At 39.6% G+C, this 72,089-nt stretch overlaps 1 protein-coding gene and 1 pseudogene across 1 annotated transcript; both read right to left on the reverse strand.

Annotated features, from left to right (window-relative positions):
• Positions 1-25,571: 25,571 nt before the first annotated feature.
• Positions 25,572-50,126, reverse strand: LOC141500017 (uncharacterized; annotated as a pseudogene).
• JRK (Jrk helix-turn-helix protein) lies at positions 48,062-49,774 on the reverse strand. Its single transcript, XM_074202139.1, has 2 exons — positions 48,439-49,774; positions 48,062-48,081 (listed from the first exon to the last, which is right to left on the reverse strand). Exons 1-2 carry the CDS (start codon positions 49,772-49,774, stop codon positions 48,062-48,064), a joined length of 1,356 nt encoding a protein of 451 aa, XP_074058240.1.
• Positions 50,127-72,089: the final 21,963 nt, after the last annotated feature.

The raw sequence follows: 72,089 nt of genomic DNA on the forward strand, positions 1-72,089 counted from the left end.
GTCATCAGAATATATTACCAACCACTTGGACAGAAAAAAAGAGGAAACAGATGAGGGATTCAGGAAATAGACCACAAGTCTGGCACAGATGCATGATAGCGTGGTGATAGGGGGCTTCAATTATCTGGACATCTGCTAGAGTCCGCTCTCTGCCAAAAGCAGAATAGCTAATAATTTCTTGATTCTTGACTTAATGATAATTTCATCCTTCAAAAGGTGGAAAAAAGGATGAAGGGAACTGCTATTCTGGAACCGACTCCAGCCAATAAGGAGAGGCTAGTTACTGAAATAAAAATGATTCAAACCTTTGGGGAAAGTGACTATACCATCTTAGAAGTATGATAGAGAAGACAAAGAAATCTTGATACACTCAGTCACACAAGAGAAAGGAAAACTATAATCTCATGGACAGAAATTTCTACAAAATGAGGCAGTTCTGAAAGGACAGGAAATACTGAGGATTGAAATTCTAAAGATACATAGACAAAAACTCCCAGTGAGGAGAAAAGGGGGAAGTTACCCTAAAATACTAAAATAAAGGTAGAGGAAATTGACCAACTTAGACTTAATAAAAACAATTACAGATGGCACACGTAGAGAGCCACCTTCTCTCACATTGAGAATCCAGAAAGTTACCCTAGGTTTAAGATAGTTTGAGGGGTTCTAAACCCACTCAAAAACCAGCCTCAACTATGTTTGTGTTTTCTAAGCTTATATAGCTAAGATTATATAGCTCAAAACAAGTTCATATAATAAAATAATATAGTGAGAAAAGTACCAGTAGAACATTTTTTGCCCACAAATCCAGAGACAAACTCTTCATAATTATGTAACCTATCAGTGGAGAAGATTGGACACATCTGGAAATCACTTATGAAAGGACACACATAGAAGTAAATAAAAGGGTATACAGGTGTAAAGTGGCAACATGAGGTGATGGTAAAAAAATCAGTTGGTTTGAGTTCAAGTCACCAGGTTCAGACAAACTACATCCTAGGGTAATGAGTCATTTAAGTGGTATAAAGATTAGAACACCTGTCCTGAGTTCAAATAAGACTTTAGACACTTACTAGGTGTGTGGTTCTGGGTAAGTCCCTTAACCTCTCTTGGCCTCAATTTTCTCATCTATAAAATAGAGTTAATATTGAGGGTCAGTTGAGATAATATTTATAAATCATTTTTCAAATCTTAACTACAGAAAAACATTCTTATTATGAAATAGTTTGCATAATATGATTGTAGTGTCCTTGGCAGTTATTTTGGAAAATCTTTGTATATCCTAAATGTCATATATCTGACATTGTCTAGACAGGCAAATGTGCCAATATTCAAAACTGGATAATGTCTTCAAATTTTAGGCAATGAATTTGATTCAGACCACTAGGAAAATTCCACAACCTATCATTAAAGAGCTGGCTGGAAAGAAAAGGAAAAAAAAAGAAAAGGGAAGGGAGTAATTACAAGTGCCACATGATTTCATCAAAACCAGGGTAAGAAAGATTAGCCTTTTTCCTTTTTGTATAGCTTAGTAGATACATAGATCCATCTAGATGTAGTCATAGGTAGATACAATATACCTGGTTTTCATCAAAGTCTTTGACAAAGTCTCTTGACTCTTTCCTGACAGACAATAGTGAAAGATTTAAGTTATGAGGATTTTGTAAGATGCCTTCAGAACCATTTAAATACTCACCAGCCTCACCACTGGCCAGATATGAATCAGGACAACTGGAGATGACCCAAATGGAGATGGACCTGGATGCCAGGCAATGAAGGTTAAGGGACTTGCCCAAGGTCACAAAGCTAGTAAGTGTCAAGTGTCTGAGGTTAGATTTGAACTCCCATCCTCCTAACTCCAAGGCCAGTGCTCTATCCAACTGTACCACCTAGCTGCCTTGCTCATGGTAGTTCTGAATGCTCCATGGTACCTTAGAAGGAGACCTTTAGGGGAGTATGCAGGGTCCTTGGCCCTGTGCTTTTCAATCAACTGCTGGTTTGAAGGCATCAATGACATGTTTATCCAATTTACAGATAACACAAAGCTGGGAGGAATTGCTATCATATGAAGTGAGAGACAGGATCCAGAAATAAGCTGATAGCCTAGACTAGAAAGATATACTGAAACTTCAGAAATTTAATAAGAAAAGCATAAAGTCCTATGTTTTATTTTATTTTTTAAAATCACCTTTATAAGCATAAGAAGGGAGGTATGATTGGACAGTTGTCTGAAAAGCATCTGGGATTTTTAGTCTACTCTGTATTCAGTATGTCTCAACAGGGCTTAGTACATAGTACTAAGTACATAGTACATATATTATTGTTCCAGGTAATCACACTAGTGGTAATAAGTTGTATTCTGTTCTAATGATTCTATGATTCTTAATAAACTTACCTGCTCCATAAATATAAATGCTCCATGTCTTTCTACTCTTCACAATTATTTTCTCACATCAACCCTGGGAGGCAGGAGTGATTATGAGCCCCCATCTTATAGTTGAGGGACCTGAGGCAGATGATAATCCCATTGTACTCTGCCCCAGTTAGAATAGATCTGGAGTACTGTGTTATTTTGTTCAGGTTAGCATGAAGAATCAAATTCCAAGAAGGACACTGATAACCTGGGGGCATGTCTATCAGAAAGCAGTCAGGATGGTGAGACTAGAGAGCATGTTGTACAGAACTATGGATATTTAACCTGGAGAAGAGGGGCATATTCTAGCTTCAAGAGTTCAAGAACCCATAGTGTGGTCAAAGTGGACTTTCATTGCTGGTCTGCAAAGAGCAGAGCTAGGAACAACAGAAACTGTGATGATACCAGTCCAGGTTTGCTATAAGGGAAAAACTTCTTGACTATTAGACTGTTCAGAAGAGGAATGGGATACCTCAGGGCTAATAGGCTCCCCATCATTAGAACTCTTCTTTATTAAAAAAAAGTGCTTATTTAATTTATGCCCAAGGTCATATAACTAGGCAATTATTAAGTGTCTGAGGTTAGATTTGAACTCAGGTCCTCCTGACTCCAGGGTTAGTGTGCTATTCATTGTGCCACCTAGCTGCGCCTAGATCTCTTCAACAAATTAGAAGGAAGTGGAATAAGAAAAAATAAGAATAAGAAAAAAAGAGGGGAAAAAGGAGGAGGAGGAGGAAGAAAAGAAAGAAACAAAAATAAAGAAAGGAGGAAAATAGGGAGGAGGGAAAGAGGGAAAGAGGGAGAAAGGGAAGGAGGGAGGAGGAAGGAGGGAAGGAAGGAAGGAAGGAAGGCAGGAAGGAAGGAAGGAAGGAAGGAAGGAAGGCAGGAAGGAAGGAAGGCAGGAAGGAAGAAAAAAGAAAGAAAGAAAGAAAGAAAGAAAGAAAGAAAGAAAGAAAGAAAGAAAGAAAGAAAGAAAGAAAGAAAGAAGAAAGGAAGGAAGGAAGGAAGGAAGGAAGGAAGGAAGGAAGGAAGGAAGGAAGGAAAGAAAGAAAGAAAGAAAGAAAGAAAGAAAGAAAGAAAGAAAGAAAGAAAGAAAGAGCTAAAGGTACAGAGGGTAAAAACAAAGTGGGCCCAGGAAAGAGATTTGGAGGACACCCCTAATTAGTGGCTGTGACCTGGATCATAGTCCAATAAAGGGGACCAATAAAAGGATACTCAGACAGGTAGGAGGACCAGGAAAGAGAAAAGAGAGTATCCAGGGGTGAAATAAGAAGGAGCTAATTAGCAGACTTGCAAAAGAAATTTTAAAAGGTTTGTATCCCAGTGGGACTTGTATATTATTGTTCCAGGTAATCACACTAGTGGTAATAAGTTGTATTCTGTTCTAATGATTCTATGATTCTTAATAAACTACCTGCTCTATTATCTGATTCATATTTGTAAACTGGGTACTTTTCTTACCTTTCCTCCTGGGGGGAACCCCCAGATTTTGAGTTCATATTTAAGTAGCTTATAATCAGCAACTCACTATGAGCAACAACTTTCCCTTCATAATAAAAGTTGAAGGGCAAAGGCAGTGAATGTGAGAACACCTATGGAGCTATTAACTCCAGAACAATGAGCCCAGGTTAATGGATATGAGAGGTAAAGGCTGGGTTTGACTTGGGTTGCCAGTCCCTGTGGTCTTATTGAAACAGAGTCTAGTTAAGCCTCTATGCTAGACCTGGCAGTAGAATCTCTGGGTCAGAGACTTTGGTTATTTTAGTCATTTCCCCTCCCCCACCCCCTGCCCCCTGACACATAATTCCAAATTATTTTCTGAGATGGTTGAACTAATTCCCAACTCCAATAGTGTGAGGGGTAGCTAGATGACAGTGAATATAGCAACTATCCGGAAGTCAGGAGGACCCGAGTTCAAATTTGACCTCATCTGACCCTGGGCAAATCAATCTATCACTGTGCCTGTCTTCCTGCAGCCCTAGGTTGACTCTATCCAGCTTTAGTCATCTTTGCCAGTTTGTTAGATGAGATATGAAACCTCAAAGTTATTTCAATTTGCCACTGATTTGTCGAATAGTAAATTGTGATTCTTCTTTTAAGAATTGTTTATACATGCCCTTTGATATTTGTGTATTGGATTGTGTTATATATTTGTGTTAATTCCTTGTTTCAAGAACTTTCATGACTTCAACCAGACTGTTAATCTCTGAAAGTGGCAGAAAAACAGTGGTCTCTCACTAAGTGACTCAATATAATCAATAAGTAAACAACATCTGTAGCTTGGTAAATAATAAAGCTCGTTCATTTCAAACCTATATAGATTGATAAAGTATAAATTCATTTAAAAGCATAAAAAGATCCAAATCCCATTGTTGATTTCTACCATGGTCCATTTCTAGCCTCAGTATCTACTGCAGACAGTATTCTGTTTCACTGTCTCTCTCTTTCTCTTTCTGTCTCTCTCTGTCTCTCACTCTTTGCTTCTACCTCTGTCTCTCTGTCTCTCTGTCTCTGTCTCTGTCACTCTCTTTCTCTGTTTCTCTCTCTCTCTCTCTCTCTCTCTCTCTCTCTCTCTCTCCCTGTTCAAAAGAATTCAGCTTCCTATCACATCTTACCTCACTTACATCCGGAGTGGAGGAAATGGATGGACAAAGTCAGCATGGTCACCATTACAAATACCTGGTTCAAGTTATAATAGAACCTGGTCAATGCATCAAAGCTTCCAAACCAGTGAGATAAGGATACACACACTAATAGCTGATTCTCTATAGTATTTGACAGCAAAAATCACTCTCTCCCCCCTGGATACTCTCTTTTCTCTTTCCTGGTCCTCCTCCTCCCTGTCTGAGTATGCTTTTATTGGTCCTCTTTATTGGACTATGATCCAGGTCACAGTCACTAATTAGGGGTGTCCTCCAAATCTCTTTCCTGGGCCCCCTTTGTCTTTACCCTCTGTATTATCTTGTTTAGTGAGCTTACCAGCTTCCATAAATTCAACTATTATGTCTTTGTAGATTCCAAGATGTATATATCCAGCCTTCAGTTTAGTCTAATCTCAAATTAGATGCTCCACAGGCATTTTGAACTTGCCATGTTCAAAATTGAACTTGTCCTTCTGAACCCTCTCCTCTACCCAACTTGGTTACTGTCAAAGGCACAACCAGACTCCCAGTCTCTGGGTCATTCTCAACTCTTCACTCTTACTGTATGTGTCCAGTGGCTGTCACTTGTCATAAATTTAATCTTTATAACATCTCTTACCTTACAGCTACCACCTTTGTACATACCTTCATCACCTTACACCTAGACTATTGCAACTGCATGCTGGTTAGTCTCCCTGTCTCCTTTGTCTCCCCACTACAATTCAGTCTCCATTCAGCTGTCAAAGTGATTTGCCAAAGTACAGGACTCCATTTCAGTCTCCATTCAGCTGTCAGTGACAGCTTTGACAAAAGTACAAATCTCTCTCTCCTTCTCCCTTTCTTGTCTCTCTCTCTCTCTCTCTCTGTCACCCCTACATACACACATACACACACACACACACACACACACACACACACACACACACACACACACACACAAAACTCCAAATTCTCCCTATTGCCTTTAGGATCAAAATTCTTTTTGGGCAGGTAGATGAAATGTAGATAGAGTGCTGGCCATGGAATCAGAAGGACTTGAATTCAAATCTGGATTCAGACATTTATTAGTTGTGTGAACCTGGGCAAGTCATTGAACTCTTTTTGCCTCAGTTTCTCCTATAAATGAGTTAGAGAAGAAAATGGCAAACTACTCCAGTATCTTTGCCAAGAAAACCTAAATAGAGTAGAGTCAAACATAACAGAGGGAGCTAGGCAACAGCAACATAAAATCCTCTGCTTTATATTTAGAGTCAAACACACTCACCGGGTCTCTTCCTACTTTTCCATTCTTCTTGCACTTGGCTTTCCTTCCTTGCATAGGACTCTCCACCTCCTGACTGCACTTACAATAGTTCTTCCCTCCATATTTTCAATGCTATCCTTCTTCAGCTCCATCTCTAGATTCCTTGGCCTCCCTCAAGAATCAGACCCTTCAGGAGGTCTTTCAGGAGTCCTCCCTCCCTCCAGTCCCTTTTCTTTGAGACAACCTTTCTTTTATAACATCTATGTCTTAAATGTAAGACTATTTTCCTTGAGAGTTGGGACCATGTCTTGCCCTTCCTTGTATGCCTGGTATTTATCAGTTCCTGTATTATACTAAGTTTAAGAAATTTTAATAATAAAATGTAATAAGAATAATAATTTTGATAAAATAAGCTTAATAAATGAAGTTTAGTAACTCTAATGCTTGTCAATGAACAGGTTTGAGATAGGATTTATAAACACAAGTCCAAAAAGAAATTAAGATCTCTGTCAAAGTCGACTGAGATGATAGATTATAGAGGGAGACAATATGGAAAAATAACTGGTTCTAGAATCAGAGGATCTGGATTCAAATGTTGTCTCTGATATTTACTACCTATGTAATCTCTAACTAATCAACCTCCATAGGTTGTGTTAATTCTTTTGTGTAATATGAGAAAATTGAACTATGTCACCTAAGAAGTCCTTACAGTTTCTGGACCTCTAATTTCTAAGTTTAAATGCTTTCTTTGTATAGCACAATCATTGGATTTATTCAATCTCCATTAACATTGATATATAGGATCTTTAGAGTTTGGATGTTGCTTTTCTCCTCAGGGCTCTGGGGATCACGCAGAGAGTTCAGGGTGGAGTTTTCTCATTCTATGTGGTCAAGCCACTCTCTTTAGCTGTGCCTCCCCCCCACACATAAAAATAAACATAGCTTTCTAGTTTCTAATTCCATAGCTTATTCATGCTGTTTACCCACCTGGAATGACCTCCCTCCTCTATTCCATTTATCCCAATCCTATCCATTCTTTGAGGCTTAGCTTCCATCCTCTATCTTCCTCGAAGTCTTTCTCAAAGACTTCCTCAAATACTCCATCCAGCTTACACTTTTCACTGCTTTGAACTCTTTTAACAGTAAAGTAGCGCATGACCCAGAAATTATAAATCATCTTGTGCTGTTCTCTAATTGTTTCATGTTCCCTTATCTCCAACTAGATAATCTCTTTAAGGTATCTTCCAAACCTTCTAGCAATGTTTCTGGACTAATTTAATTCGAACATGGGTTAGATGCTAGCAAGATGAAAACGAAAAGGAGAGATCTTTGAAGTGTTGAAGGAAAATAACAAATTCTATTTCTTCACTACTTCCAGTTTTACAAAACACTTTCCTCACAGCAAGCCAGTGAGGGAAAAATTTTTATCTCTTCAGGAAACTGGGGCTAAAAGGGATGAAGCCCAGGGTCACACAACTGGTAACTAGCTTCAGAAAGATTCATCAGACCTTCTCATACCTGTTTGTGGGTTTGGGATATTTCCTCATAACTTTGAACAAAAGCTGCAAGGTCATCCTGACCCAGAACTGGGAACTGGTTTCATTAAGATCTCCCCAAACCAAATTGCATTTTGTAATTAAAAGCTAATATGGTTGTTGTAGGGAAGTATAATCAGTGTACTTACTATAGGAAAGTATAATAAGTCATCTCTGGGGGTAGAACTTTAGGTTCAGAAAGCTGCAGACTCAGACCCCTTCTTTAATGGGCCAGGCCTGCAGGGGATTTAAAAACTCTTTGACCCTGTCAGTTTTCCAGCAAGGCAGCCTGGGAAGGGAAGCTTCTGAGCATCCCCTTCTTCCTTGCCCTATCCAAAGACCTCCTTCTCCATGCCTCCTGGCCCCAGTTACCATTAGCCTATTTCTTCAGCAACACTAGCAGGCAGCATCACGATAGCATGGAAGCTTTGAAACTCCTGGGTTTGTGTCCTGTCTCTAATCAAATCTAATCAAAGTCTTATTGGGTGACCTTGAAGAAATCACATTCTCTCTATCTGGTCCATCTTTCAAATGTTGGGGTTGGAGAAGGGGATTTGCAAAGTTCCTTCTGGGGCTGATGGTCTTTATTCTGTGTTCTAAGGTTGCTTTCAGCTATGCCAGTCTGGGATTATAATGGGCTTCTTAAGAAACTCCCATCTGTGTAAATCTGTCAGCAGGAGCCAAACCATAGGGGGTTATTGTTGGATGAGAAATAAAGTGGAGAAGAAAGGAGATAGGAAGATTTCTCCCTCAAAAATTAGGGGTCCAGGAAAAAATCCTGGATTTGGAGTCAGAGAAGCCAGGTTCATATTCCAGCAGGGGTTGTTTCCAGCTCAGACCAGGGGCTTCCTGAAGGCAGGGATTGCCTCACCCTCAGTGCAAGATCTCCCTAAGGGCAAAGACTGTGTCTCCCCCTTAGACCAAGGGCTCCCTGGAGGCAAGGGCCATGTCTCTGATCCAAAAAGGTATGTCTTCTCCACCTGGAGTTGTTCTAAATTTGGTTCTGCCCAGAGACAGAGGGTTAGATGAAATGGAAAGAGGTCTTGGTTTAAAATAACCAGCGAGGAGGGAGCAGCATCATTTGTCAGGGGAGGGAGAGTGAGCCACACTACAGCTGGTCTCAGCTTCTATATTTAAACCAGAAGCTTTCTCCAGCAGCCCCCTCCCAGAGGGGCTGTAAGGGTATGTGGGAGACCAAGGCATGAATCTAGAAAGGAGGAGGTTGAAGGATTCAGCCACCCTCCAGTATCGTGATGGTGTCAGATTCAGAAGTCAGGTTTTTCTGAGGAGGGGCTCACATAGCCTCCCTCTTTCTCTGTCCTCACTTGTACCCCACACCCCCCTTTGAGGGAATAGAAAAAGCATAGTTAAGGGTGCAAAGGCCCACTCCCACCCACCACTGTGGCCTGGGCCTGAATTCTGGGATTGGGAGGGCTGGAGCTGAGGCTCTCTCCAGCTGCCTATCATTCAGCCTCTCATCTACTGGCCTCTGCCTATCCCAAAGCTTCGGACATGAATCCCAGGGTGGGCTTCACTCAGAAGGATTCTGACACTGACTTTACTGCTTGCTGAACCCTGATCAAGTCATTTTTCCCCTTTCTAGGTTTCCATTTTCTTCCCAATAAAACTAAGTGGTAGGACTGGATTCAATCAACAAGGTTATTTAAGTGCCTACTCTGGTTAAGACATTACCCTATGTGCTGGAACTACCAAGACAACCACCCCTACCCTCAAAGATAATGAATAGTAATAATAGTAATCAGCATTTTAAGATCGACAAAGCTCCTGGTGAGTCACTTCATTTGATCACAACACCCTGCTATTGTGGGTGCCATTATTATTCCCATTTTTCAAAAGAGGAAACTGAGGCTGAGGAAGGTGAAATGATGTGCCTGAAGCCTCAGAGCTAAAAAAATCCTCAGGCAGGATTTGAACTAAGTTCTTTCTTGACTCTAGGTCCAGTGCTGTATTCTACCATATCCTTCCTAAGGCAAAGAACATAAATATACATATACATATACATATATATATATATATATATATATACACACACATACACACACATAAGTAAATAAAAAGGCATTTCAGTGAGTAGGAAACAATAGCAACTGGGGGAACAGCATTTTATTAAGTATGTGCCAAGCACTTCTATAATAAAGCTAAATTATATACCTTTGTTGTTTCATTTAATCCTCACAATGATCCCATAAGAGTAGTTCCATTTTACAGTTGAGGAAGCTGAGATATATAAAAGTGACTTGTCCAAGGTCACACAGCTAAATATTTAAGTGTCAGGCTGGATTCAAATTCAGGTCTTCCCAACTCCAGGCCCAGTTCTCTATCAATTTAAACAACCTAACTGACTAGGTACAAGGTCAGGTCCATGGAAAGACTTCACAGAGAAGGCAGCTTCTTGAACTTCTTCCAACTCTTGTATTATATCATTTAAAGATGAAAGATCACCTTAATTCCACAGATATCAAAACTGTGGTCTGGGAAATTGATGTGACTTACCTGGAAGTAGACAAGTCAGGACTTGAACCCAGGTCTACCTCACCAGTATTGTTTCCACCATGCCACAGCTCTCTCCTGGGTTCAAAGGTTCCTTCTAGTTCCTTCTAGGCTCTGGTAGTCAATGTTCTCAGGTCTGGTATCCTGATATTCTAAGGTTTCCTCACCCTGAGATTGAAAGTGGGTTTCATGAGGCCACAGAGGAGGGAGAATGATGAGCTCCTTCTTTCCCACAGTCCCATCAGAGATCTGGGCCCAGGGGGGCATTACCTTCCCTGCAACACCCTATCTTCATGACACTACTAGGGGAATCACAAAGAGGAAGGTCTGAAGAAGGAGGTGGACTAATGGTGCCACATGGTTCAAGGAAGAGGAGGAATCAGTCCAAAGTCTGTGAAACAAGAATGCAACATAACCATTGGTTGTATTGGCTATACCTTTAGATCTGTCTTCTCATAATGTCTCTATGAGAAACAGCAGGGTAAGGCCTGCTTAAGGGTCACCACAAGGTAACCTTGGAATATCTGCTTCTCAGTCTTAAATATAGAACTGCAGTAGAATATCAGAACTGGAAAGGCTCAGAGATCCCATTTTACAGATGGAGAAACTGAGACCCAGAGAGAGGAATTAATTCAACCAAGATGACATAGAATCACAGAGTGGGGAATACAACCCAACCTCGGTTCTGTACTGCAAACTACCTCCTTGATTCTTCTAGGAAAAGAAAACAAGTCTTTAGAATGGGAAATGTAAATAATTTACTAAAGACCCCAAACCCTCATACTAAGTTAATAGTTTCAATTTAAAACATAAACACACAGAGAAATACATACATACACACACACACTCACACAAGTGTGAATTAAATTAATTGGACATTTTCATTGAGCTCACTTAATGAATAGAATGGCTTTATTAACTTAATCACTTCCTCAGCAATTAAATAATTTTATTTTTTATTAACATCTTTGGGTTTTAAGTTGTGAGTCAAACTCTTTTCATATCTGTGTAGCTTGCAAATGGGCAGATTCCTGTCCCAGGCTGCCAATGTTCTCACCTAAATCTAAGGCAAGGCTACTGAACCAGACGGTCATCCAAAATGTACTCTAGCACAAGGGAGTTCATAGAACAACCACTGGATTTGGAATCAATGAACCAGAATCCTGTTCTGTACTGGACTCTCCAGATGTTAAAGGTGAACATTGTTGTGCTACATCCTTCTTCATAGGATTAGCCCAAGGATCAAATGAGAAAATAGGAAAAGAAAGTCCTTTGAATATTTTACTGTGGCTCACCTTTCTACACAGTTGTCTAAGTGTTTCCCTCACAGCAAACCGTTAATCTTCCAATGTAGACTGTCAAAAGTTGGGAGGAACCTATGGAATGAGAGGGTTGGGAGGGGCCTTAGAATATAGAACACAACATTAGATCCTAGAAGAGGACTAGAACATCAAAGGTTGCAGGGATCTTTGAATACAACAGAATCTCAAGGTGAAACAGAACCTTAGAACAAAAAAACACAAAATGGTAGAATTTTAAATGCATGCATTTTGAGTTTCTAGTGGTGTGCTAGTAAAATGTTTAACAAGCAGCTTGGGCAGGGAAGTGGAAATTAGTCAAATACATAGAAACTATACACTTTAAAATTTAATCAGCATCATCAACATTTTCTCCATTGCTTTCTTAAGTCTATCCCACCAATAAAGCAATAAAGCAAGCCTTGATTTATAGTTGGCACATTTCTAAACTGTGAATGCTCAAACTAAAAATGTAAGAATCTGTGAGCTATCTCCAACACACTCTTGAATGTAGTCAGGCATTTCAAGTCCCTTGACCAAATACATTTTGAAAATGCTGATCTTGTCTGTCCCCATCATATTTCAGAAGAAATAAGATTCAAAGAGGGACTTCTCCTTAGCTCACATAGCACCTCAGCAGCATAGGATTCAAACCCACATCTCTTGGTCACTCAGCATCAGGCCTTTTTAATCTGTATTAATTGAGGTTGCTAGACAGAATGCTGGCTGGAACAGGAGTGAGAAAAACCTCCAATCTTGTCTCAGATCCATCCTAGCTATGTGGCCCTGGATGGGTCATTTAATACAGTGGTGTTAACCTCAAGGCCAAAGCTGCCTCTGACCCATAACACTCCCTAGTGGCCTGACCCAGATTAAAATGTAACTAGAAATATTTTAAAAAATAAATAAATCTGCAGTAAAGCATAGAAATTTATGGTTTCCAAAGTCATTAGAAAAGCAGCAGGAATCCATTTCTTTGTTTCTTTTCTTTTTTTTTTCTTTTTTAGGTTTTTTGCAAGGCAATGGGGTTAAGTGGCTTGCCCAAGGCCACACAGCTAGGTAATTATTATTATAAGTATCTGAGGCTGGATTTGAACACAGGTCCTCCTGACTCCAGGGCTGGTGCTCTATCCACTGCACCACCTAGCCGCCCCAGGAATCCATTTCAACTGGAGCTTGACAACAATTGATTAACCCCTATAACCTCTCTTAGCCTCAGTTTCCTTATTTGTAAAATGAGCACAATAATAATAACACCCACTTCATAGGGTTGTTGTGAAAAGCAAATGGGATAATTCATGTAAAGCTCTTTGAAATCCTTAAAGCCTTATATAAACGCTAGCTGTTATTATTAAGCTCCCTGACATTTTCTTGATAGGGGTTTAAATTAAAATTAAATAATACTTGTTACTTTATTAAATAATGAAGTAAAATCATGGCCTAGTTTCCATTTTCAACCACATGAAACAAAAAGAGGTGGATTTGTGGTTGTCTTAATGAGATGTGGGTCGGGCTAAGAATTATCCCCAAAATGCCGCAGGGGGAGGGAGGCCCCACACTCTGGGCCTTGCAGGGAAAATCCTTTATGAAAATTTATTGCCCCATAAAAGAGAGAAAATGACTTATTCAAAAGTGGGAAAGAAGGAACTCAAGGGACTGCTGGGTCGGGAGGTGCTGCGCTAGCAACTAGGCTGGGAAGGCATTATAAATAAACTGGTCTTCAGGTGGTAAATCAAAGCCTGGTTGCTGAGGCCTGGGGCTCAGATGGGAGGCAGGGACAGAAGCCAAGGGCATCTCAGAAATGAGCCTGCCCAGAAAGGGAGGACGTTAGCCTCCATCACTGGCTTCCTCATCCCATATAACCTCTGGCCTCAGTTTCCTGGACCCCATGATTGCTAAGGTTTCTCTTGGGTTCTGGCATCATTGCTTCTCTGTCTCTCTCCCTCACTGTAGTCAGGTTCAAAACTCCCTTTCTCCAGGGGGATGGATCACTGGATCACCGATCTCAAACTAGAAGGGGCTCCCTCATTTTCCCGATGAGAAAACTGAGGTCCCAAGGAGGTTAAGGTGACCTCAGGGTCTCCCAAGAAATAAGTGGCAGAGCTAGAATTCAAACTGAGATCTTCTGACCCCAAATGCTCCACTCTTTGCTCTGGACCACACTGAATTTCTGGTGTGTATTTCTTCCAAACTTAAAAGCTGATCATCTACTCACTGGTGCGGGATCTGGATGTCTGCTCTGACATCTCTTTACACTGGAGGCTCCCCAAAAGACAAAGACTGCATTTCCTCCCTTAGACCAGACACTCCCTGAAGGCAAAGACCTGAGTGTCTCCCTCACTCTAGCATTCTGGAGGACAAGGGCTGCATTTCATTTCAAATTTTAGTCCAGGGGACCTGCTTCTAGAGGGGAAGGTCTCATGATAAGAATAAAGTTGACCTAGATGATACTGTCTTTTGCTCTGATTCCCCCTCACTAAAAACATTATCCTCATCTCTCTTCAGAAGGACTTTATGAGATAGAAAGTATAATGTGGAAGCCAACACAGAGTTGGAGATGACTAAACAACCAATGACAACAAATGTATAAAATACTATCTCACATTCTGGGGATAAAAAATAGACAATTTAGACAGTTACTACTGTCCAGGAGCTCACATCCTAATGGGAGAGATAACACACATAAGATTTTAAGCTTTATGGAGGATAGAAAGGCCTGGAAACTCAGTCCATGAATTCTTAGCCTATTTTGGGAGGTGCTTTTGGCAGTAAGGGTGGGGAAGTGGTCTGAAGGATTTAGCAATAGGACAGATGGTAAAGCCTATAGGACCTTGGAATGCAGTGGGAAGGAACATAGCAAAGCCTAGAGGTCTTCCAACTTATTTGAAGGATTAAAATTGATGATACTCTGCTTGTTGTAAACATCATAAGCAATTATAGCCATTCTCCAGGGTGGGGAAGTATTAGAAAGGTCTTGCCAACTACCATTAAAAAGAGAAAATAGGACTGAGAATTTGAGTAGAATGACCCTACTAGAGGTGGAAATGGAGTGGGTCAGTGACCAGTCATGAAGAATGAAGAATGTCATCCCCGTGTCTCACTCCCCCCAGGCTCTCCGGCACCTGCACAAAATTTTGAGCAGCCTGGGGTGAGGTGAGGTGGAAGTCACCCTCCTGTCTGCCGCCCAGATGGGCTAGAATAATACATTTTTAATGAGATAATATATGTGAAAACACTTTGCAAAACTTAAAGTGCTATTTAATTATTAGCTGATCATTCTTTTCTCTATCAACTATTCTCTCCAGCTTCCCAATAAGATATTTGATGGAATTAACTATAAAGTTAGTCCTCCTGCCAGATGTGAGCTGAGAGGAGGAGAGTGGCTGAATTGTACACAGTCCTGATGAGACTCTCTCCTGATTGAGGATTAGCAGGAAGCGGGGGAAGATAATGGGGGACTAACAGCACAGATGGAGGCCAGGAACCAGATGGATGAGTTAATGATCTGGAAAGAACCAGGGGCAAGGTGGGACATGGCATCAGGGATAGAAGCAAAATCTAAAACAAAAATATCCAAGGTCTGAGTCTGGCGTTGGCAAGGAATAAGGTCCAGACTCCAGGCTGTGTGATAGAATGGTTGATCTAGACTCAAGCTGGTTGCTACCAAAGTTGTTGATCAAGTAAATCAATATTTAAATCCCTTCTCTGGCATCTTGCCTGTCTGCTGGGGAGTTCTTCAGGACCTTTATTAACATTCCAAGAAAATATAGGGCAGAAGGCTCATTACAATTCCTGTTAGCAGGGGTAGAAGTCCTCCAGTCTATGGCTACCAACACTAACCTCCTGGGAATTTTTCAAGCAGAAGACACACTAGGAAAATTAACTTTTCAATTATAGGAAGGGGAAAATGAGACAATAACTAGATTATGGGAAAAGGATCTGAATGTTCTAGTGGACCACAAGTTCAACAGAATGTGCTCTAACATCATCTTAGACTACATTCCAAGAGATCTAACCTGTCTGAAACAAGAGAAATGGTATTCCTTTTGGACTTTACCCTGATCAGACCACATTTAGAGATTTGTTGCTCAGTTCTGTGGACCACATTTGACAAAGGACATTTGTGAAGGATAGAGTGATAGATTCAAGGGAAATTTGTTAGCTTGGCCTAGGGCCATCTGTTTTGTAACTGGGAGAGAAGCAGTCTAGGTTATATCTTTCCATATGAGGGATGGAAGACAGATGTGTTAGTGCTAAGGGAAAGAGGTCATCAGTAGACCCTGGCCTTGAAGGGCTCCAGCCAGGGGAAGACATAAACATAGAGAGGGACCTTTAAGGGACCTAAGTTGTCTGGTCCTGAGGGTCCCTAAGTTATGAAAATCTAAAACTGAAACAGGAAAGAAGAGGTCCAGCAAGAAGAGACTTCCAGATTCCCACTGCATGTTTCCTGGAGCTATGCTAGCTATCCTTCTTCCTATCTATTAGTTCCCAAGCACTTATTAAATGTTTACTGTGTTACCTAGTATTAAACTATGTTGTATATATAAAGATAAAACAGAGAGGAGAGATCAATAAATATTTAGGTATATAAACTATATACATGTATTTGAAAGTATTAGCAGGGGAGAGAAAAGATGATAATGTAACTAGAAAAGATGATATTTGAGTTACTGCAATTTGAGGAACTGCAAACAGGCCAGAGTTTCTGGATTATCAGATGAATGAAGGGAAGAATAAGATTTAATTTTTTTTAAAAAGCAAGAAGTAGGTTACAATGAGCTTTGGAGCCAGAGGAATTTACATTTGATCCTGGAGAAAGGATTATCCTAGCAGAAAGATGGCATAGTCAGACACTTTAAGAAGAACACTTTGATAATGTAGTTCAAGATGGTTAGGAATGGAAAGACAAGGAGGGAGGCAACTAAGAAGACTTTTTCAGTTTTCAAGGCAGGAGGTGATGAGCTATATAGGTGGAGAGAAGGGGACGTAGACAGATGTCATGAGGGTAGAAGCAACAAGATGTGGAAATGGGTTGGAAATGTGAGTATCAGTCAAGGTTGAAGCCTGGAAGGATGATGGAATCCTCAATAGTCACAGGAAAGGTGAAAAAAAGGGAGGCTTGTTGGGAGAAAATATGAGTCCTGTTTTGGACATGTTGGGTTTGAGATACCAAAAGAACATCCAGTTCAAGATATAAAAATGTCTGTTAGTTGCATTTAGAGATGTAAAGGAACTTTTCCTCAAACTAAGGGTTCTATTCTCTTTTCTATTGCCTTGGTCCCTAGGGAAAATGACCTTAAATTTATAGTAGTCATTACAAACACGTATCTTACCATCACCCCTAATCTGGCCTTGCTGATGGACAAAGTCACTCAGTTCCTTTCTGATAGGACACAACATCTTGGCTCCCTGGACAATTCCCAATTTGTTGGATCTCATGGACAGCTCCTCCAGGCTGTGCTGGTGCCTCACCCAGATCGATTGTGGTGGCTACAATAGTCGTTGCCACTGTCTCCTATCACCAGACCAAGGTCATTACATCTTCAATACTTCACCTAAGGGCAGGAAAGAAGTGACATGGCAAGAAAAAGCAACAACAGTGGCAACATATTCATGGATCAGTGGCCTGGGAGGGGGAGCAGAGGCTTCCTGCATTTCATCTTCCTCATCCAAATTCTGCCAGGAAGGGAGAACAACTTAGACACAATTCACATTTCTATATTCATACCTGGCTCCAGTTCAGGAGCCAAACAAATGACCTATTTTAAATTTGCTATTTAGTAAAGTAGTTAGGTAAAAGAAAACCCACTGGCTGGGCCCCTCCATTTGGCATCCCCAGGTACCTTCAGACCTTAACTGGGGTCTCATTGGTTGTTCCCCCTCATTACATATATGAACATACAGTCTATATACAAATGAATATAAGGCAGAATTTTGACACGTAAAGGAGTTTCAAGGCAAAGCGTTCCTGAAAATTTCTGAGGGAAACATCTTCCCCTGGAGAAGGCTCCACGGAAGAAGTAAGACTTCTTCTAATATTAAAGGAGGAGAAGGATTTAAAAAGCAAAGATGAGGACAAAGTACAATCCAAATGTAAACCACACATGCTCACACACACACACAGTGACCGGTGCCTCCTCTCAGGATGAAGTTGCAACTCAGAATCCAATACCTGCTCAAGCCACCAGGTGGCTCTCCAAGCCTGGGCTGCATCCCTAGTACATCAGACAAGCCACAAAAATGTATGAAATTAAAGCCTTTGAAACCATAATTCCTTTAGCCTGTTATGCCCTTCCTGCTAGGAGCACTCAGTTTGGAATTATCATTTACTACTGGTGTGATTTCTCTGGGCCTCAGTTTCTTCACCTGTCATCCAAAACTTTCACAGAATAATTCAATATACCAACGTTCACCTCCACTGTGTCACCCTGGAGTTCAAATTTGGCTCGTCATGTACTAGTGGTGTCACCCCAGGCACGTCGCTTCATCTCTTCCTGCCTCTGTTTCCTCAACTGTAAAAATGGAGATCATGATAGCACCTACCTTACAGGGTTGTGGAAAGCTCAAAAGAGGTAATATTTGCATAGGGCTTAGAATACAATAGGCGAGGGTAAGGTGGTACAGTGGATAGAGCATTAGCCCTGGAGTCAGGACCTGAGAGCAAATCCAGCCTCAGGCACTTAATAATAATTACCTGTGTGACTTTGGACAAGTCATTTACTCCAGTGCTTTGCAGAAAAAAAGAATACAATAGGCATTTAATAAATGCTTATTCCCTTCTCTTCCAGATTTCAAGAAGATAAGGGCCCCAATCAAAACAAAGAAGCCACCACCACAGGAGTTTGGGGTGGGGAGAGACAGAAAGAGGAGACTGGAGAGAAAGGAGGAGAGGAGAGGAGGGAAGGAAGAAATGGGGGGGACAAGAGAGGGGAATGAGGGAGAGGGAAGAGGGAGGGGAGGAAAGGGGAGGAAGGGGAGGGGAAAGAGGGGAGAATTCTAGAATGCTGTTTACTATAACCTAGTCTAGTTATTCCACTCTGCTTTCCATCTCTTTGTTGCTTCATCATATCGACAGTCACAGATTTTGATATGTAGGAGGGGAGACAAGGAAGGAGGCTGAATCTTCTTGGGAAATTAGGGGGGTTAGATTTAGGGTCTTGAGGAAAGAGAAGTCTAGAATAGTCATTGTGGCAAGAGGAAAAGGATTAAAGATGTATACAGTAGTAGCAACAGTAGTAATAGTAGCAGTGGTAGTCATAATTTTAATTTTAACAATAGCAACTGATATTTACATATAGACTAGCTGTGTGACCCTGGGCAAGTCACTTAACTCTACCTGTTTTCTCACCCATAAAATGAGTTGGAGAAGGAAATGACAAACCTTTCCATTATCTTTGTCAAGAAAACCTGACTGAACATAAGGTTTACAAAGAACTTTACAAACAGTTTCTCATTTGATCCTCACCATAACCCTGTGAGATAGATGCTATTATTATCCCCATAAAACAGAGGCAAAAGTAGTCAAGTGATTTGCCCAGAATCACATGATTAGTAAGTATATGAGACTGGATTTGCACCCAGATCTCTAGATGTTGGGTCAGACAGTAGTGGTCCAGATCTGTAATTCCTACTGATGTAGGGAGCTCCTTAGAGAACAACTTCCTTCCATCAATGCTGTTCAACATTTAGTCTTAAGAGAGTTGCCTAAGGACTAAAAGGTAAAGTGATCTGGCCAGGGTCACACAGGAACCCAGCTCAACATGACTTTAAGGGCAGCTCTCTATCCATCTTTCTACATTGTCTAACCTCAAACCAAGTATAGATCAATTCTGTGAGATATAACACAGCCAGAAAATCAGAGGCTGCCTTAAGAAAAGTATCAGGTCAAGAACTAAGGGTATGTTAGTCCCAATAGTCTGCCTGGTCAGACCACATCTGTGTTCAGGTCTAGCTTCTCCATATTAGGGAGACTATTGATAAGTGCAAGACCAAGACCTGGTCCTCAAAGTAGGCAAAGATGCTCCTATCTATGCTCATTTCGATGTGTAAATTTGGGGGAGCTAGTTTCTGGCCATTGTGACTCAGGGTTGATGCTATGATGAGAAAAATTCATCAAATTGGCTATGGAGCAGGAAAAACTGATGAGCCAGAACTGAATGTGCACAGCAAAAGTGAGACTTGGGCATCATCCAGTCTTTTTCCCTTCCCTTTGAGAAGTGAAGCAAGTACTCCCACAAACTGCTGGGGAAAGAGGAACTACCTGGCTACCTCAGGATTCTTACAAACCTCAGTACATAGTGCCTCTATTTCTTTTGTGTGTAACTGGGGCTGGTGCACAGGTACAGGTAAGGTGAGGAGACTTGATGTACATGCCCTCCTCCTTGATTTGGAGTATTCACAATTAAGGGATGTCAATTTTCTGGGTAGTCAGAACTGGAGTGCATTAAAAAGTCATTAACTACCAAAGTGGGATGGTCTTCATTCCTGCCTGGCTACATTCAAGTGAGGAGGCTAGGATTAAGCCCTCAGGGCCTTCAGGCTTTTAATCTTCCCCTCAGTTTTGTGCCCTTGCTTGATTCTGCCTCTGTTGTATCTATTTTCTTCAGATTATAGATTAAGGAGCCTAAAGATGGTAATAATCTTGTGACCTTCAAAAGGCCAAAAGACCAAGCTAAAGTCCACACCAGGATTTCCCAAAAGCCAAATGATGTGGGGTGAATATCTGGAGACCCCAAAATCCCAGGTAGCAGCAAAGGTGGCAGAGATTTGGACTCCTCCATCCATCCATCCATAGGTTATGCCACATTTGGAAATGAACTTTGTGGGATAAAAGCTATGTTGAAACTGTGTCAAGTCTGAGCTCACTCTCCCCAAAGTGTGAATAGGGAAGATGTGTTCCCCAATGTGTTGGGGAAAATGTTTGTACCTTCTGTTCTTGCTATATTTTCACAGTAAATATACCTTTGTAAAAGTTAATTGATGACTAACATGGAAATATGTTAAACATGATTCTACATATACAACCTATATCAGATTATTCATTGCCATGGGAAGGTGGGAGGGAATGGAGGTTGGTAGAAAAATGTGGAACTCAAAAACCTACAAAAAGATGAATATTGAAAAATATCTTTGCAAGTAATTGGAAAAGATAAAATAATAACCAAAAAAGTTAAAAGAAACTGGTGAATAATGGGGAGAATACATTAAAAAGGGGCTTAAGCAGAGAATTAAAAGACTCTCCTGGTACCTCAGAACTTTGTGGGATAAAATAACCTGTCTTGTTCTGGAAGGAGTTCAGAATCTCACTAATTTGTGTTTATTCTTTCCTAATATTAGGCATATGAGTATTCCAAGAGGGAATAGTCAGGGTTTAGGAACCTAGAAAACTTATCAGATCACTGGAGCAGGAACAGTATCTGATAAAGTTGAAGAGGCCAATGATGGAGGAAATCTAAAAGTCCTCTCTTGGCTTATCATACATTCCATACTTACTTTTTCCTACCTTGACAGTCTTCTCATACTTCACATCTACTACCACAAACTCAGAGATGCAATGCCTTTGGCTTACTGGCTGCCTCTAAAACTCCATCTCCTGATGGACCATATTTCATTGGTTCCCCATGTCAGAATCCTTTCCTTCATCTCAACTTTTTAGCTTCCTGGTTTCCTTCACCTTTCAGCTAGAAGTCCTATGTTCTACAAGAAGACTTTCATAATCCCCCTTGATAGTAGTGCCTTTCCCCTTACCTAATTAGGAACTTCATGAAGACTCCAAGAAGGGAGAAAAGGACATACAGAACAAGAAGTCAGAAGAATTCCCTCTGCTACATGTGTTCTCTTACAAATATATCATTAATATTGTACTTTAAATTTGAGCCCAGTGGCCCTAAGGTTCAAGAGCTCTGGGGCCTTTGTATTTAAGGAAAGAGTGCTTAGAAGGATGACCTCTTGTAAGGTGTATTCCAGAGGACATACTGCTCAGATATATATTGGATTAAATGTTCTCTGATGTTCCTTTCAATTTGGGTGACTGCCAATGGGTAGTTAGGGTAAAAGGAACAAGAGAGTTTTAAGGATTGAGAAGGTTAATGAAAGAGGACAGAGTATTAAAAAGGTCATCATCATGAACACTGAAGTCACCAAGAATGAAGTAAGCAGTAGGAATAAAAAAAGAGCATGAACCTGATGCTAAAGTACATTGAGTTGGGGTGGCTAGGTGGCGTAGTGGATAAAGCACCGGCCCTGGAGTCAGGAGTACCTGGGTTCAAATCCGGTCTCAGACACTTAATAATTACCTAGCTGTGTGGCCTTGGGCAAGCCATTTAACCCCGTTTGCCTTGCAAAAAAACTAAAAATAAAATTAAAATAAAGTACATTGAGAAAAAAGAGAAAATAACACGGAAGTTAGTAAATGATAACCATTAGGTTCTAAAAAAGTTCATGAGGTAGCATGAACTAGAATGAGTTGTTCAGTCATGATGGCAAAGTTAACTCAATATTAACAGTGGAGAGTTAGCACCAGAAGATACAAGAAAAGTAAGAAGAGAATAAAGATGAAAAAAGTTTTTTCAATTGACAAATGGATACCAAGTTTTCTTTTTTTTTGGTTTTTTTTTGTTTGTTTTTGCAAGGCAAACGGGGTTAAGTGGCTTGACCAAGGCCACACAGCTAGGTAGTTATTAAGTGTCTTGAGACCGGATTTGAGCCCAGGTACTCCTGACTCCAGGGCCGGTGCTTTATCCACTACGCCACCTAGCCACCCTACCAACAGTTTTCAAAGGAAGAAATTCAAACTATTAAAACTATATGGGGGGTGGCTAGGTGGCACAGTGGATAAAACACCGGCCTTGGAGTCAGGAGTACCTGGGTTCAAATCCGGTCTCAAGACACTTAATAATTACCTAGCTGTGTGGCCTTGGGCAAGCCACTTAACCCCGGTTGCCTTGCAAAAAACCTAAAAAAAGAAAAAAACTATATGGGGAGTGGCTAGGTAGTGCAGTGGATAGAGCACTGGCCCTGGAGTCAGGAATACCTGAATTAAAATCTGGCCTCAGACAATTAATAATTACCTAGCTGTGTGGCCTTGGGCATGTCACTTAACCCCAATGCCTTACCAAAAAAAAATACTATATGGAAAAAAAATTCTTCAACTCTGTCTTGGATCATCTCCCTCTCAAGATCTATTATATCCAGTCCTAGTTTCTCTCTTGAACCACTTATTGGACATTTCCAACTAGATGTTCTGTTGGTATCTTAAATTTAACATGTACAAAACATATTCATTTTCTTTCCCCTCAAAACCATCCCTTTTTCTAACTTTCCTATTTCTGTTGAGGATATTATCATCACTATTTCTACCCACCCAGTTCACAACCTCATAGTCAGCCCCATTGTTACCCTTGTTTAATTAATCTCCATCTTGTTGATTCTATTTCCACATAGCTTGCATCTATCCCTTTCTCTCCACTTATTTGGCTACTTCTCATCATCTTCCATCTGGACTACCACAAAAGTCTCCTAATTTGTCTCCATAAATTCAGGTTTTCCACCCCACCAAAGCAATGCCCACTAGACTACCAAATTGAGGCAGATCTCAGGAGGTTTGAAAAATGTAACATAGAGAAAGGAAAGCCTACTGCACATCTAGAGGTAAATAAAAAGTATGAGGCTCTTCTCATAAAGAATGATATTTAACCCTGGAAGGCCACAACTCATTCTTCTGCGCCATGCAGTTGACAAAGTTGATCCATACCTACAAACAAGAATGAAGTCAAAGAAAAATAGTAGTATAGTGACAGCCATATTCAAGATGGGGAAAGGAAGGGCAGTTTCTAGTGAATTGTAAGTACAATTTGAGTTTTGTAACAGCAATGAAAGAAAGAAAAAAAAGGAATTCAATTTAGGTTGAATTAATAGTTTCCAGATGAGAGAGGTGATAGTCCCATTGTTTTTTTTTTTTTGCTTTGGTCTAACTAAATCTAGAATATTATATTCCATTCCGCACAAAATGGGAAGACTGAAAAGTTGAGGAACTATTGTGAGGCAGCTAGAATGAGACCTTGCCTTCCAAGAGATGACTGAAGAAACCAGAGATCTTTAGACTGCAGAAAACTCAAGAGGGAAATATAAACTTTCTTCAAGCTCTCTTACCCTTTCTACTGTTATATCTTTAGAATTATCACCTAGAATAGGTTCAGCATTATTCTGCTTGATTCCAGAGGATTGAATGAGGGAGAATTATAGAGGCAGGAGAGGACTTGATATAAGGGAAAAGCTTCGTTATTGGACTTATTAAAAAATAGAATGGGATACTTTGGAAGGTATTTAGTTCACCCCTCCCTCCATTTGAAGTTTTAAAGGCTTGATGACTACATATTTATGCTGTAATAGACTAACTGGATTCTGAGGTTCTTTCTAAATCCATGAATTTGTGACCAGACACAAAATATAATCATTAACAATGAACTTGAGTAAAGTAGGGTGAAAGTATGGAAAGGACACTAGATGTAGAGTCAGAGGACCATGGTTCTAATTCAAAAAGAAACTACTGTCCTTTGCCCTGGGCAGATCACATAATTAAATATTATTTGAACTAGAGAACCTCCAAAGTAGGATAATCAAAGTGTTGAGAGGAGGGGAGAACATGGCATAGGAGCATGGTGGAGGAATCAGAGATCTTTAGTCTTGAGAGGTGAAAACTCCAGCGAAATTCTGTTTCCCAGCTATCTTCAATTATTGGAAGAGATACCATCGATAAGATGGAACTTCTTTGACTTAGTCCCAGAGGGCAGAACTATGAATATGTTAACATTTGCAGAGAAACATATTTAGGCTTAATGTAAGAGAAATCTATTGACTCAAAGAAGAATTGGCTGCCTTAGGAGATGACTCAAACAGAAACAATGATCGTTTTATTCAGTGACTACTTTAAGAGGTTTGTATGAGTGGGATTTAGAGGGCCCCTGAAGTCTCTTCCAACTCTGCAATTCTGTGATTGGGTAGAGCTGGACAGGGTTGAGAGCATGGCAACAGGTAACAACAATACTTAGTTAACCATCACTCCAAAGTTTATTATCTTCGATTTTTGAAAGTTGTCTTAGTATGTCATTTTGTTCTTTCTAATGTTTTCTTTCTTCTTTTTGGATATGATTCTTCTCTCACAAGTTGTTCAAAATTGATCTGAGTTTAGCATGGTTACAAATATAAAGCCTGTATCAGATTGCTTTCTGTCAAGGGAAGGGGGAGGGAAGGGAGAGATGGAGAAAAATTGTAAAACTCAAAACCTTGCAAAAAAATCATTGGTTAAAATTACCATTGTATGTAATTAGAAAAACAAATAAAATATTTATTTATAAAATAAAGTAACTGTCCCTAAGATATAGCATGACCTTCCACCAACTCCTCTTGGCAACACCATAGTTACAAAAAGGGGAAGGAATAGAATTCCTCTCCGCAGGGATCACCACATTCCTTACAAGACAATGAAGCTGATCAAGGGGAGGGAAGGAGAAAAGGGAAGGAAATAAATACTCCTTCCCAGGCTTACTAATATAAACTCAATTCAGTCACACATAGTAAGTCTTATCCAAAAACAGTTCAGAAGTCATAATTTTTTTTTAGAACTTTAGGTCTTAACAATCACCTATACCCATCTATTTTCATATTACAAATGAGGAAAACTGAGGCCAACAGGTTTTAAGTTATTGATTTGCCCAGTCATATAAATACTATCAGGAGTATAATTTGGGCTTTCTAATTACCAATTTAATGTTCTTTCTAACATACAGTGTTATATCTCTGGAGTAATTCACAAATATTCTTTCTTTCAATGAATGTGCTACTTTATCAGCTATTCACGCTATTGATTCATCGGTTCATTCTCAAAGTGAGTTAAAGAAAAAAAATTAAAATTTGGACACAAACTACATCACATCACACATATCACAAGATGTTTTATTATTAATCATAAATCAAAGTGACAATTATAGCAGGTTTCCTTTTCTCCTTCACCCTCTCCTCCAGCTGGCTTTACTATAGTTTTAACCTACTGCAATTAAACCCAGATGTTTCCATTTCTGGAGTTCAGAAACAAGTGCCTGATACCAAAAAGAGGCAATCATCTGCAGAATTTTAAGCCTTCAGAAACATCACTGTATTGAATATGTATACTCCCAACAGCAGTTAAAAGGCAGCACAAAGTTTGGGAATACTTAGCCTTATTACATTTGTGGTTGGTTCTGAAATCTGTATCTCCAGTCCTAACTTTCCCATCTATCATAATTGCCTGAAGGTTACCTGCACTTGGACTTCTACTTATCAAGTTCAACATTTTATTCCTTAAACAGACATGAAATATTAAAGACATATTCCAGGCACCATTCTCTATTCAGATAATAAAGAATTTCTAGGAATCACAGTCCCTCTGAGTGGGAATTGTAAAGTTAATTTATTCTGCCCTGTTTTCCCAATGAAAAAAAGATTTGGAGGAAATGAATCCAGTTTCTAATGCTTTCCCTTGACAGCTGTTCAATGGACAGTAAGATAAAAATATGATTAAAGAATTTTCTCTTTAAGACAATCAACATTCATTAATCAGTAGTTTATTTGCACATGATATTGAATTTGGGGTTCCATAGGGTTTGTCTGCCCTGCCTGTGACCTTTCAGTTTTTAATGGTATTGGCTCAATTCTTAAGAGCTACAAGGCTCACAAATTAATTTCATTCACCTGTTTGTGGTGGCATGACTTTTCAGATGCTGGTCAAGTTCTGTGTGTTTGATAAGGAATCTCCATTAACAAGTTTGAATAATTAACCAGTAAGAAAAAGATATCGGTTTTATCTTTTCTAATGTAGTTGATGCACTTGATGGTTTAACTTTATTTAAACTGTGTTTGGTTTTATTTAAAAAAAAGATCTGGCTTCTTTAAGAAGTCAGATTATAAAATGCTAATTCAATGTGTCATTCCAAAAGGAGTGTCTACTTTAAAAAACTGGGGAAGATACATTACAGGTTTTCTAAAAAGAAACTAATAATGGTAAAAACAAAGAACAGGAAGAATAGAGAACTAAACTCTTCACCAGATCTCATCACCTTGGAAAGACATGGGACATGCATCAGACCAGGAAAACTTGGGGAATGGTTAAAACAGAATTGTACCTAGTAAATATTAAAAAAGTGTCACTGTAGTCACTAACACTATACCTTCTAACTACTTAGCAGCTGAGCAAAATATAAGGACAGACCAGGGAAAAATTAGAAAAAAGACTTGGAGAGCCTAGTAGTTACCCAAATGAGGTACTGCTTACCAGATAACTGAGATATACTTTAGGACATACTCTTAACACCAAATCCTTTCAACTGTGATAGAAACATCTAATTTACAATGATAAATGTAAATGTCAGCAATTGACCATTCCAACATACACTGCATTCAGTGGATTTCCCTGTGGTATGAATTCTCCACAGTTAAAAATGAGATTTGTGGTGATAATGTACAAGAAATAAGCTGAAAGTTTTCACATTTCAATTACATCCAAAGAGTTCCTCACCAGGATGAATTCTGATGATAAATAGGAGCTGACCTGTGACGAAATGCTTTCCCACAGTCATTACACTTATGAGGTTTCTCTCCAGTGTGAATTAGCTGGTGTTGAATAAGGGCTGAATTCCGACTGAAGGCTTTTCCACACTCAATACATTCATAAGGCTTTTCTCCTGTATGAATTCTTCTATGTCCAATAAGGGTAGTGCTCTGGGTAAACACTTTCCCACATATACTACACCCATAAGGTTTTTCCCCTGTATGAATTCCCTGATGGTAAACAAGTGTAGGCCTGTGACAGAAGGGTTTCCCACAAACATTACATTCATAGGGGTTTCTCACCAGTATGTATATGCTGATGCTGAATTAGAGCTGAGCCTCTAACTAAAGCTTTTCCACATTCACTACATTCATAGGGTCACTCTCCAGTGTGAATTCTTTGGTGTGGAATAAGCTCTGAGCTCCACCCAAAGGCTTTCCCATATTCTTTACACTCATAAGGTTTCTCTCCAGTGTGAATTTTCTGATGCTGAATAAGGGCTGAACTCCAACTAAATGCTTTCCCACATTCATTACATTCATAGGGCTTTTCCCCACTATGCATTTCCTCATGTTTAATAAGATCAGAACTGCATTTGAAACCTTGGCCATATGTATCACATTTGTAAGGTCTCACTCGTGTAGGAGATATACGACATGTCACTACACAGTCACTGTCTTCTCTTGCAATTTCCAGGTAGGCAACTGTTATTTGTTTTGAATTTCTCTTTTGGGGAAGGAAAGAGTCCTCTCTCTCTCTCCTACCAAATTTTCCATTTGCTTCTCTAAATGGTCCTCAAGTTCACAGGATTCTCCAAGCAGTAGATCCTGAGGGACTCCACTTAAAAATATTTCTAATATTTCTTCTCCCTTTGAGTCAACTTCTTCAGAAATGTCATTTTTAAATATAAACTCCTTGTTCTCAGTCCTGGCTTCACAATCTGAAAATATAAACACAATACACAGATGTCAGCTGTGCCCTGTTCTGGGGCAGAGAAAACTGCTGAAGCAGGACTAGGAATATCACATGGGAAATATCATGTTAATAGTAATTTGCACATTAATGGTTCTCAATAAAGACTTTACAATCTGAGGACAGGATGGGGAAGGAAGGGAAAGAATGGCAATTTAGGGATCCAAATGGTGGAAGGGAAGTGAGGAGAAAGGGGAAAGGTCAATTCAGACCATGGTGAGAGTTCTTTCCTCTCATATTCCCACATATGTCCCCAGTTCTAATAAGGTTTTGCTTTAACTTTTCTATACTATAAAGTTACCAACCCATCCCTCTCCTACCCATTACTGCTCAACTCCTTGAAGAAGCTGTCTCTACCCAGTGTTTCAATCTCCTTATCAACTCTTCCCAAACCCCTCATCATGATATCCATCTACTGAAACTGTGCTTAATGGTTACCAGTAATTTCTTCATTGTTAAATTAAATTTGCAGTTAATATCCTCCTTTGACTTCTCTGAAGTTTTTGATAATGTTAACCATCAACTCCTATCTTAACACTGATTTCAGAAACACCAGATGCTCTTGTTCTGCCTCTTTCCTCTCCAAAGACTAATTCTCTTTTCAGGTTATATGGTTTTTCATCTTCTTCCTTATTTCTTAATGAGTATGTTCTTCAAGGACTTGTCCTCAGTTCTCTCTTCTATGCTTCCCTTCCTTGACCATCTTATTTACTCCAATAAAACAAATACCTTTAGGAAGAGCTCCAGTCATAAAAGTCCACCTTCACCTGGCAACTCAAAGTCAGTATCTGTCCAAACTAAACTTGTATATCTTTTCCTAAGCCTACAACCTAGTATAATGCCATTATTTCAGTCTGGAGTACCACCATCCTCTTCCCACATTCAAAAACTTGTTGGATTTTTTAAATGTTTCCCCTCATATATTAGATCTGTTCAGTTGCCCTAGATCAGTCAGTCTCCACAATCTCTCTTGAAATCACACCCTCCCTTCTTCAGTCCCATTACCACAATTCAAATTCAGGGCCTAATTACTGAATATCTAAGCTACTACAATAATCTGTGAACTGGTCTTCCTGCTTCTACTCTCTTCTCTCTTCTATTCCATACACACATACAATTTACCCATAAACTTTCATATGCTGAAAAAAGGTCACAACATTTCTCTGTTCAAATTCTTCACTGGTTCTGTACTGCTTATCAAGTTCAGACTCCTTCCCATAATATTAAAGGCCATTACATTCTTAGATTATCCAATCTTTCCAGATTTATTTTATAGTACTTTGCTTCTAGAACAGATCCTGAAATCTCACACCTTGGTGTATTTGCTTGTTCTTCCTTAATGTCCAGAGTAGCCTCATTTACTTTCCTTATTTGTTCAATGACTGCTACTCAGTCTTTAAAGTACAACGAACAAACCACCTCTTGCCTTTCATAATCTCCCCCAATCAGTAATAGAACAAAAAGTAGTTGATTTTTCAACTCCCTAATGCATACACATGAGTTCCTTGAAGGTATGGATTACAGGAATTATCACTCTGCCTAAACTACTTTTTGGACTATATTTTAAACCAATAATCCTATTTGAAAGTACTCTACATTTTTTACAATCCTGTGTTGAAGAGGAAGTACAATGGAAATAGCCCTGGATTTGGGGATCAGCAGGAATCTGAATCCCAACTCTCCAACTTGAATGAGGTCTTATAAGTACATACTTGAAACCTTATTAGATGGTTGTGAGGAAATTCTTTGTAAGTCTTAAGATGCTATAGATAGGCGATTCTCTATTCCTCTCCCACTTGTGACCTCCATGTCAGAAGGAGGTATCAAATAGGACCTGAAGGGAAGGATAGAATGATAAAAGTTGGTGGGATCTTAAGCAGTAGTAAGAAAAACGTGGCAACAAAGAGTAGGGAGGCAGCACTCTTGTTATCTTCTATCCTGTTCCTAGAACAACCTAAGGATCAGATTCTGTTTGATCTCTCTATATAAGGAAGGACAAGGATGAGCTAATCAACCTCCAGAAGGGACCAGGAGACTGAAGCATCTTGGATTTCATGCTATTAAAGAGACTGTCTGAAGACACTGGATATGTTTAGTCTAGAGAAGAAATGACTTAATGGGGGTGGGGGGAGTGGAGACATGGAAAAAAATCACAACTGTTTGTTCACCAAGGGCAGAACAAAGAACAATGAGGAGGAATTGCAGAGAAGTAGTTCTAAGTTTAATAATAAAAGAAAAACTTCCAAACAATTACAGTTTTCTAAAAATGGGAGAATGATTCAGGAGGTAGTAGGCTCTCCTTTACCAGGGGACTTCAGACAAAGCCCAAAGTCAATGATATGCCCTCTACTCTGAGTTCCCTCTCTTCATTCCCCATTAAAGACCCCAAGTCCTGAACCCTTTTTCAGATAACAACTAGTTATGAATCCCTGGCCAAATCATTTCATCTCCCTTGTCTTGTTTTGTTATTTGTAAAACGGGATAATCACTAATACAGAACTGACCTCATCACAGGGCTGTGAGGATCAAATGAAACGATGTACAGGAAATACTCTGCCAATCTTGAGAACCATATAAGTGCTAGTTATTAATCTGACAATGAGATTGTCCTAGATAGTTGTCCAAATCTAAAACATGTGAACCTATGACCCAATGAGCTTAGCTGTTCCTTCCCCGACTCCTGTCTGACTGGCTAATTCAGAAACTTCACTCACCTCCTTGGAAGTTTCTTTCTTCAGTTCCTTGTGGATTCAGGCCCCAGGTTCTTCTCCTTGCTCCAGCGTGCAGATCAAGTCAGCCTTGGAGATGGGGATCCCTGGTCATAGGAAGGAAACGGGAGTGGTGGTGTGTCTGAGGAACTCAGGCCTCCCCTTATTTTAATCTCCAGTCATCCCCCTGTCTGTAGAAAAAGACGGACAGAGCAAGGAAGACATGAAAAAAATACCAGTCAGGCCAAAGAGGCTTTTACAAGTAAAACTTAAAAAGGTTTTTAACAATTCTCCCCCTTCTTTATGTCTTTTTCCATGTTCAAAAGAGGAATTGGATTAAATAATGGAGAGATAGTACAGTAGAAAGAATGTTGGATTTAGAATTTAAGAACTTGAGCTTGAATATCAGATCAACCAGGTCTAGCAACAGACATGATGCCATGAATAAGCATATGAATTGAATCTGAATGGGGGGGGGGGCTGTGCTAAGTCACCACCCTTACTTTCTCCTCCAGAGCCATCTGGGTCCAGTGACCAGCTATGAATCAGGACAACTGGAGATGGACCTGGATTAATTGATTTACCCAAGGTCACACAGTGTCAAGCGTCTGAGATCAAATTTGAACTCAGGTCCTCCTGACTTCCAGGTTGGTGCTCTCTCCAATGCACCACCTAGAATGCTATACATGGTAGAGTGGAACAATCACTGGACTTGGGAGTTGCTAGGTCTAGGTTTGAATCCTAGATGTGATACTTCTTAGCAATAGGACCTGGGGCAAGTTACTTTCCCTTTAGTTTCAAATTTCTTATTTGAAAAGGAGAATACTTGTACTTCTATCTCATGTGGTTGCTATAGGGGGAAATGAGAAAGCCCTATAGAAATGAGAAATTATTATTATTATTTTAAAATGTTTAATCCTGTTTTTCCCCTTTTAATACCATGTACTTAGTAATAACAGCAGTGAACAAATCCTTACGTCTCAGGGATATGCTCTTAAAAAGAGCAGGAAACACTGTTCATTTGGCATGGTAGAAAGAGCTTTGAACATGAAGGGAAGAAAGCTGAATTCCCTTTTACCTCATAGGAGCCTCACAATAACCTTGTGCAACTGATAGTGCAAGAATTATTATTCGTATTTTCAGATGAAGAAATTAAAGTTCATGGTGGTTCAATGCCTTGCTTCAGATCATATAACCTGTAACAGCAGGGCCAAAATTCACATCCAAGTTTTCAATTCCAAGTCTAATGGACTTGGTAGCTATCATGCTACTTCTCCAGCAGGTGTTCTTCACCTTTTATGTGTCATAGGACTCTTTGTCACTGTTGTGAAGCCTATGTGTTCCCTTCTCAGAATTATGATTTTAAATGCATAAAATAAATATACAGGATTACAAAAGATTCTTTTAAAATAGTTATCAAAATATCTTAAATAACAAAGCCTCAAACCCCAGGTTAAGCATCCCTTCTCTACAGCTTCAAGTATTAAGGTATTAACCTTCCCCACTCAATAGAGACCTGCCCCTTGGAAACATTGCATATATCTGACAAAAAAAAAAAAAGGTTAAGAATTTCCATCCTAGACAAAATTCGATGAAGTCCTCTGGAGTTTCCACATCGATTATCATGGGGAGAGTTATCATGTTCAGAACCTGAGTCAGTGGGGAAGGAAGATGGGAGAATCCTTACCCAGTAAGACCAAGTTCCCAAAGGTCTCCAGCATCACATCCCTGTAGAGGCTCCTCTGGGCAGGGTTCGGATATCCCCACTCGTCCTGACTGAAGGATACTGCCACATCCTGGAAATTCAGCAACCACTGAAACAACATGTTCCTGTTGGGACAATGTCATATGAGGATGGGATAGAAAGGAAAGGGTAGAATGGAGATGATAGGATATGACTATGAACTATAAAGGACCTTAGAATTCATCTAATCCAACAGCTTCATTTTACAAAAGAGGAAACTCTAGGCCAGAGTAGGTAAAATAACCTGTCCATGACGATTTACCCCAATATGTGCCAGAGCTGGGATTTGAATTCAGGTAATCTGACTTTAAATCTAGTATTCTTTTCCCTACACCATGGTGGTAGCATCAGAGAGGAAGACTAGAAAAACAATCTGATATTTCAAAAGGTTCTCTGTATTTTTGTATATATGGTGAGAAAACCTGCAGAGATGACATGAGACTGAAATCTATTTTAAGTTTCTCTCAATTTACTAATTCTAAGAGGAAATAAACACCCCAAGTAAGTACTTAAGAGCCCAGTAGAAAGATCCCAGGACTTCCCTTTCCCCAAATCCTCCAAAGTCCTTAGAAAGCACTAGGAACTAAGGCTCCTAAATTTGGAAATGTTTCACTATGTTATGGAATAATGGAAATTATTCACTGTGTTATCTTAGGCAATCCTCCTCTTCCTCTTAGCCTGACCCTCTATTAAGTGAGAAGAGGAGTTTATCTTTCATGAAGGCATAAGTAAGTTAATGTGTTTGAAAATTATAATAGATTATTATGTAGAATCTAACTGTATACAGTTCTCTGGGGGGAATAGGCAATATCTGAAATTCATAGTTAATAGTATAGTGGAAAAACCATATTGACTTCTAGTTTCCTGATGAGCTAAAGATGCAACAAGCTATAGTGGAAAACAGGTTTAGAGTCAGGGAACAAGCTTGAAACTTACTTCTTCTCCTAAGAAGCTATTTTGGCTAGTCATTTAACCTAGGCCTATAAAGGCAATAAAATACTTCACTGTTCATTGTAGCAACACTAATACCCACTCTGACAATTTATCACGGGTTAGAAAGGACTCTGGGTTCTCAAGGAGATATTCCAGTGAAGGTTAAATTATGACAACTTATATCAAACTGGTAAGGGTGCAGGAATATGGTCTAGCAATAGATCATTACTAATTTAGCTAAATCTGGAAAAGCTCATCATGAGAAGGCTGGCCACCAGAATCTCAATCGCTTCTGTGGCATCAGCTATTGGAAATCAACTACCAAGGAGCAATGTTCTAGGTAGATAAGTCATTCATCAGACACAACCATTAATCTTAAAAAAAAGTATAAGGGAATCAGAGGGGAATATACCTATATATGTGTACATATACAATACACACAATATTTGTGGGTATATTGTTATACCCATGTAATATATATTCCTCATTTTTTGGAATAAAATTTAACATAAAATATATGTATAATATGTATGTTTTATATATTATATATATATATTATGTATAATTACTGTGTATAATTTCATTTATTCTATGTGTAGTGTGTTGTATATGTGTGGATGTTTTGTGACTAGAAAGCACTATATAAATGTGTTAAATGGATTTTGACCTGGTACAACCCCTGAGCTAGATGATTTCAGTTTATCTCTAATATGCTGAATCTATGCTTGATCTACTTCCTAAAATTAGGTTATTAAAACATCTCAACCATCAGATTCTGAAATGAGGCAATAGAATCTTTACTTTCCCCTCCCCTTAGAGTCTATAACTATACAAAGGGAGACTGGAGATCATTGGACAGAGAAGAAAGTCACCAAAACATCAGTTATCCATATGAAGTTTCTCCTAGATTCATAAGTTTCAGTATCAGAAGGGGCCCTTTTATATTCTAAGGCCTTAGGAGAACCTCTAATCTACCCTTATTTCTCAAAGGAGTTAACTGAAAGGAGGAATGGTTTCTAACATCACAGAACACATAAGTAGAAGAGATGGAACTCTATCAAGACCATCCCAGTCTCTAAGGAGTAGTACCTGCTAGCATTTAGAAATATGCTTTAAGTTTTGCAAAGCACATCACAAATATCTCATTTTATCCTCACAACCACCCTGGGAGTTAGGGTTAAATGTTATAAAAGTATTTTTAGATGAGGAAACTGAAAAAAATAACCAGAGATTGTAACTTGCACAGGGTCACACAGTGTCTGAGGTCACATCTGAACTCAGGTCTTTTTTGAATTTAGCCCCAGAACTCATTGGTAAATTATTTGGAGCTTGAGTCCCAAAAGAGGTTTATTGAGCAGAGAAACCCCAAGCTTAAGGATCTGGGGTCACAATCAGGAAACAACCCTAAGGTCTCAGGAAAGACTGCTCACCTGTGGCCTGGCTGTTGGGAAGATTGTAGTAGCTGCCATCACCTGGTCTCTTGGACTTCCCTCTAGAAAAAAGGGTAGGCCCAAGATGAACAGAAGCTGAGGGAGGAGAAAGTGACCATGAGTAAAATCAGTCTTAGTTTAAGAATCCTAGATTAACTCATACCAACATCTCCATTCCCTTTAGATTAGGAGATACCAAGAACCCTCTCTTTCCTCCTTATACTTTCTCATGTATTAAAACTCTGAAAGGGAGGGTTGGGGGTGGGCAGTTATTTAAAAATAAAAATACCATCCCCACCTCAGTTCTGAAATGGTGGGGGGGGATGTAAGCAACAATGAATGCTAGTGTATGTGTATGAACATATGAACATCAAAGAATGCTAGACTGCTGGGCCTTGCAGGAGAGGAGATATGAATTTGTGTAAGAATACCTGGGATTGCAGGGAAAAATCTGGCTGACATCAGAGGAATCCTCAGGGACAAGTCAGATTCAGGGTCATGATTAGCTAATTAATTGCTCCCACAGAAATACAAGTGCCACAATAATTTCCAGGTTTGTAGTATTAAATCCCCTACCTAATCCCACCCACCCTAACTCCCAACATGAGACAATAACTTTTCCTAACCACTACCAAGTATTCTATACCCTTAACTACTCTCCTTTAGAAGCTCGAACGGTAACATGTACCCTACTGACTGATGAATAGCAACAGCCTTTTTAAGGGCTTAGGAAAGGTTGCCAAATGATCCCCGCTGATTCCATGTGTGAGAGGCAACTTTTGGTCACTGGTTGCCACCCCATTTTTGTTCTTATTTCCTTTAGAGGCCTAGGTCTTCCCATTGGTTGTTGTCATCAGCCCAGTTTCCAAGAGTCCCCGGTAGGGACTATCTACCAGCCTAACCAAGACAAGAGGAAACTCCAAAGTTCTAGGATAACTAGGAACCAAGTTATCTGATATAGTTAAGGAAGAACAGAATTTCATGTCCTGAACAATAAAGGCAACTGATTTCTGATGTTTGGGGGTTCTCCAATATCCCATAAATTATTTCCTAATGTCTGCTTTTTCACCCCTGCTTCCAAAGCCTAACCTAGTCATATGGATATTGACGCCGGAAGTGTTAAAGGGCATGAAGAACACTTACTGGGAAGCAATGATGGAAACCAACTATACTGAATCAAAAACAACGAGCATAATCAAATCAAAATGACAAATCTCTTCCATTCCACAAACATTCATTCAAAAAGCATTTATTAAGGATCTACTGCACTTGGCACTGGGGCAGTTATGTTTACAAGAAATAATCCCTGCCCTCATGGAGCTCACAGTCTAATTAGAAAATAAGATACAGAGATAACTATTCTTCTATATCAGCTGGAAAGATGAGATCATCCACAACCAAGTGCTTGGCTCCAAACAAGCACTATAACTTCATGTATTCTCCATATTACTCTCTGAGCCTCTGAAAAATCAATCACAAAGTCCATCAGAGTCCATGGGTAACTATCCAAGTATAATCCATCACCAAAGTCCAATCCTCTTTGGGATGTTGGTCAACAGTCATGATTCCAGTGCTAGGGATGGGATCCTTCCAATAACAGCAAGGTTGACCCAATTTCATGCTCCTAGTGGTTCATGGAAACTCCAGTTCTTTTCAAAAAGTCAGGCTCAGCTATCAAGCTGTCCCAAAAATTCATTTCAATCACCACTGTAAGGATACTGGTTAATTCAAAATTTTCAGGAAACCTTGAACTAGATAATACCCATGCACAAAGAATGAGGAAAATACAATGTTTTCTGTAATACATAGTTGTAAAAAGCTAGGTATAGATTCAATTTTTATAAATCCAGGTCATATTCTAAAACTGTTCCAAGGGCGCAAGGAACATCTTGATGGAAAAATTATTTTGCCAAGCAAGGAATAGTTTAATAATGCAAGCAACTGCCCCTTACCATATCCATTTCTGAGTTTAGATTTCTGTGCAACAAGTTTGCTTAATGTCAGATATACCTTTTAAAACTAACCTGGGAAGAATCTACAGGAGAAAGAACTGTTGGGTAAGCCACTAAGCTGAACTGACCCAGTGAACTTAAAACTGTGGAGACTCCTTGTGCCAGAGGACACTATATCTACCCTGCTGTGGAACCACAGCAAAAATCTATCAGGATTCAGGAACCACAATTTAGCATAATCCCAATTGTGACATAGGCACTTCCAAGCAAATAGGGAAGGACCCAAAAGGTGCTGTCAAAGCCATAGCTAATCACTGACTTTGTGTCCACTTGGACTATGGTAGCTAGTACACATAATCCAATGCATGAAACCTTACCCAGGGGCACACACAATATAGGGGCGTATAGATAAAGAAGGAAAATTTCCCAGGAACTAGTCATAATGCTTTGCTAAAAAGACATCTCATCTGGTTTATTCTCTATTTCTCTGTCCTCAGTGTATAGTTTAGCGAACACCAGCCCAGAGGTCCAGACTCTCCCTGATTTTATATATCTACAGATAGCCCTAGAGAAGAAGTGACTAAAGGCAGCTGCTGTTTTACTATTCTCACAGCCTGGTTGCCTTACCTCCTTGACCGTGACAGAAGTAATTATTACTAAAGTCCATTCTAGAGCAAAACTGTAAAATGTAAGCTAATTCTGTTTTATAAAGACACATCCATAAACACTCAAATCTATTTATACCAACTGCTTCAAAAATCAAAATACTAGACCAAAAAGCTATAGCACCTACACACAAAAGGTACTCAATAGTTATTGGATTGAAAAAAAATTGATACATTGATGATTCCTATTATGAGTATCCTATTCTTACACTCAACTCACACTAACTTGGTTGTTCAGAACTTCCTCATTTAATGTTCTCATTGTATTCACTTTGCTCTATAAATCTTCCATTGGCCTTTGACCAAAAATAAGATCCTGCCTTCAGTATTAGAGGGGTTAGAAAATATTTTTAAAATACAGAACAGCTAGCCAGAAAAGCCATCAACTTTGGCTTCAGAGAACAGTTGCTGAGAAGGGCAATACTGACAAAATTCTATGGTAGAGACCAAATGAAGTTATGGTGAATCTTACATATTTGAGAACAGTGGTGAAAGAATAAAAGGAATTGGACAAGACTAAATTAAAATGACTTATGCAATTTAATTGAGAGAAAGGAAGATTATAGAGACAAAAATGAGGACTCTCAAGAAATGATAGGGCTTGGAGGGGAGAGATTGGCTTCCAAAATAGGTAGGAGAACTCATCCTTCAAGTTAGGAATAATACTTACTAAAACTTCACTTATATAGTACTTTAAAATTTAAAAAGTTTAAAAAAAAATTTAAAAGTTTAAAAAAAATTTAAAAATTTATTACAACCCTTTAAGAGAGGTAATAAAATACATTTTTCCACTTTACTGATGACAAAATTGAAACAAAGTATAGTAAATGCTGAGAGCTGAACTTGGGGGGGTCTTCTGAATAAAATACCAGTGTTTTCTGCCAATCCAAATTGCCTCTCAAGGAAAAGTTGTATAAATCAGTCAAAAATATTTTGACCCCCAACTACGTATAAGATTCTGAGAAAGGCACTGTGGAGACAATTAATGTCCTCAAGGAGCTTATAATCTAGTTAAGGAAAAAAAAGTTTAATTCACAATACATGATACTAGATAAGGAGGAAATGTTAGATACATGGTATGCACAACTGTTGTAAGAGTTCTGAAGAGGGACAAAGAACTGTAGTGAAGTGGTCAAGGAAGGTAAGAGCTGAACAAAGCTTTGAAGGATGAAGAGGGAGGGAGTACAAATAAATATACGGCGGCTGAGATGGGCATGGCATGTATAAGGGGGCAGTAATAAGACAGTCTGAATGAGACAGAATGTCTACATAGAGCAACAATAAAATAAGATGCTAGAAAGGTCAAGAGAGGGCACTTTGTAGGAGGCCTTTTCTTTTCCAACATCATCTACTTGAATTCAAATAAATGTTTAGGTGCATATCATGTTCAAGAAACTGTACTTGCCATCACGGACCCAGAGATACATCAAAGGCTGACATGAGAAATTTTGCTCAAGGTGTTCATAATCCCATAAGTAAGGAAAATATATATAAATAAGAAAAAAGTAAAGCATAAAGGAGAGATGCTGGCAAACTGAAATGAGAAATTCCTTTCCTAGGTGTAGGTATTGGAAGGTGATACCCGAGGGACCTTGAAGTAAACCAAAGACTTCAACAGATGAAGGTTAGGAAGGAAGGATAGAAAAAGGGGATATTGAGTATGTCTAGGACACTTGCAATGAAAAAGACAGGTAACAAGAAACTCCAGGGGCCTTATTAAAGGAAGTTTGGATAAGATAGAGGACGGACTAGTCTGTGGAGAGGAAACAGGGAAATGGACAGATGATATACAAAAATTCATTGGTTCTCTGAACTTGAGGACTTGGACAATATTTTTTGCTATGGCCAGAACCTCCTGGTCCTCACTCTTTCCCAGGCTAGGGGAGGGAAGTTGGAATCAGAAGACTAGTATTTCAGTCTTGACCCTTCCATTTATTATCTCAGTTCTTGAATGTGAGTCATCTGACATCTCTGAGACTCAGTTTCAACTGAAAAATGATGATAAAATCTGCACAATTTTTGGAAAGCAAAAGGAAAAAAGGAGGCCAGAGCTCAAGGACACTTGTAGTTACATGGCCACAAGAATGTATCTCATAACATTTCTGAGTCTTAGTTTCTTCTTCTGTAAATTGAGGCTAATACTTGACTAGTTATACCTTCTAGTTTACAATCTGTGATCATAAATTCTATGAAAACTTCTATGAAAACTGAAAGAACAGTTGATACAATAGATCCTAAGTGTTCCAACAGTCCAGATAAAACCAGAGTAAAACACAATTTTGAAAATTTAGCAAAATAACTGAAAATCTAATGGAACACAGATGTTAAGATGTGGTTTTTCTAAGTCAATATGTGGCCTGCAAGAAGATTCTCATGTATATTTTAGTAGCTCCTGTTTCTATTTGAGTTTGACACCAGTGACCTAGATGATAGAATAAAGAAACAAAAGCATCTAAGATCATATAATGGGTCTGTTATTGGCTGGGATGAATCTAATAAGCTAAAATAACACTAAAGGTAAGGTTCTAAACTTAGGTTCAAAAAAAATCAATGGCACAAGTACAAGATGCAGAAGATACAAACCAGTTCATGTGAAATGATCCAGAATTAGGAAGGGACAAGGGAAGGAAGGAAGCCTGCTCAATGAGCTGGAAGGTCAATGAATTGTTGTTCAATCATTTTTCAGTCATGTTGCCCCTTCAGGACCTCATATGGGTTGCAGTTTTTTTTTGGGGGGGGGGGGTTGGTTTTGTTTTTTGCAAAGATATTGGAGTTGGTCCATCATTTCCTCCTCCAGTTCATTATACAGATGAGAAAATTGAGACAAACAGGGTTAAGTAACTTGACTTGGATCACACAACTACTGTATGAGATTACATTTGAACTTGGGAAGGAATCTTTCTGACGCCCCAGGCCTGGAACTTTCTCCATTATACCATCTAGACAGCACCAAAAGAACTCATTTGATTTTAGGCTACATTGATTAGGCTCAATAGAGTCCAGGAGAAGGGTGACAGTTCTATAGCCTTTTGCCTTAGAATTGCATTTAAAATACAAAGATATCAAAGAGAAGCAACAGAAAGTGAGTTCTGTATAGCCCCAGACACGAACACCGATGGAAGGCTCTAAGGAAGCAGATTTTCCCTCAACATAAGCCAACTTCCAAAACTCAGAGATCACTTACAAAGGAATAGGTTGACTCCTGCTGAGGTGGGCTCCCTTCTTGTCAGGCTGGACAATAGGAGGAATCCATGCTCAACCAAGGGCTATGATAGCGACCTTTTATAAGCCCCTCCACTTGAGATTCTATTATTGGCTTCAAGAATCAGTAACTTCACTGTATGAGGACTACTTCCATCAAAGCAAGTGGAAATTCTATTTCAGAACTGATGTGATTTTACAAATCATTTTTATGGCACCTCTAGTAGTCAGTCTTCTATCAATGAGATATTGACTTAAATGATACTGTTCCCCTTCTAGTGATGAATCTCCCTGTTCTGAGAGATTTTATTATTTATAAAAATATGGTTTTCAAAAAATAATCTGAACAAGGGGAACAAGAAACTGTAAGAAATCACACGAAGGCTAGGAATAGTTATCTAAATGGTACTTAACGTTTCTGTACATTGCTCCACAAGTATTAAGAGGTTGGTATCAGAAATGGTGTCCATAGGGGCAGCTAGGTGGTGCAGTAGATACAGCACCCTCTCCGGAGTCAGGAGTACCTGAGTTCAAATCCAGCCTCAGAGACTTAATGTCTATCTATGTGACCTTGGGCAAGTCACTTAATCCCATTGCCTTAAATAAAATTTTAAAAAATAAAAAAAAAGAAATGGTGTCCACAAAGGATATGAAACCACGGTCCATAGGAAAAACCATGAGAACAAAACAGAATAGTATCAGTAACTGCTGGGTCAGAAAAGTGGGAGACTGCAAGCATAAGTTCCATCTATATAGTAAGGTCCTGGAAAGAATTCCCAGCAACAACACACTAGTGAAACTTTTTTTCTGAATCAAAAAATCTTGAAGACTATAATAAAGAACTGGGTCAAGTAGTGAAAAAAAATCAACCCACTGGAAGAAACCTCATTTTCTGCTAAAATAAATCTGGCCTTATTAACCTCAGATTTAGCAAGTAAAAATACCAATGAAATGTCTCAAAATGACTCCTGGAATGCTGCACACTGAAGACTACTTTTAAAATTAAGTTATCATAAGGGGGAAACCAAGGAAGAATACTCTATCACGGACAGGGAACTGGCTTATAATAGCTACCATTTATATAGTCCTTTTATACACTATTGCATTTGATCCACACAATCTGTCCTGAGATTAGTGCACAATCATTCCTACTTTATAAACAAAAAAATTAAGGCTCAACAAAAAAGAAAGTGGTTTGCCCAAAGTCACACAAGCTAGTGACAGTCAGGACTCAAGTCCAAGTCTTATTTTAAAAGACTCAAAATCCAGTGTTTTTTCCTCACTAAACCAGAACTACCTTTATACTATGAAAGACAGAAAGAGCTCAATGGCCACTTCTTTGGAAGGGAATATATGTAAAGTCTCACAAGGATGAACTACTCAACTATTTTATAAATGATCTGGAAGGCAGACTATGCCATCTAATTTGCAAATTTAGTAAATGACAAGTGAAACATCAAAGGGTGTAATGAGTAGGCAGATGAGTTTCTAAGTATGTGAGTTCATTTACAGAACGTTAAAACTCAAAGGGCTCATAAGAGATATTCCTGCCCAACCTCCTTACTTTACAAATGAAAAATTTGTCATTCAGAAAAATGAAATGGTTTGTCTGAGTCAGAAGCAAAAGGTAGGATTAATACCCAAGTCTCTCAACTCTTAATCTAGTTCTCTTTCCATTCAACTATACCTAGAATCATCTTAGATCTATGAGGGTGGCTATTCTATCATATTTTCCTTTTCTCTTGAAAGGCCCAGAAACCAGGTCATATTTCAAGTGTTCACCTAATGATTGATAAAATGGAGATGAAAGTCCAAATAAGGAACCATAAGACCGAAGGGAATGAATAGAAAGGCTGCTGTGTAAATATCGATTATAGGGGTCAATTATAACTCTTTAGTATGGAAAGACAAAAATCCTATGATCTGATCAAAACCCACAAATTGGATAAGGAAGGGAGTCTGAAGGAAATCATTTCATGAAATCTCAGAAAATCTTGAGTTCTCATGGACTGCGGATTTAGGGGACAGGAATTCACTACTTTTCCCCAGAGGGAGTAAAAAGGAGAAAAGTTTTACCCAGTCATGGTAATTCATGAAAACACATGGTTGAGAGAAATAAATCATTCCTAGGGTAAACTAGGGGAATGTTTTGCTTTGAAGTTGCTATTAAGGAGCATTCATGTGCACATGCAGTGCCTTGTCTCAAAAGCTTTTGTCCATTTTTGCTTTTCCCAATTATCAATTTAAATGTATCATAGGATGATACATCAGACTAAATAAGAAACCTAGAGATCCCTGTATTGTTGGAAAAGGAACTAACTTTGAGGATTAGAAGACTTGTGATCACTCATTAGCAGTATGCCCATAGGCAAGCCACTTCCTTCTTTTTTATTAAATTTACTCAACTATTTAAAAAAATGTGGTTTAGACAGGAAGATCTCTAAGGTCCCTTCTAGTTTTCACTTTTTACAGAAGTGAAAATATCCAAAATTCAAAAAAATTAATATATTTATAGGTCAGGGTTATGACCAGATTCCAGGTTTTCCCATGGAGTCAGTATTACATCCCTAATTTATAACCTATCCTAACATCTAATAACCCTATCACCCTATGATTTTTATAAATGTCCCACTCTCACTGCATTTGTTTTCTAGCCAGAGGATAACACCAGAAAATTAGGAAAAACTAGTAGACATTAATCAGTGCAGTAATAAAAATAGGGAATTAAGTGAAGATGAGATTTTTGTCCATTCACAGCAAATAAAATGAAAGGAATGGAAATTATCCTTTCTAGCTCTAACCCAACTGCCAGAAACTATCTTATAATCAGTTCACCAGGTTTCTGAAGTTTTCTTTTGGTCCTATGGGGAGCTACTATTCTGACATTCATTCTACATAGGTCTGTTGTCCTCAAGAAATAATTCTAGGGCAGCTAGATGGCACAGTGGATAGAACACCTGCCCTGGAGTCAGGAGAACCTGAGTTCAAATGCAATCTCAGATACCTGATACTTACTAGTTGTATGACCTAATGCAAAGTCACCTGACCTCACTGCCCAACCCCACCAAAAAAATTCCTCAACCTTAATCCAGATTCTCATTCCCACAGTGTTACTGCCATCAACTAATGATTAGGAATGAAAGAGGTCCTACTTCAAGGAAATAAGAGGAGCTTGTTATGTTAATCCAGATAAACCTTATAGGGAAAGTTTTGGTTGGGTCTTTTTTTTTTCAGTTTTTTACAAGGCAAATGGAGTTAAATGGCTTGCTCAAGGCCACACAGCTAGGTAATTATTAAGTATCATAGGGTGGATTTGTACTTGGGTACTCCTGACTCCAGGGCCAGTGCTCTATCCAGTGCACCACCTATATGCCCCAGGTTGGGTCATTTTTGAGTAATGTGAGGGCTCTACTCAATCCATCCCAACAACAAAACAAAGATCATTAACCTGGCAATCATCTCTCAAAATTCAGTTCATCTTTTTTTATATACTTGGAAACTCTGCTTATGTGTATGGGTTAGAGCACTGAAGAAAGCACAAGTAGGCTAAATGTGAAGGGAAGAGTACACTTCAGTAACAACTAAAGACCTCTTCTGTATTTTTCAGAATTGTATATCTAAGACTAAAGAAAGTTGAAGAACCATTAGGAAAAAACAGCTGAAAAAATTCCTAGAAGTCTTCTAATCCACCATCTCCTTTTACCTTGTACATATGAGGAAATGACTTCATTAATCACAAAACAAAAAAATAGGCACAAGCTGAGACTAGAACCCTGGTCTCCAGACTCCCAGTACATTTCTTTTTCCTATCACATTTCCTCCCTAGGCAGGTGAAAAATAAGCTATCTAGGCATGCTCCTGGACAACAGAGGAATAATAAAACCAGAACAATGAGCAATCAGGATCTGAATTTATCACAGAAAGTGTCAATGAATAGCAAAGAGGGGGGATTGGATTAAAGATAAGAAACTGGATATCTGCCCCAGAGAGAAGGCTTGAGAGGAAACTGAAGGGTATTATCACTTTGGGGCCATCAAGAGATATATCATTCTCAGTGGCCAGGCAAGCCTTCTAAAATAAAGAGAATGTGTTTTGAGACTGTACAATACTCACCAAAGAAAAAATAAATAAATAAACCTGCCCTTTCAGGGAACTAAGAAAAGCCAAGACCAGGAGTTGCATTTCTAAATAGACCAATTCATCAATAACAGAATCTCTTAAAATGGACAAAAGGCAGTGCTCTACCATTTATTTATAATTTGCTTATCATCTGTACCCCAATCATCTTTGCATACCACATAAAGCAGTTTGTTCACTATAATCAATTTGCCTAAGAATACAGCTGCTGCAGACCTAAACTCAAAATGGGCATGGAGGAAAGGGCAATGGTGATAATCCCAAACTCATTTCAAAAGGGACTAAGCTTTTTGGTCAGAGAACTATAAGTGACCATTGGAAAAAAGGAGGGATTACCTGTCAACATATTCCAGTATTTTGTCACAAGGGTACTGATAACTTAACCAAAACATACATGATAAAATGTTTAGTAAGCTTACTACAAAATGTAGCCTTCCCATCATCCTTCTGGGATACAGCATAAGGCTATCAAGATTGAGAGCCTCTGGAAGACACATCCCCTCAACCAATCAAGTATTTATTGATCATCGACTATATGTTCAGCCTGTGACAACTGTGACAGGAGCTGAAATATAAGACATAATTCCTGCTCACCAAGAGCTTACAATCTGACTGGAGACAGGACTCACACACACAGGAAACAACGTAACACCAAAACAAGAACTCACAGAATCGCAGAATCTGAGTCAGAGGGGTCATCTATAAATGAATCTCCCTTACAACATCCCTGACAGCAGTGGGCCTTGTATTCTGTTCAGTACAATAAACATAGCAAAGCACTTTACTAAGAGTTTGAACACTTCCAGTTGGAATTCAGGAACTTGGTATCTAATTAAGGCAGTACTTATTCTATGTCCTTCTGCTTATCAAGATTTTCACATATGGACAATGATAAAGCTCACTTTTTTCCCCTTTTAAAATCACTGAGGTTTGAACCAAGGGTAAATGCTTCAGGGAAGGGATCTTTTGAATGAGCTGCCCTTCATTCAGTTATAAGCAATAAAGAGGGAAAAAGGAGAGCTGTTTTAATTCACTCCAGCATCCTGTATGTCATTCCCCTATGCAGAGGTGAATCTAACAGTCTTTTGTAGAAGAGTTAACAGTGAAAAGAACACAGAAACAGCACAAAAATACACTGATATACAAACATCATCTCAAAGACACAGTGGGACTCAACATCAAGTGACATAGGAGTAATAACGGCACAAAGTCAATCTGACTTTATGAAGCGATAATGAAAATTTTTTAAAAGCTATTTGAAATATTGCATAATCTATACACATGCATATAAAGCAAGAAATACACAATGCATTTATATTTTGTCAGATTATTTCATTTAAAGAAACATGTAAAAATAGTTATAAACAGGCTGAGGTCAAAATTCTTACCCACCAGGTCTTAAATACCTTTTGGTGGAAGGGAATAGGAAACCTTGGAATAAAAAGTATGTGTTGATTTCATTGCCAAATTAATCCAAAGTTAAATGGGAGTTAGAGACCCAGGAATAAAATGGAAAAATACAAGCATTCGGTGTTTCCAGAAAAACAATGGTAGGTATGGAGAGGGTCTTAAGAAGGGATACATATGGTTCATGGTATGCATAATTAGTTAACTATAAATCAAAGATTAACATGGTATAAATGGGGAAATCTTTTGACAAAACTACCTAAACAATACGGGGGGGGGGGGGGGGCTGCCAGACTTTTCAACACAGTGATAAGAATGTCCAAGGCTACAAAGAAAAGCTCAAATAATGCTGTATATTTCTTGGCATGGAAATTCAGCAACTCACAAAGAACAGAAAGTGAAGAAACTTAAGTCTTGGTTTGGATTTAAAGACATTATCAAAATCCTGAAATGGGATCAACAGAAATTCCTGGGAATGTGATATAGAAGACTCTGGAATACATAACCTATACCCCCAAATTAACACATTAATTGTAGAAAGTTAAAGACAGAAGGGCACTTCAAGACTACCTCATCTCAACCCCTACTTTTAGAGGTAAGGAAATAAGCCAGAGAAGGGCATAACTTGATCCAAGCCACCCATTAGAAGGCAAGCATCCTGAAAATGCTCATCAGAGTCCCCATTCTGCAGAAAGGAGTAGTCTGATTTAGGATGGCATTTCTGATATCCTTGGGAAGTAATCATTTTAACATTCAGAGTGGCTTTATCTTGCTGCTAGTGCCTTGTTTCAAATATAAATTGCCAAAAATGTATTACCATACAATCATGGAATGTCACAAAAAGGACTTTAGTGGTCACCTAATTTAATTCCCAATTTTACTGATAGGAAGAACAGATATATGGAATGAGGGCAGAGAATGACTTTCCCAAGGACACAGAGAAATTTCTTTCTATCTGAATGCAATTAGACTAAACTAGGAATATTATTAGTGGAGTTCTTAGAAATATTACCTCAGCTGAAATAGACTATCATTTTTATTTCCAGCGGGAATATGATGGTGTTAAGTCTCTCCAGAGACTCATTGACAGAATCTCACTTGAATTCAGTCTGAATGATTTATTCTGCTTAATAAACTTGTCAAAGTCAAACGTTCCAAGCTTTCTCCAGTTAAAAACCAAGAGAAGCAACAAGCCCTCGAGTCTCCATTAATTCCCATAAGGAAAAGGTCTAGACACTGATTTGTGGTAACCTGAACATTTTACACTTTCCCCCACCCTATATACTAACTAAGCTCTATCTCTCTGGATCCTAATACCACCATACAGATTCTATATGGGGAGTGTTTTCTGAAACATAAAATATAGGCTTGCTCTATACTCAGTTCTGTGCTACAAAGGAAAAGCCTTTCAGTTCTGTCATCTTCCTTTAAGGGTTCCTCACACTACATAAAGGGTGATAGAGTAAAACCTCAATTAACTGGAATGCACAGGAAGTCTGGGCTGTTCTAATTAAATGAATTTCCATATTCAATAAGCAACCTTTGGTTTTAACCAACCCCCATGGAAAATCTCTCTAAAAGTCCTACTTCACTTTTTTGCCTAAGTAAAAATACAGACTGCTGGATAGAAGTGAATCTTTCTCTGAAGAGTTACGATCTCATGGGACCTCAGGGATAGCAAAAATGATTATCAGTTACCACCATAGAGTGCTGTAGATGTAGATGGTATAGGGGATTGGGCTGAATCAGTGCAAACTCCAGGATATCCCCTAGGATTTTCTATCTTGACTATATCTCTGACCTCAGTTTGTTTATTTGCCATCTGCCTTTGTCTCATAAAAATGGCATGCAGCATATGCAACTGCATAATCTCCTGGTTTGTAAAACATGGCTGCTTTTCTGCAAAACTAATAATGGAATCAAAAGATGAAGCAGCTTTTTCCCAAGATGTTTTCTCCCCTTCCCTAAAATCTTCTCCATCACTGTCTTTTTCAGAATCAGATCCATTGTCAGGATTCCAAACAGTTTCTACTATTTCTGTGTCACTAACACCCTGTGACACTTCACCTTCTTGGTCAGCATCAGCCCACTCATCTCCCTCACTTTTACTCAGTTTGTTGACTGGGGGTGAAGGAGGATCCTTCACCATTTCAAGAATCTGTACCAGTGTGTTATTTGGAGGCCTTACTCTAAATCGGTCAAATTCTTCTTCATCAGAAGATACTTCTGCAAACATAACACTGGGCCACAATTTTCTCCATGCCCGTCTTAGTATTTCACTAGTAACAGAATTCCAGGCACAAGCAACATTAAAAATGGCATCACTTATGTTGTAACGAGTTTGAAGGTCTTGTACAGTGACTGGAGGATTGATGAAATTTCTCATGAAATCTCTTCTAATGCCCTGGTCCATAGGCTGAATCAACGAGGTAACACTGGCAGGCAGGAAGATGGTAAAAATGTTATCAGAAACTAGCTCTGCTTCCTGAGGATGGGCCCGAGAATTGTCTAGCAGAAGAATAGCTTTGCTGTCATCAGGCAAGCCTATATTTCTAAAATGATCTTTGACTGAAGGTACAAAAATATGATGAAACCAATCAGAAAAAATTTCTTTGTCCATCCATGCATTCCCTTGTGCCTTGTAAGCAACAGGTAAATGCTGAATCCCTTTGAAAGTCCTGGGCCCGTTACATTTTCCAATCACCAAAGGTTTGATTTTGTGGGAGCCTGCAGCATTGGCACACATAAGAACAGTCAATCTGTCCTTGGTCTGCTTCAACCCTGAGGCCCCGGCCCCTCCGGGAGTCGAGTTTGGCAGGCACCGCCAAAACAGCCCAGTTTCATCAGCATTGTAAAACTGCTCAGGGGATAAGCCATGCTCTGCAATTAAACTTCGGAAAAACCCACAAAACTGCTCTGCAGCCTGGTGGTCCGCTGACTGTCTTTCGTTGGAAACATCTAGCTTTTTGATGCCGTGCCGTGCCTTAAACCTCCAAAGCCATCCACCAGAAAAAACACAGGGCTCAGTCAACTGCATCTGCTCATAAAAGTCTTTAGCTTTCTCAATGAGCATCGGGCCCGACACGGGGACACCCTCTGACCGTTTCACCAAGAACCATTCATACAAAACCCGATCTAGATGCTCTAGCTTAGGGGTGTGCAAGGTGCGGCGGTGTTCAAGGGCTTTGTTAGAATCCGAATTTGCAAAAAACCGCAGCAGCTGTCCCTTGTGGGCCTTGATGTCATATAAGGTAGACATGCCAACATTGTACTCTTGCATCAAAGCTTTCCTGTTCTCACCCTTTTCAAGACGAGTACAGATATCAATTTTCTCCTTTAGGGTCAGCACAACTCTCTTACGCTTCTCTCCTTTGTTCTTCACTACAGGCTGTTTGGAAGCCATGGGTTTGGATGGCTTATACACACTGTGACTTGAAGAGGAAATTAGATGTATGCTACACTTGGGCACAGTTTGGTTTTGGCTTTTCTCCTCTCACCTCACTGCCCCCTCTTTCTTTCAATTTGCTTGAGGTTTCCTCTACTTCCTTTTAATTTTCCTTTCACAGCTCCCACCCACACCCCCCTTTCTCCCAGGGTTCCTGGCTCCCTCTTCACTTCACCAATATTTGTTCTTCCCTTCTCCCTCTATCCTCATTCCCATTTCCTACCAAGTTTTCCTTTCTTTTCCTCCACTGCTCAAGTCCCCCACCCGGTTGCTTCAGGTTCCCCCGCCTTCTGTACTCAGGTGCTCACAGAAATCCACTTTTTTAGCAACTTGTTCAGTTCCCAGACCACATGCGAGCTTCTCTGACTTGGGGAGGCAGATCTTCTCAGTCGATGAAGCAACCAATCACAGAACTTTGCTTTGAACTTCAAGGCTTCTTGGTGGTGGGGGGCAGCTCTCCCTGCCTTCCGCCTGCAGCTTCCTTCCACCCTCACAAAAATACTGGTAAGCTGAGTTCCGGTTAATCAAGGTTTTACTGTCTAAGTTGTGTGGGTGGCTTTCTCCAGTATCCACAATGCTGTTTTACAAGCACAGATCGTTACAAACTGGAAAGCAGAGGGGGGGAAAAAAGGGAAAAAAATGTTATGGAAAGTCTGTCCAGAAAATTTGAACACTGAATTTGGGTCAGAAGACCTGGTTTCTAATCCTGAGATTGCCACTAGCAAGCCATATAATTAAAATGGAACTCACATAAGACCTAGGGCAATTCACACTTTCCTTAAGCCTCAGTTTCTTCATCTATAAAGATAGTAACTCTTGCACTAGTTACTGAACAGGATTGCTTGCTATTGCAAGAATCAAAAAAAAGTAATTTGTTTAATTCTTTGAAAACTATATAAGCTGTGATTATTAGAAATGTCAGTTATTATCATTATAATTTGTAGGTATACTCATCCTCTATCTTTATAAACTAAAATGAATCATCTAAAAAAGGTTTAAAGACCAAGGGCTGAAGCTTCAATGAAGAAGCAATGCAGTCTGCAAGAAATGTGACAAACTGAGGAACATCAAAATAAAGGAAACTAGGCCATCTATAGCAAGCTTTATAACTGAACTAGCCACCTGTAACTGAACAACATTCAGTTGCTCATATTTTGCAGTGAAGGAAACTGAGACCCAAAGTTTTGAGCTACCCAAGATCCCATAGTAAGTGGCAAAGCTAGAATAAGAATTCAGGACTCCTGATTTCCCAGTCCAGTGTTTTGGTTCCCCACCACCACCACACACAAACACACACACACACACACACACACACATACCAGACTGCCTCCCCAAAGAATCAAATTCTACATGGTGAAGTATTTTAAAATGCACATGGGCAAACTGTGAGTATGAGTGGGAAAAGGAGGTCTGGAATATTATATTTTCATCTAAACACAAATTTATCACCTTTCTGTACCACTATCTAGTTGTTTTCAACACTGATTTTTCGCTTGCCCAACTTGGCCTTCTAGAGAAGGGCTCTTATGCAATTTAGTAAATGTTCATTGAGCTATGTTCATTCAGTAATGTTCAGTAAAGGTTCAGCACACGTTCATCCTAGGGGCTCAATGGATTGTTGAGTCTTGCTTGTTCAGAAACTGTCTTGGCAAAGATTTTCAAAGACCTCCCCAAATATTCCACTCAAAAACATGAAGCACTTACACAATATCAGTGAGGAATGAAACCTATTTTAAAGTAGCACCAAGATGCAAATCAAATCAACTTTAAGGCCTTGATGAGGGCCCAGGAAGTCATCCCTGAGCAGCCCAGCCCACCCTTCCTCCTCAAACTGTCCTGCTGCATAATGTCACCTGACACCTTGCAACAGCTTCATATACTAAAGCTTCTCTATTCAAACAGTCTTGAGACAACACTAAGTTTTAGTGACTAGTGTATTCACATATATGATCCTATTTGATTCTCATCACAACCCTGTGAGGGAGATGGGGCAGGTCTTATTCTCCCCACATGAGAAGGAAGAAACAGAAGCTCAGACAGAAATAATATGCCCAAAGTCACACAGCTAATGTGAGAGAGGGAATGTCATGTTAGGAAGACACTCTTCTTCTGTCTGTTAAAACCTTCCTTTTTATTCAAGATCTAATTCAGAGGCTACTTATTCCAGAATTTTTTCCCTAATTTGCTAAAGTCAGAAGTGATCAAATAGCCTGTTTTATGACTGTGACTTCTCTATCATATCTTGAATTAGTGAATTGTAATATCTTAGCTCATTAGTAGAATGCAAATTCCTTGATAACAGGGACTACTTTGTAGTTTTATTTTTATTCTCCAGCAAAACTAAGTGCCCTGCTTAGCACAGTGCCATTGGACTATACAGTCCTTGAGAGTGGTACGCTGTCACCTATTTGTATCCCCCAGCACTTACCACAGTGCTTGGCATATAGGAGAAACCTGATAAACATTACTGACTGATTGAGCACAGGTCTTTAATAAATTATTTACTGAATGGGTTTGGGATTTAATATTTATTGAATGAAATTGCTTAATGATCCAGTTATCATTTTGAACATCATGACTTTTCCTGTTAAGGTCTTCATCATTTCTCACCTAAATTATCATCATAACATTGTCTCTTTCCTCCCTAAGTAATCTTTCATAAAAATGACAAAATATTCTCAAAACATAGAACTATGTTCAAATAATAGTGTTTTGTCCTTCATTTTCTTTTCTTTCTTTCTTTTTTTTTAAGGTTTTTGCAAGGCAATGGGGTTAAGTGGCTTGCCCAAGGCCACACAGCTAGGTAATTATTAAGTGTCTGAGACCGGATTTGAACCCAGGTACTCCTGACTCCAGGGCTGGTACTTTATCCACTGAGACACCTAGCCGCCCCAGTCCTTCATTTTCAAAGAAGACCATGACATCAGGGGAAGTGATGCCCATGACAAGTACATGAACTGGATTTGAGTGAAGGAGTGCTATGCTAAGTCAACTATCTCACTTTCTCCTCTGCAGCCATCTGAATGACCCTGGATGCAAGGTAATCAGGGTTAAGTGATTTGCCCAGGGCTGCACAGCTAGTAAGTCTCAAGTGTCTGAGGCTGGGTTCAAGCTCCCATCCTCTTGACTCTAAGGCCAGTGTTCTGTCCACTGAGCCACTGGAAATGAAACAACGTAGCCTAATATTTAGGGCCCTCCAAAGTGTCTAACCCCAGTCTCCAAGGGAGAGAGCTAACATGAAAGATAATTGACAAGGACAAATATAAAGTTTTACTGTGGGATTCAAAAAATTAACTTCTCGAATACAGAAGATGAAGACTTGGCTAGAAAGTTTATTGGAAAATAATCCCAGGGTTTCAGTGGATTATAAAACTCAATATAAGCTATTAATATATGATAGACAAAAATAGTTCATGTGATCTTAGGCTACAGTAAGACGAGATTGCTCCCTTTTCAAAAACTATGGACATTATAGTTCAGCTATAGGCACTTTGTCTTAGGTCAGAGCACATTGAGACTATTGTCTTTTATCTGGGCACCTCAATTAGAAAGGTCATTGGGAAGCTGGAGGACATCCAGAGGAAGACAGATTGATTAAGGGCTTTGAGATCAGATAGCATGGCAGTTCAAATCTGAGATCTACCAATTACAAACTTAACCTCTTTGATCCACAGTTTTTTCATCTGTAAAGTGGGTATGGAAATGATAATTTAGTAGAAACAGATAACCATCTTCTACTATTAGAAAAGATATCATATGGAAGTCAGATTGGACTTGTTCTACTTAGCCCCAGAAGCAGTACTAGGTCCAAAGGGCAAAAATTTACAGATATTTAGGCTGAATGGGAAGAAACAATTAGAGATATCCAAAGGTGGGTTCTAACTCAAGTAGAGTCTACATGACAGTCAACTAAGTAGTTGTCATTGAAGGGACTCACCTTTAGGCACAGGCTTAAACTAGATAGCCTCTAAGGAACTTCCTAACCCTAAGATTCTATGCTACCATCTCAGGCTTAATTCATACTTTTCCATTGCTTGTGCTGACACATCCAAATGTTCCCCAAGCTTATCATGCACTCCCATGCCTCCATGTTTTTAGGTAGTCCATCCAATCAACAAGGATTCTTCATCACTTTGTTGGCTACTTATCAGACATGTTATAAAATGGATTTCTGCTCACATTCAAGTTGGAATGAACCACCTAATTAAAAGTAGTGCAGCAGAAAAATAACTGAATTTTTATACCCTTCTTCTCTACCTGCTAAAATCCTCTCCTTCAAGGCCTTCCTCCATGTGATTTGCCCTGATAACCAAGCTGAAAGTGATCATTCTCTCTCTCTCTCTCTCTCTCTCTCTCTCTCTCTCGCTCTCTCTCTCTCTCTCCAAATTTTCTTAAAAGGTCATGCCTATATTTCTCCTTTATCCCAATCACATTCTACTTTTTATCATATTTGTGGATGCTTGGCATACCCTATTTTTAATTATAAGTTCTTTGAAGGTAGATAATGTAGATTTTTGTCTAAATCTTGTGCCATGAACACAATACTCTGCACAGAATGGTGTTTGATAAGAGTTTGTTAAGTTTATTGTTCTACGTTATAGTACAAGATGCAGCTATGGTATAGCAGAAAGTACACTAAACTACTATAATGCTCATTTTTATAATGTTTTAAAATTTGCAAAATGTTTCCCTTACAAGAAGCAAGTAGTATTATTATGACCATTTAACAAATAAGAAAACTAAAGCTTAGAAGGATTTAATATTTTGCCTAAGATCACACAGGGACGGGTAAGAGCCAGGTCTGAATCCAAGCCTCCTGACTCTAAGCCCAATGCTCTTCCCACTGTGATACAGCATCTCACATGAGGCATCAGAAGAACAGTACTACTCAATTTGTAGAAACCAGGAGGAGTTATAATCCTTATGTATCACCAGCTGGCTATGTGACTCTGGGCAAAATGTGACTCTTTGGATCTCAGTTTCCACATTTGCACAATGAGGGCACTGGACTAGGTAACCAAAGGCCTATGGTTCTATCTTGCACATGATGCCAGGTTAATACCAAGCAGTTTGAGGGATGGTGACAACATATCTCTCCTATGGAGTCAAGTCTTTAAATTTTGTAACAGCTTTTCTGTTCAGTGATCCTTTTTTTGTCCCTAGGTCTTGGGTTCTTTGATTAAGATTGACATGTGTGAATGGCAAGTAAATAAAATATAAGACATCAGGCTTTAGAAAAATCATTTCTCTAGTAAAAATATTCTTCAAAAGCACCCAAGTGTTCCAAAAACAACCAACTTTTTTTTTTGCAAGGCAAATGGGGTTAAGTGGCTTGCCCAAGGCCACACAGCTAGGTAATTATTAAGTGCCACCTAGCAGCCCCAACAACCAACTTTTTAAGTGAGCATGAACCAGCCTTGTGTTAAGCCCTGGAGAGTACAAAGAAGATCTTTTAATATGATTGGGATTACATAACTCCACTAAAGAAGTCATCTCAAGAAAAAAACTCTAAATAATAAAATGTCAATTTTAATTTGTTTAGGAGAAAGAATAAATGCTCTTAGTATTTTAGAAAGAAAGAGTATCAAGGGAAGGCTTCTGAAAGTGGGGCTTGATAGGGAAAATATGAATGGTTATTTTAAGTTTTATTTGATTGAGGAAGGAAAAAAAATCTCACCTCAATATAGGTAAAAAAAGAAACCTTACACCTTAGGGGTAGCAGCTGGCATTATTTAAAGTCCTTTAAGACAGAGGTGTCAGGGGTTGGCTAGGCCCTGGAGTCAGGAGTACCTGAGTTCAATTCTGGCTTCAGACACTTAATAATGACCTAGCCATGGGGCCTTGGGCAAGTCACTTAACCCCATTGCCTTGCAAAAAACTAAAAAAAAAAAAAGACAGAGGTGCTGACTCAAGGCCACAATAGTATGGATCAAACCAGATTAAAATGCAATTGAGAATTGTTTAACAAAAAAATAAAAATAAAAATAAGATATGTTAATTTGAGCTTGTCAAAGTCAATGACACCAATGGGGATCCATTTCTCTTTGACACCAGTGCTTTAAAGAAATAAGGTTAAAATTTAACTTCTATAATTACTTATGTCAGAAACAAAAGTCAATATTCCATTATTTTTCCCATGATGGAGGAGTCAGATAATTACCTCTCGAGTTCAACTCTATAATTAAAGGTAGTATCTTGACTTTTCTTCGGAGGGCTATCTACGCATGGAAACACAGGAGAACTCGTTCAATGGTGAAGCCGGGGTCAAGGAGAGCCTGTTGGCGCCTTAGAGGATGGGTGCATTAGGAAAGGTGCGGGAAATCAAAACAGGGGCAGGGGTCCAGAACTAGTTTCTCTAACAGTCTGACAACCTGCACAGCGACATAATTAGCTTCTTTATTTTTTATTTATTCATTTCTCTTGGGGGGTTTTCAAGTCAGTGGGGTCGAGTGGCTTGCCCAAGGCCACACGGCTAGGTCATTACTAAGCGTCTGAGGCCGGATCTGAACCCAGGTCCTCCTGAGCTCTATCCGCGGCGCCACCCAGCCGCCCCTCGTCATTAGCTTCTCTAGTGGGGCTCTGGGTCGGGGTCTCACTAAGGCGTGGCCCGCCGCCCGCACGGGGTCAAGGGCGGCCCCTGCACTGCTCTTCCGGGGGCCCGAACCCCGGGGTCGCGGGTGGGCGCGCGAGGGAAGCCCCAAGGTGGGGGGCTGGGAGAAGGGGGGTCCCGATGTAGGGGCCGGGCCGCGCTGGGCGCCCCCTCCCGCCCCGCCCCCGCCCCGCCCCCGGCTCGGCTCCAGGGCCCCGGGCCCGGCCCCGACTCACCGGCGGCCGCTCACCAGCGAGGCTCCTCGGGCAGCCCCGCTCCCGGCCCCGCCGGACTTCCGGGACACAGGCCGGAGGGTGGGGCTCCGCCGAGCGGAACCGGACGCGCTTCGTGGGGGGACCGGGCACCCCGCGGGCCGCACGCTGCGAGCCAGCCCGAGCCCGAGCCGCGCCCCCGGCCGGAAGTGGGCCCGACGGCCCGCGCGACCCCGCCCCCCCGCCCCGGAGGAGCGGCCGCAGCCGGGCCCGCCTCCAGGCCACTTCCGGCGGCGCTCTAGGAAGGCCGGAGGACTCAGCCTCTCGGTGCTCCCCGCCGCCTGGGAGGCCCGCGGGGGCGGGGCGGGGGGCGGGGAGGGGGAGGGGAGGGGGAGGGGACAATGGGGGAGAGGCAGGGAGGACAGGGAGGGAGGGACCAGGAGAGGGAGGAGAAGAGGGAAGGGGGGAGAGAGGAAGAAGAGGGGAAGGAGGAAAATAAGGAGAGGGAAGAGGGAGGAAGGAAAGAGGAGAGAGGAAGAAGAGGGGAAGGAGGAAAATAAGGAGAGGGAAGAGGGGGAGGAAGGAAAGAGGAGAGAGGAAGAAGAGGGGAAGGAGGAAAATAAGGAGAGGGAAGAGGGAGGAAGGAAAGAGGAGAGAGGAAGAAGAGGGGAAGGAGGAAAATAAGGAGAGGGAAGAGGGAGGAAGGAAAGAGGAGAGAGGAAGAAGAGGGGAAGGAGGAAAATAAAGAGAGGGAAGAGGGAGGAAGGAAAGAGGAGAGAGGAAGAAGAGGGGAAGGAGGAAAATAAAGAGGGAAGAGGGAGGAAGGAACGAGGAGAAAGGAAGAAGAGGGGAAGGAGGAAAATAAAGAGGGAAGAGGGAGGAAGGAAAGAGGAGAGAGGAAGAAGAGGGGAAGGAGGAAAATAAAGAGAGGGAAGAGGGGGAGGAAGGAAAGAGGGAAGGAAAGGAGGGAGATGGGGAGAAGAGGGAAGAGGGGAGGAAGGGGAGAGGAAGAAGAGGGGAAGGAGGAAAATAAAGAGAGGGAAGAGGGAGGAAGGAAAGAGGGAGGGAAAGGAGGGAGACGGGGAGAAGAGGGAAGAGGGGAGGAAGGGGAGAGGAAGAAGAGGGGAAGGAGGAAAATAAAGAGAGGGAAGAGGGAGGAAGGAAAGAGGAGAGAGGAAGAAGAGGGGAAGGAGGAAAATAAAGAGAGGGAAGAGTGAGGAAGGAAAGAGGAGAGAGGAAGAAGAGGGGAAGGAGGAAAATAAAGAGGGAAGAGGGAGGAAGGAAAGAGGAGAGAGGAAGAAGAGGGGAAGGAGGAAAATAAAGAGAGGGAAGAGGGGGAGGAAGGAAAGAGGGAAGGAAAGGAGGGAGATGGGGAGAAGAGGGAAGAGGGGAGGAAGGGGAGAGGAAGAAGAGGGGAAGGAGGAAAATAAAGAGAGGGAAGAGGGAGGAAGGAAAGAGGAGAGAGGAAGAAGAGGGGAAGGAGGAAAATAAAGAGAGGGAAGAGGGGGAGGAAGGAAAGAGGGAAGGAAAGGAGGGAGATGGTGAGAAGAGGGAAGAGGGGAGGAAGGGGAGAGGAAGAAGAGGGGAAGGAGGAAAATAAAGAGAGGGAAGAGGGGGAGGAAGGAAAGAGGGAGGGAAAGGAGGGAGACGGGGAGAAGAGGGAAGAGGGGAGGAAGGGGAGAGGAAGAAGAGGGGAAGGAGGAAAATAAAGAGAGGGAAGAGGGAGGAAGGAAAGAGGGAGGGAAAGGAGGGAGACGGGGAGAAGAGGGGAGGAAGGGGAGAGAAAGAAGAGGGGAAGGAGGAAAATAAAGAGAGGGAAGAAAGGAAGGAAGGAAAGAGGGAGGGAAAGAAGAGGAGGAAAAGGAGGAAGGGGAAGAGAGAGGGAGGGAAAGGGGGAGGAAGAGGAAGGAAAGAAAAAGTAGAAGAGGGAAGAGAGGGGAAAAAGAAAGTGGGGAGAAAGGGAAAAAGAGAAAAAGGAAAGAATGTTAACAGCAACAACAATTTTTTAAAAAAGCAGTATTCCAAATCTCTGAGGCATTGCTAGAGAAATGAATGCCCAAGTGGAACCCTAAGCCATCGAAAGAGTTCACAATACCAACAGAAGTTTGCATGGTTATAAGATGATAATAAAGATTATAACAAGCAGAAATCTCCTAATTGGGAGAGGCAAGGGAGGAGATTTCATGAGTAATGAAGGTGGCAAAAGCAACAACTTTTTTTTTCCCCTCAGGAACTGCTGTTGAAGATAGGAAGGTCTGTTTATCTGCAAGGGTCTCAGCTGCAGAAGTAGTTTCTCAATCTAGTGCAGATTGACTGGCACCAGCTTTGAAACCCAAAGATACACTGGGAATCCATCCTGCGGTGCAAACAACAAATTATGTTACTTGTATACTCTGGGTTCAGTGGGAAAAAAAAAATCCCAAAAGGACATAACTTCTATGCTCCTAAATACTCTGCTGGGCTTTATTGTAACTACTTGTTGAGGAGGATATAGTAAATAAAAGAGATGACAGAGTTCATTATCAGTGCAGGAATCTCATCTCAATTGGGTACTCACCTCCCTGATTCTCTGTCCAACTCATCATGGTAGCTCTTCCAAACCTCCTTTCTCTTCAAAACTCCTTAAGCACCACCTAACTTCTCTCTCCGAACTGATGGTCTTCACTCACATCAATGAGGAAAATTGAGACCATTCACCTTAATCCTGGCTACAGTAACACCTGTCAAAAACTAAGACTTCTTCAAAAGAATGATTGTGGAACAAAGTTAAATTTTGTCCCTCTCCCAGGCTACACACCGAACCAGTTTCACCCCCAAAGTGATGCTTCACCTCCACTCAGAGATTGAGCCCTCATTATAACCACTTTGGTGAGTGAATGAGATCAGGAATGATAGGCTCCCAGTTGAGGTTGAGATACACCTAACAAGAACTAGTAAGAATATTTTTTGCCAAGATTCTTTCAAGTCTAATCCAAAAGGTTTTTGAATTGAAAAGGATTGGAGGAAGGTAGATGGTGCAGTGGACAGAGCACCAACCCTGGAGTCAGGAGGACCCAAGTTCAAATCTGGTCTCAGACATACAACAATTGCCTAGCTGTGTGACCTTGGGCAAGTCATTTAACCCCACAGCCTTGCCAAAAAAACAAACAAAAAAAAAGAAATAAAAGGATTGGAGATAAGTAAAAACAAAACCTATACATGTATACCACTGAGCTGGATATCATAGATGATGGGCTACAATAAAAACAGAAGAGTGACACAATTTAAGTACCCAGAAGTTCACAAGAGGCAAAATCTGATAAAGACCAATAATAAAAGTCTCAATTTATCTACACACAAATGCAAAAAAAATATGACTAACAAGCAAATAGAACTAGAGACTACTAAATGACATACTGAATAGAGTGCTGGGCTTGGGATTGGGAAGACATAGGTGCAAATCCAGCCTCAGATCTTCACTAGCTGTGTGCCTTGGCAAATCATTTAACTCCTTTTTGCCTCAGTTTCCTCAATTATAAAATAGGGATAAGAATCTCATCTCATTCCTATAGTTGTTGTGAGGATCAAATGAGATAATATTTGTAAAGTACTTATCACAGTGCCTTGAAATAATAGGCACTAAATATATCATTATTACTATAGATCCCTGCACAAGGAAACACATTTGACATCACTAAATTGAAGTGAAATTTAGTGGGATGAAACTTACAGATGAAGTTTAGCTGTAAGTCTACATATCAATTTTTCTTTTAATTTTTAAAAAATAACTGTTATTGATATCTTTTGTGGTTTTTTTCTTGTATCGCCTAAATATTGCCCATAAATTATCTCCCTGCTTTCCTTCAACTATATTCCTTTATCAAAAGAAAACAAGGTAGGTAAAAGGATGAAGGAGAGAATTAAATACGTATTTTTATTTGTGTAAATATCTTTGGGTTTTGGTACCATACTACTACTATCCTTCACTCCAGTGCTTTCTATAACCTTACCTTGTTACAAGGTAAAAGAGTAAAGCCAAACTGGCCAATTCAGCTCTAATATCTGTATTAATATATAACCTATTAATAAATATATTAATGTGAAAAATACAAGAACTAGACGGAGAGGGGAGAGAGAGAGAGAGAGAGAGAGATAGTTAGTTCATTTGGGTAAAGTGCAATGAAAGCCAAAGTACAAGCAGTATTGCCATTGGACAAAACTAAGAAAAAACCATATGGGGGGGGCAGATCAGAAATACTGATCATGATCTCCTATGATGAACAACTTCAATCATCTGAATGTCTGCTGCAGCTATCTAACAAAGGCAGATCAGATAATAATTTTTTAGTTTGCCTTAAAAATAATTCCATCCTTCAAAATGTGGAGAAACCAACAATGGAAAATTAATTCTGGATCTCAATCTCACCAGCAGGAAGAAACTGATTGCCAAAGAGGAAATGATAGGAACCTTCTGGGGGAAATGACCACTCCATCTTGGACTTTGTGATAAAGAAGAAAGCCATGACTAATCCGATATATACCTTCAGTTTTTAAAGAACAAACTTCAAGGGACTCTGAGTATGGAATGTGGAATAAAATTCTACAAAAGTCAGTTCAGAAGATATAGAAAATTCTCAAGAATAAAAACTCTGAGAGATCAGAGAAAGAAACTGTGAAGGAAATAGATTGAGCACTATCAGACCTTAAACCATTTTATAAGATGACAACATTGTTGAAGTATAAAATGGATAATTTTTATTGTTTTTAAATTAAAGTTTTCTTATGAAAATAAAACATGTAGCTAAGAATAGAAAGATGAAGAAAATTGGGGAAAAGTTTCCATGAACAATCTCTCAGAAAGAGAGATTGGGTGGGATTATTGTTATGGTATAGGAAATAATGATCTGGTTTGGATAGAATTAGACTTATGAAGAATGATGCTGTCCACCTTCAGAGAAATAGATAACAGGTGGAGATAAGCATGGTAAAGACATTTATGTGTATGAGTATCTATCTATCTATCTATCTATCTATATGAGTATGATTATAAAAATGTATATATATAAGTATGATATTTATATATAGGTATGTGTGGATACACACACACACACATGTAGCCTAATTGTGGTCTTCTTGGTTGTGGGGGGGGTAGAAGGAAGGAAAAAAAAGTACACAGCAGAGAACAAAAGAAAAGCTACAGGTACAAAGAAAAACTGGACAGCTTTGAATACAATGAGTAGTATTTATTATACAGCTTTCTTGAAATGAAAATGTATTGCTTTTTACTGAATCCTCTCCTATGTTCTGCTGAATTGTATATGGTGATGCTATTTTTTTCTTTTCTTATTTTGTATTTAAGTTTAAAATAAAAATATAAAATTAAAAAGGAACTGGGGTGGCTAGGTGATGCAGTGGATAAAGTAATGGCTGGAGTCAGGAGTACCTGGGTTCAAATCCGGTCTCAGACACTTAATAATTACCTAGCTGTGTGGCCTTGGGCAAGCCACTTCACCCCATTTGCCTTACAAAAACCTAAAAAAAAAATTAGAAAGGAATAAAACTCTGAACTCAAAAACAAACAGTTCAAATACAAAAGGAAAAGCAAAGCTGTCTAAAATGACGGACATGATCCTGTGAGATTAGTGAGAGAGTCACAGTATCAAGGAATAAGAAGGTGATCATCCTGCTCTACTCTGCCCATGTCTGACCCTAACTGAATTACCCATTTCAGTTCTGGGAGGCACAAAGGTAGAAAGGACATTCAAAGAAGAGCAGTCATACCCAGACTGAGCCTTAACCTGGATATAATATGAAACAGATGTCTGAAGGGCTGACTAGAGCATGCATAATTCAGAGTCATAATTCAGAACATCTCTTCATTGGGGTGTTGATGAGATATCAGGGCATTGCCTTTATATGAGAGCATTTTAAAAGCAATCCAGTATCCCTTCCAGGTCTGTTTGGCCACTAGTACTGGCAAGGTGGGTATGCATAGGCATAGCCTGAGGGATAGGAACTTTTCTAATTTTATTCTTCATGGGCCCCAATCTGGTGTGCTTCCAATAAATTGTCAATTAGCAAGAGTTAATTACCTATGAAAACCAGGTTTACTCTGTGGGTATAAGAATAACAGTTGTTAGATGAACATCCTCTTCCCTAACCAACTTCCCCCCTCCCATTCCTGTTCATGGTCCCTAGGGATGGATGGTAGGCTCAAACTTAGAGAATGCATGTGGTCAAAGAGTAAACTCGGTCAGTTAACAAACCTTTATTAAGAGAATACTGTGTGCTGTGCTAAGTCTGGAAATATAAAGAATGGCAAAAATTAATCTCTGTAGAAGCTCACATTATAATGGAAAAGATAATATGGAAATAAGTAGATATATCTCAAGTGCTGGCACCTTAGCTTATATGTATGGCTTATCATATAATACCAGTCAGTCAGTCAACTATCATTTATTAAGCACCTACTATGTGGAAGCCTTTGTGATACAATCTCAGGATAAGAGCTGTGATTTCATTATTCAAGGAATAATACCATGGCTTTTAAATATTAATTTATTCTCAGCAGGTCTCTGAGATAGATTGCTCAAGCATCATTATCAGCATTTTTAGGGATGGAGAAATAGGCTAAGAGAATTTAAGTGATTTGCCCAAGGTCATGTATCTAGTAAAGAATAGATAGTTTGCTAACCCAGATGCTCTCAATCTCTATTTTACTATACCACCTCCCTGCTTTAAGTGTCTACTATGCCACAAGTACCATGCTAAGGTGGGAATAATACATAGATAAGTCAAACTGAAGTACAATATCAATGTTTGTGAAATTCCTGTATAGAAAGGGGTTCCTGACATCCTTCTGGGCCCTGAGAAATTCCTCAGAAATATAACTTTGGCTAGGCGCCTTTAGGTCTGAAAATAGTCCGATAGGACCCAAGGGGTCATGGATATACCATATAATTGTCTAAAGATTTACAAAGCACCCTTGTTAGCCTAATTGTCTTGCTGTATCTGTTAAATTCCAGGACTGCCTCCCCCTTCCCCAGATGTGACTGGAACCATAAGATAGTAAATTCCTGACTCCCCCCATCTCAGAAAATATGTTCAATTATTACACAAAGACCCTGACCCCTTCTCACCCCTATCGATACTGAGTCAATGTTTACATGTTTTGTATTAGTATAACAAGATAATATATCGGGGCAGCTAGGTGGCCCAGTGGATAGAGCACCAGCCCTGGAGTCAGGGGTACTTGGGTTCAAATCCGGTCTCAGACAATTAATAATTACCTAGCTGTGTGGCCTTGGGCAAGCCACTTAACCCTATTTGCCTTGTAAAAACCTAAAAAAAAAAGATAATATATCTAACTGCTGACTTTGCTTCTGTATCTTGTTTGCTCTCTGTACCCCCCCCCAAAACACTATAAAAACCCTATCCCCTGAACACTTAGGTACTGTCTGATTTGGGTACTCAATCCCCAAGACAGTCCCCGGGAATAAAGATCTCCAACCTTATCAAATTCTGGTTTCTGTCTCATTCTTTGGGTTCAGCAAAACCAGTCCTAATTCTCAAGGAGCTCATGGTTCTTGAAGGAAGACAATGTGCCAGCAACCAAATGTAAATGAGAAACTTAGAGGTTTAACTGGCGATAATCAACAGAGAAAAAGGCCCTAGTATTAAAAGGAGTTGGGAAGGGTTTCTTGTAGAAGGTAGAATTTTAGCTAAAAGAAGTCAAAAAACTCAGAAGGTGAGGATGAGGAGGGAGAGTATTCCAGACATGGGAATTAGCCCATGTGAAATGTCCAGAATCAGCAAATGGAATGTTTTGTTTGAATCCCAAGCATGGGAATCAATCTGTCCTGGACCCTCTAATCTTCCCACACTCTCTGACTCATCCTGTCTACTCCCACATGTTCCATACTGATAACTCCCAAATTCATATCCACTCCTAATCTCTCTCCTGTATTATATCCTACCTCAAAAGCTGCTGTTGGCCATCTTTTTTATTGCAGAGCCTATCAAACTATCTCTATAATATTATACAGCTGGTTAACTGTTCCCTTTCCTGTATCAATATTAGCAAGTGTACAATTAGCCGGCAGCCTCAGTATGCTGGGTAGCAGTCAATAGGCAATCCATCCTCTGCACCTATCAAATGTTTCATGACTCTCCAAAGCTTCCACCACAATAACAGTTACAGAAATAGTTCTTCAAGCAAGAGAAAGGAAAACATAAATAAAACAATAACAATAGTATCTGACATTGATAGAGTGATTAAAGGCTTACAAAAATACTTTATATGCATCATTGTTCCCAGTTGTCAGACAATTTAGCTACCAGACCATCAGACTTGAAACTGCTACATCATCAAGGGTATTGTTTGTCTATTTTCCTTTCTTGAAAATGTTTTATTGATGCCTTTTTGTTTTTTACATTACAGGCATTCATTTCTCTATTATTTTGGTAACAAATCAATCGAACACCAAGCATTTGCTATGGTTTACTAGAGTCACATGCTAGTTGCACTAAGGGCTAGAATTAGAAAGAAAAATAGTCTTTGCCCTCAAGGAGCTTACATTATAATGGGGAGACACTATATATAAATAAGAACATAGAAGATAAATACAGAATGGAGGGAAGATAATCTTAATTGTTTAAGTAACTGGCAGGATCAGGAAAGGTTTCATACCAGGGATTCTAAGATTAAGGGATTGGGAGGGGAGAGATAGAATTCTAGTCAGGAGATTAGTCAATATAAAGGCATGGAGAAAGGAGATGGAGTACAAGGTATAATAATTAGGAAAGTGTGCCTAGACCACAGAATGCATAGAAAGGAATAGAATGTAAGAAGAATGGAAAGGTAGAAAAAGGGCAGATAGTAATGACCTTTAAATTCCAAGTAGAGGAGTCTATATTTGATCTTGAAGATGGTAGGAAGATACCAGAGTCTATTGTGGGGAGGGCACCAATAGCAGTGTGGAACTGGCAACTTCATGTTCAAGGTAATACCTGAGCTTATTTTAAGAGACAGAGGTAAGGACAGACTGAGGGTCAAAGGGGTAAAGGATAGGAAATGGAGAGTCTGCATGGGTTTGTTGGGTTTGAGAAGCAGCTATGAAGTCTGTTTTGTTGGATCACAGTGTGCAAGAAGTGGATTAAAAAGAGAGAGAATAGAGCTAGGTTGAAAAGAACATAAATGCCGAAAAGAGAAGTTTGTATTTGGTCCCACTGTTAATAGGGAGTCATTAGAATTTACTGAGTGGTAATGGTAGCTGTAATAGGACCCATAATTTAAGAAAAAGTCAATGATCTGTGTGTTTGTGTGTGTGTGTGTGTGTGTGTGTGTGTGTTGATTTTCTCTGTCTCTCTCTCCCTTTCTCCCTCCCTTCCTCTCTCTGTCTTTCTGTTGTTCTGTGTCTGTCTCTCTCTCTGTTTCTGTGTCTCACTGTCTGTCTGTCTGTTTCTGTCTCTGTCTCTGACTCTGTCTCTCTCAATAGCTCTCTCGTCTCTCTCCCTCTATCTCTGTCTCTCTCTCCTAAATACCTAGAATATTTACTATTATAGCAACTAACTGAACCATTTCATTCCCCACCTCCCTTTAAAAAAAAAAACTAAGAACCCCTTAAAAGCAAACTTTAGGTCTCTTCTTCCTTTGTCTCTTATTGATCACAACCTCTAACAATAGGTGTCCTTCAAGGTTCTGTCTGCTCTATTTTCTTTTCTTCCTCTACACTACTCATCAGCTCCCATGAATATAATTATTCTATACCCATTCCTATACTCATTCTATACCCATACCTTCTCTATGCCAATGATTCTCAAATCTATTAATCCTGCTCCAACCTCTCTGTTGACCTCCAGTCTCATATTTTCAACTGCTTTTCAGACATCTTGAACTATATGCCCAGTAGACATCTTAAACTCAATATATTCAAAATGGAACTCATTATCTTTCCCACTAAACCCTCCCTCCCACCTACTTCCCTTATTACTATAGAGGGTATCACCATCCTCCCAGTCTCTCAGGCTCCCAATGAAGAGTCATTCTGGATTCTTCATTATTTCTCACCCTCCTCTATTCCCCATATCCACGCTGTTGCTAAAGCCTGTTGATTTCACCTTCACAACATTTCTCAAATATGCCTTCTTATTTCCTCTGGCATTGTCATCATCCTGGTGTACCCTCATCACCTCCTGCCTGGATTATTGCAATAGTCTGATAGTATATCTGCCTGCTTCAAGACTCTTCCCACTTCAATCCATCTCTCCATTATATCAGTTCATATAAGTTTTTCCAGGCTGAAGTCATACTGCTGTCATTTCTTATAGCACAATAATATTCCATTATAATCATATACTGCAATTTGTTCACTATCCTCCAAATCATGGGTATCCCTTCAATTTCCAATTCTTTGCCACAACAAAAAGAACTGTTATAAATATTTTTGGGGTACAAATGGGTCCTTTCCTCCCCCTCCCTTTTTTTGGATCCATTTCAACAAAGTGATTTTTCTATAGCATGGGTCCAACCTTGTGTCATATTCATTAAACTCCAGTGGCTGCTTATTGCCTACAGGCTTGCATACAAAATCCCCTGTTATTTAAAGCCCTTCATAACCTAGCTGCTTCCTTTCCTCCAATCTTCTTACACTTTTATCTCTGCTATGTAGTCTTTGATCCAAAGACTTTATCCTTCTAGATGCTCCAGATTGTATTTCTTGATTCTGAGCATTTTTTCTAACTGTCCTCCATGCCTAGAATGCTCAACTTCAATTTCATCTTCTGACTTCCCTGACTGGATTTGAACTCAGGAAGATGAGTCTTCCTATCTCTAAAACTAGCACTCTATCTACTGAACCATCTAGTTGTCCCTATTCTACTTTGAGTTAGTTCCAATTTTGGGGAAAGTTTCCCCTACAAACCTAAATTCACCTTTTTTCTACTTCCAACAGATCCTAGCTCTGTCCTTCAGAAAAAAAAAAAACAGATTGACTAATCCTTTTTCCAGGGGATAGTTCTTCAAATACTTAAAGACAGTTATCAACTATTTCCTATCTCCTTGGCCCCAAGTCATCTCTACTGCATTCTTAGTTGCTTCAATATAGCATGGATTTGAGACACTTCATTTTCTTGGTTGTCCCCTTCTTATCCTTCAAGGTTATCAAATTCCATCCTTCATTGTAATAACCAGAACAGAAGCTACAGCTGTAGTCTGACTAATATGGAGTAAAACAGGACTCTGCCTTCTCTTCTCCTGGACATAATATCTCCCCTAAGGCAGCCTAAGAACTACCAAAACCAAAAGCATCCTTTAAAACCAAAAGAATCAGGTACTGGGGGAGTTTCACAATCATCCATGGGATCATGCTCGCCACCCCACCCTAGAAAGAGACTGATTGTTCTGACATCAATGACAAGTTCTCTTTGGTTCTCTAAGAGAAAAATGATATCTATCCCCAAACTCTCCTAGGGTACTTTCATTGATCTCATTTTGTTAGACTAATGGGAGTGGTTAATGTGATATAACTAATCAAAATTAGCCCATAAGTTCCTATCCACCTGAAACTCTGCATCCAAACTTTCTTCTTAGAACCCCACATTTCTTTAAAACTCTCCATCATTCTACATGGAGCCTTCTTGATTTGTCCAATGGCTAGATTCCTACCCATAAAAATCATTTTGTGTCATATTTGTATATACACCTATATACAGACCAATTGTTTCTCCTGAGTTCCATGAGATTATGGGATTGTTTGTCTTATTTTTGCCTTTGTACTTATAGTGCCTAGTACATAGGGAATAGGAGGACTAGACCAATGATTTCACTAGAATAAATACCATCTTGATCAGTTATCTTGAGGACTATGAATATAGATAGATATATGTATAGATAGGAAGATAGACAGACAGATAGATAGTTATAAAGTCAGAGAGAGAGAGGAGAAGAGAGAGAGAGCGAGGAGAGAGAGAGAGAGAGAGAGAGAGAGAGAGAGAGAGAGAGAGAGAGATGTTCAGTCATTTCAATTGTGTTCAACTCTTCATGAACCCATGTGTGATTTTCTTGGCAAAGATACCAGAGTGGCTTGCCATTTTTTTCTAGTTCACTTTACAATTGAGGAAACTGAGGCAAATAGGATTAAGTGATTTGCCCAGAAAACATATGGTTAATAAACTGTTGGAGAAGAGATTTGACCTCAGAAAGATGAGTCTTTCTGACTCTAGACCCAGGCTCTATACATTGTGGCACTTAGCCAGAGTGACCTAGGGGTCACTTTTCCTCTCATAAGGCACATAAATACCTCTTAGTTCCCAAGTGACATTTAAATCTCAGCACTCAGTAGGCTGGATATAACATGTTTTAGGAAACTCTACATTCAGGATGCAGTTCTACTTGTGGACAGGGGAAAAGGATTCCATAAGCCCTAGGACAGACAGAAGCTAGAGGCCAACTTTTCTGTTGGCTATTCTGCTCAGGTCATGCCTGAAACTTCTGCCTCACCACTTACCCCTTGAACTGTTTCTTGTTCAAGGGCATCTATGTCTCATAAAGATGAACCTGATCTCAGGACCCCAAAATTGTTCTTTGTCTTGTCTCCTCCATTATCTCGTGTCCTCCATTCCTCTATGTCCTTTCCTACTCTTTTGTCTCTCCTTGAATCCTCATTTGTAGTAGCCAAGAATTATGTCATTGTTCTCTCAATCTTTTCCAACTGGCACCCAGGCTTGGCCACAGTCACATTACTTTCTTGGATGCCATATCATTCTATTGATGTATATTGACCTTGTAAATACCTCTTAAATTTTTTTCAGAAAAAAATGCTGTCCTATCATATGCCTTCTCCATCTTGTATTTGTAAGGAGAAAATCTTAAACTCCAGTACAAAACTTTATATTTATTTTCTTTTAAATTCCATTCTATTAGATTTCCTGCAATTCTAGCTTGTCAAGACCTTTCTGAAACCTGACTTTATCATCCAGTCTATTTGCTATTCCTCCAACTTGTGATTGTCATCCGCAGCTTTAATATGAAAACCATCTGTGCCTTTCACCACTTTTTAAAATTAAAATCTTTTGAGTTGTCAAATACATAATTTTTTTCATCCTTCTCTCTACTTTTCTCCACTAGAAAAGAAAGAAAAGAAAAAATAGAAAAAGAAAAAAACTTTAACAACAAATACATATAGCCAAGCAAAACAAATCCCCACATTATCCTTGTCCAAAAATGAATTGTGATGGGAGAAGCAAGGTTGTAAGAGAAGGAGAAAAGGCTAAAAAAAAGAGGGCAACTAGATGGAGGCATACTCATTTCTTAAATCAGAGAACTAAATAAGGTCAGGAAGTTTTGATGACCAGCATTCATTATTATTGTTCCTCTGGAATCACGGATGATTACTGTCTTGATCAGAGTTAGTTCTCTTTCAGGTTTTTTCATTTTTACAATATTGATATTATCATTGAAGCTGTTTTCTTGGTTCTCATTACTTCACCCTGTATCAGTTCATACAAGTTTTCTCAGGTTTTACTGACACAGTTTCATTATTCCTTTCACTACTTTCTAAACCTTCTCTGATACGAGAACAAAAACTGAAGCCCTCAACCCACTGAACTTCCCTGAACCTTTTTAGTTCCCTGATATAAGTGAATATCTCCACCCCTACTATTTCTTTCCTATTGCTATATAACTAGATAACTGAATCTTGTATTTGTCCTTTTTCAGTCTTCTCCCCCATCTCTACAACCTTCTGTTTATAGTTGCAGGAACTGAAGCTTATTGAGTTCCATGACTTCATGGAACTTCTTGTCCAAAATCACAAGGTAATAAGTGATGAAGCAAAGAAAAGTTTTCTTGACTTCAAGTAAAGTGAAATTTCCACTATATAAGGCTAGTTCCTTGTCCTGAAAGAACAAGAGAAAGCTCTGGAGAGTAAGGGCTAAACAGAAGCAGAGGGTGAGAAGACATCTTGGTTCTTATTTGAAGTTCAACTTTCATCCACTCCAGGCAGGAACTTATGTCACAAAAATTGTGGGACTGAGAGGGATTGGAGGGTAGAAAGTTTAAAAAGGGAACTATAAGAAAGTCAGACTACCAGCAATGCCTTCCAAGTTCTTCCATTTGTTCTATGTTTCAAGGTCCCTCCTCATTCTAATAATCAATATTCCATATTCTACATTACCTTATGCCATTGACATTCTGGTTTGAGGTAAGGGCAGTGGATCGAGTTTATGAGTCAGTAAGACCTGATCTTAAACCCAACCTCGGATATTTACTAGCTGTGTGACCTTGAGCAAGTCACTTAACTTCAATTTCCTCATCTATAAAATGGGGATAATAGAACCTCCCTCCTTCCCAGTGTTGTGATGAGAATTAAATAAGGTAATAATGGTAAAATACTAAATACAGTGTCTGAAGCATGGTAAGTACTGTGTAAATCTCCTCTTTCTGCTCATTCTCCTTCTGCTTTTTTTATACTCCTCCCTCTTCTTTATCTTCTTCATCATCATTTTTTCTTCTTCTTCTTCTCCTTCTCTTCCTCCTCTCTTCTTCTTCCCGTCCTCCTCCTCCTCCTTCTTCCTCTGCTTCTACCTCTTCTTCTATTTCTGCTTCTGTTCCTCCTCTTCCTCTTTCTTCTTCCTTTCTTTCTTCTTTCCTTACTAGCTCTAACATTCTGTATTATAAAGTCTCTTGCAGGTTGATATTATAGGTTTTATGGTTTCTCCTCTTGTCCATGTATCCCTATCCATTTTCTGTTCAGGATTCTGGAAACCAGACATGTTACTCTGCTTCCATCTTGTGGCAAAACAAAATATAGTAAAATGTTTGAGAGGAGTTCATATAACATAGAGGATAGAGAAATATAGGAGCTCAGAGATCACTTGTTCTACAATCATCATTTTATATATGGTGATACAAAAGGTCACAATCCTAGGCCATGGTACTTTCTAGCTCATGGTGATCCCCAAAGACAAATTCTAGTGTTACCACAGACACAACCCCTCTACAGCTATATCTGACATTGTATGGAAAGGGTGCATTGCTATAAACCTTAAGAATAATTTGTATATTGGTTCAAAATATTCTAATTTTTTAAATATTAGAAACCACTTTGTGTTGCTTCCTGCCTTGAGGGGAAGGAAAATATCTAGGAATATTTTATTCTTGCTCCTCAGAATAAATGGGATAGATAAAAGGAAGAATTACTTAACTCTCGTTTTGATTTTTTTTTATTTTCTTTTGCCAAGAAGAAATGTGAATTTTGAATTGTGAATGACAGAAAATGGTTACTAAAAATTTGGAAATCAAGATACATAAGATAGTAAATGAGCAGTTATATGTTCTCAGAGTTCAAGTGGTCAAGTCTCAGCCCAAGGTACTGGAAGAACTGTGAAGTTTGCTGAACCACCATTCTTTTCTTTTCTTTCTTTTTTTTAAGAAAATGTTTTATTTGATCTGCACTCAGACTGCATCAATTCTTTCTCTAGAGTTGGAGAATAT

The sequence above is a fragment of the Macrotis lagotis genome, chromosome X (genome assembly GCF_037893015.1).
Source record: "Macrotis lagotis isolate mMagLag1 chromosome X, bilby.v1.9.chrom.fasta, whole genome shotgun sequence".
Lineage (NCBI taxonomy): Eukaryota > Metazoa > Chordata > Mammalia > Peramelemorphia > Peramelidae > Macrotis > Macrotis lagotis.

Coding starts and splice junctions, on each gene's coding strand:
- JRK (XM_074202139.1), bottom strand. CDS start 49,774: ATGGCTTCCAAACAGCCTGTAGTGAAGAACAAAGGAGAGAAGCGTAAG. Junction 48,082..48,438: donor GGCTGATGCTGACCAAGAAG/GTGAAGTGTCAC, acceptor CTACATCTACAG/CACTCTATGGTGGTAACTGA.